We start from the raw sequence: 72089 nt of genomic DNA on the forward strand, positions 1-72089 counted from the left end.
CTCTAGGCTCAGTAAGGGGTGGAGGCGAAAACATGCTCAGTCCTAGGCTAAATCCTTTTCTTCGCCAGGAGTTTCGGACTCTTCTGTTGGGAGGTCCAGGGAGGTTCAGGTTTCAGACCAGTCCCAGAGTAGGGGGTCTGGTGGTTGTTTTGTTTGTGGTCAGCTAGGCCATGGTAGACGTTTTTGCCCTTTGCGTGTGAATTCTGCAAGTGTTTCAAAGCCTAGTCAGACTCAGTCGCACCCGTCCAGTCGAGGACATTATCGGTACCAGAAACGGGCAGGCCAGGCTTCGAGGGCCTCGTGAGGGGCAACTTATTAGCTAGCCCTATAGTATTACTCGGGAGAGGGACTTTTTGTATTGTTGGCCGGTGATGTATTATGTGAATCATTTTGTTGTTGACCGGCATACTGTTGGATGCTGAGACATCATGATTATGTATTGCTTATGTATGCATATTGTTGTTTGCTTAATCCTCGTGTATTGGAGGCATGCATGAAATCTCGAACCCTCTTTTATATATATTGAGATGTTGTTAATGGGGTTGATGATTCTAGTGTTGTTGTATGCTTGGTACTGAAATATTAAGATAGTTATGTGACGGCCTGTGAGCCTTGTTCACTTGTAAAGTTATCTGTTAAAAATGGGGAACCCGGGGGTGAACGTGATTGATGTGATGGTTTCGAGAGTTGCGTGGTATTGGCAAGGTTATGTGAGATTTGTATCTCGAGTTAGCAGGAATGGTACCGGCACATTGTTTAGTGTTTTGGGTGTTACTAGTTAATGAGTTCGTTATGATCCTATCAGTTGTGTATATGGGTAGTGTTCGTATTGTGACCTGTTGTTGGTTTTGGGTATGGTTTGTGAGAAGAAAGAGAATTTCTTGAGTGGATGTTGGCAGCATTCTTTGAAAGGAAGAATAGATTGTGTTCTCGGGTAATGAGAGTATCATAGATCAAAATTGTCTTACGTGTTCGAATTTGTATGTTTGGGGTTGACCATGTCGGTCTTGAGTTGAGGAGATGGGCAGGCTTGCTATGTAGCTATGGGGGGTGGTGATTCCCTTAGAAACAGTGACGGTGTGATTCAATCTTGAGAAGTCTGGTGAGATGCCATTTTGGGGTCTGTGTAGGGAACTTCGTGTTTGGGGTTAGTGATTTGAGTGGCACATCAGTGTTTAGTTTACTGAGTGTGGAGGTTTAATGAGTTGATTAGTCAACTTGTTGGCATTGAGTTTTGGGTTGGCATTGGTCACCTTGAGGATAGTCTTAATTGCTGTAGACATTGTTTGTTGATTAGGGAAAAACTGAAACTAATCACCCGGATTGTGTCATTTAATATGACGGTTGGAATAATACATCAAATATGTGTATTGGTTGATCGTTGTGTACGATAAGCATTTTACTACATAGTATATGTATATTATTTTGGAGGAGATAGGGGATGGACTCCACTGATACAGCAAATTTGTGTATCAATTGAAGTATGGAAGTGTTCTTAATATAAATTGTGATTTCATGTGAACTGATGATAATGGAAATGTTTTTCTATGAGCTGTAGTCTCGTGGAATTTGGTTGGCTAGATAATGCACCATGTTTATGATTTTAAATTGATTGAGTAAAGGAATATGGAATGAAATTGCAAAATCATGAATTTCTTATGCCTTATGTATTGATAGCAAAGTTATTATTTTTATTAACTATCATTATAGAAATGTTATGTTTTGTGTTGGTTGTGTCATCATCGTGTGAGTGATGGGTATTATTGGAAAAGGGATTGAAAAATAAATTCTTCCTAGTGTTATGGCGTTTTAAGGGGATTGTCAAAAGGAAAATGTTGAGGATTTGATTTAATTTGAATGTTATGAGAATTTCCAAACAAGTAGTTTTTGCCAAATGAACTGGAGATGTTTATATTTTATGGGTAGCACCGTGTTTGTGGCAAATATTTACAAAACCTTTGAGTTTCGCTTGAAAAATGCAAAAAAAAAAAATTTCTTGGAACTTCGACGTTGAAAATTTGACTATCTTTGAGAAATGTCTCATGAGCAAGAAAATAATTTTTCTTATATTTATACAAAAGATTTGCCTTGGTTGCTTTTTGGGAATTATGTTATTGAGTAGTGACTTAGCTTGAAGCGCTAGTTGGTTGTTGGTGAATTGTTTCGGGATAGGTTTGGTTTTGTTGAAGCTTTTTGTGCCTGAGTGTTGTCTTTTGGAACGTGTTTACTTGGTAAGCCTTTTTTTGGTGAGTGCTAACCGGAGGTTTGTTGCGAGAATAGTTTCTTTCCTAGTACTTGGGTGTTGGGTGCTGTGTGATCAGTTGGCCTTGTTCTTTTGGCGTGTTCTTAATTTCGGGGACGAAATTCTTTATGGGGGGGAGGTTATAGCGATCCCGGTTTTCCCTTTTCTGTTTAACAGTATCCCGGAACTCAGTTCTATGGTTGATGGTTGTTGTCGGTGTTGCATTTCCATCCTTTAACTCTTAGTATTTGAGTTTAGAAATGTTTTGGGCATGTTTCGAATTGGTTGGTTGAGTTTTGGTCTCAAGTGTTATTGCCCAGATTTTTGGTGATCCGCTCGAGCGGGTCCATGTACGCTCGAGCAGAGTTTGCACACTTCCAGCATTTGTGCCTCTGCAAAAGTGCTGCAGGTTTGTTTTTCACGCTCGAGCAAAGTTCTTTACGTTCGAGCAGGTCGCGCTCGAGCAAGTCCTTTTGCGCTCGAGTAGGTGTTCAATGTCTGTAAAAATACTGGAGGAAGGTAATCTACGCTCGAGCGGGTTTCCCTTTACGCTCGAGCGGGTGTGTTTTGCAGTTGTGTCCTGGCGCTCGAGCAGGTCCTTTTGCGCTCGAGCAGGTTCAGTTTTTGTGTTTGACGCTCGAGCGTCCTGTTATCCGCTCGAGCGGGTCATACGTATATCAGATCTGGACTGCGTTATTTCAGATCACTTTTCACACTCTCCTTCTCTCTCTTACTTTTCAAAAACCTATTTTGAGAGCCTCTCTCTCTAGAATACAACTTCTCTCTAGGGTTTGATCTAGTAGGAGTGATCTTCTATCCTTGGGCCTTTGTAAAAAGTGTGGAGCTTGTCGAGGGCTACATTTTGATCCGAGATAGTTGGTGTTTGGAGCATTTCGGGTTTTCACCTTCTTCTCCTTTTGGTCTCTCCATTTGAGGTAGGGATTCTCCTTGTTCTTTTTCAATACTCCGTCTATGGATAGACATGTGGTAGTTTTGTATTGCATGAAAATCATATCATGTTGAATTTCTTTGAAAACCATGTGAAGGAACCTTGGGTTGATTGTTTGGAAATGATTATTTTTATCATTGATAGTTCTTTGGGCTAATTGGAGTGTAAATTAGCATGTTATTGTGGAAAGAAGAAAAAACCCTAAATTATGTTTTGGATTTGGTAAATTAAAATGGAGGGCAGTTGATCAATGTTTGTAAGTCTCTATTGTTAATATGAGTTGGGTGAAGGTGTTAATGCCTAAGGGATTAACTATGGCTTTGGGGTTGTTTTGAAATGAATGTATCGAATCGAGTCAAGTTATGGCTTCGTAGTGAATGGAATTGGTTTTTGTGAAATGAAAAAGGAGGTTTTGGAATTGGAAAGTCCTGGAAGTTAATCATGGAAAGGGGAAATGAAATGTTGACTCTATGTGAGTTTCAGAAAATAAATATGAGAATACACATTTGAGGGTTTTATCCTTATCTAGCATACTAGTGTTGTTGTTGGGTTTAAGACCTCATGAGAGTTGAGTCTTTATAATAGGTGTATTAAAATCATGCATCTAGAGGTTTTGTCCTTGGTCATCGGTGGAGGATGACATGGTTGTGTTGAATTGTCGTGTATGCATTACACCTGTGTTGATTGAACATTGTATGTAATGAACTGCTATAATACATTATATATGTATAATGGTTAGGGAGGAGATAGGTGATGTACTCCAGTGTGTGGAAGGAGATAGGGGATGTACTCCACACACCTATGTGTTCATATACTTTAACACATTGCTTATGTATCTTCATAGTTCATGTGTATGTATTACACTTGTGGGTTATGCTCTGTTGTGTTGTGATTATTAGTGTTATACACTGCGCTTATAATCAAAGGTACCGTTACCTTCCAGTTAGCGGCTGGAGAACTGATTGCGCTTATAATCAAAGGTACCGCTACCTTCCAGCTAGCGCCTGGAGAACTGACTTAGCCGGTAGAATAGAACTTTATTGTTATTGTCTCAGTGTATCTGAGTATATCATGGATTACGATGATTACAATTTTGGAGGGCCGAGTTGCCTCATTTGTTGATTATATACATGTTGATGATTTGTTATCTCTCTTTTATTAAGGGCATGCATGTATAAATATGAATGTATTGGGAATAAACCAAAATGCCATTGTGAGATTTTGGGAATGTATGATGGAAAATTGGGTATTTGAAAGTATGTTTTGAAAAAGGGAAAATCTGTTGTAAGTGTGGAAAATGGGAGAAAGGTAGTGGGCTTAGTGAAATTGTTTTCCTAGATGTTGTTATTGTTATAAAAGTTTGGGAACTAAGGATAATGAAAAGAAAAGAAAGATGAATCGCTTATAGCGTTGAATGAAATGACTGTTTTTTAGAAAAGTTCATACTTATGTATATTTTGTATAAACTGCCACATTAGTATTCTAGTATGAGATTGAGCATTCATGATCATAGCTATCTGTAAGTTGTTATTGTTGAGGATCAAGTTGAGATCCCTACTGGACTATATGTTCATCCCACGTTGTTGAATCTTTTTTAGGTAATAAGCAGGATGTGCTAAAAGATTTTGGATCTTCTTAATAAGCGGAATGCCATTGTTGTAAAAGGGTTACACCCTTCTTCTTGATTCTTTAATGATGTAAGCCCTTGGGCAATTTATTGAGTATGCTCATGTTGTAATTAATTTGTATTCAGATGAGAGGGTTGTTGTTTATTTCTACTCATAGAATTAAAGAGTTTTTCTGCATGTTATCTCTTATATGGAATTAAATTAATGAAGTTGGTAATGATTTCGAGTAATAAAAAGTGGGGCGCGACAGAGCAGGCAGCCTCACTGTGAACAATGTAAGCTAGAGTATAGACTTTCGGTCAACACGACAGGTCGGAGTGGACAAGGAAATAATGGACAAAGGATATAAAGAAGTTTCCAAGACACACCAAAGGTTAAGTTCATCTTTCTTCTTCTTCTTCTTCTCTCTCTCTCTCTCTCTCTACACAGTCAATCTCTTTGGTTCTAACTTGATCGTCGGAGGGTCCGCTGGGGGACTCCCATTCCCCGTTGGACCTTTTTGCAGGCTCGCTACCACCAGCGAGCTTTGAGATCGGCAAAAGGTGTTGGAAGCATGGGTCAGCCCGACTTGCCCTCCCTTGGATCAACAACATCATCAGTTGGCGCCGTCTGTGGGAACCACCACTCTAGTTAACAGTTGTGCTCATTGTTACTGGAGACCCATTCCCAATAATTTCTCCTTACCTTCTATCGAGGTGGATGGTTACAACGAAATCCATGGCTTCTCAATACAATGTCGTCAACTCTTAAGCCGACCCTCCCAATCCAAACAACCCACTTCAGTACTTCACAGAGCTCACCAACAGCATCAACCGCTTGGCCGAAACAAAATCAGGCCTTGATCAATGCTTTACTCTAGTGAAATCTCCCTATACCTCCTCCACCACCACAAGATATCCCTCCTAATTGAGAACAGACCCAGAGCCATCATTTCCAACAAGCCCACATTTCTAACTTAGAGGGTCTCCAAGCCCCACCTCAAGACGTGAACCCACCACCTCGGGGCTTACATCTATCAATTCAAGCACCTGTCCCTGAAGAAGAGGCTTGTAGTGTTCAACCCCCGCTACACTCTAGAGGGGACAATGTTCCTATTTGAGATGCGGAACTCTAAGCCATGAAACTCCAGCTTTCAGGGAGTCATGCAGAACATACATAATAAACCCTCCACAACAGCCAACTCCTCATTTGTCGCCTTCGTCAGGGACAAACCCCTACCTCCCAAGTTCAAAATGCCCCCGATCGACACCTTCGATGGCACAACCGACCCGGTCGACCATTTGGAGACCTACAGGACCCTTATGATCCTCCATGCTTTTCCTGAGGAAATCATGTGTCGGGCATTCCCTGTGATGCTTAAGGGGTCGGCTCGACTATGGTTTAGTCAGCTACTGCCAGACTCTGTCTCTACTTTCCAATATCTAAGTGATTCCTTCCTGAGCCATTTCATTGGCGCTCAGTGCCAACGGCGCCCGACAACTCAACTGCTTAATATCCTGCAGACAGAAGGGGAGTCACTACGCAGCTTTGCCACCCGTTTCAACACCGAGGCCCTACAGGTGATGGAAAACGATGACAAGGTCATCCTCACAGCCTTCATGGTCGATTTACGACTATCTGATTTCCTTTTCTCCCTTTCGAAAAACCCCTTTGACCACTATGGCCACCCTCCTTTCCAAAGCCCAAAAGTATATGAATACCAAAGATTCTTTGGCAGCCCGCCAAGATTCCACACCTAAAAATCCATCCTCTAAGGACAAAAGAAAAGAACTCGAACCCATATCCTCTCAATATACACATCAACCCCCTCAATATACTGACCAACTTGCTCGAGCCGACCGACCGGCACTTACCCGACCACCCGATTGGTTCGAACGATATGGCCCTCTCAACTTCCCTATGGAACAAGTCTTGAACCAAATTCAACGAGACTACAACCTGAAATGGCCTCAACCATCACAATCTCCCTCCAACTGGCAAAATTAATCCAAATATTGCCATTTCCATCAAGACCATGGCCACGACACTGAGGAATGCATTAATCTTAAAGACCAGGTAGAGGATTTGATACGCTAGGGGTGCCTCAGCCGGTTCACTGCATCTCGTCCCCAGCAACGGCCGAGGACCGACCCGCCAAGGGGCCACTGCCGACATAACCCCTTGACAACCCGCACAACCTTATCGAGACAATGATCGGCTCCCACCACAATCTCTGGCACAAGGCAATCCCATCCCCCGATCGGCGAGATCAGAGTCATCGCTAGCAGGTTTGCATGCGGAGGGCCATCTAGATCGGCCCAGTGAGCCGAACTCACAAAAATCAGACAAGGCTCCGATAAGGAAGTAACGACATTGGATCACCCTTTCAAACACCCCAAGCAATGGTCTGAACCCATCACCTTTACGGAGGTTGACTGCACAGGCATCCGTTACCCCCACGACGACCCCCTCGTCGTCTCCACTCTTCTATCCACCTACAAAGTCAGGCAGGTCCTTGTCAACAACGGTAGCTCTTCAGACATCATCTTCCTAAACGCCTATCGCCAACTTAAGGTCAGAGAAAAAAAGTTGTCCCCCCTCCAAACCCCACTAGTCAACTTCACCGGCGATCGGGTGACCTCCATAGGCTCCATCGATCTTCCCATTACCATCAGAGAATATCCACGGCAGACCACCAAACTATTCACTTTCCTTGTCGTCGACTGTTCTTCTGCTTATAACATCATCCTCGGATGCATGACTCTCAACGCCTTCCAAGCTGTCACCTCCACATACCATCTGGCCATAAAATTCCTGACCGACCTCGGGGTTGGCACAGTGAGGGGTGAGTAGACAATGGCCAGAGAGTGCTACGTCGCCTCACTAAAGGAGGTCAAAATGAAAGAGGCTATAATCATCGAGGGTCTCGACGTCAGAGACGAGGAATAGTTAGTCCAAGGGGAACCAGTGGAGGAACTTGTCGAAGTGCCTATTGATCCTACCGATTCAGCCAAAATAGCAAGGATTGGCAGCCAACTGTCCTCTCAATCCAAGGCTGATCTCACAGCTCTGTTAGCCAAGTACAACGATATCTTTGCTTGGACCCATTCAGACATGCCAAGTATCGATCCCTCTTTCATTACTCATCGCCTCAGTATTGAGCCCTACTTCTGACCTTTCCGACAGAGGCAGCGTATTTTTCACCAAGAACGCAATACCCTCATCGCCACGGAGGTGGACAAACTACTAAAGGCACAGTTTGTCAAAAATGTGGACTACCCCAGGTGGCTGTCCAACGTGGTCTTAGTCCGCAAAAATAATAGCAAATGGCAACTCTGCGTCGACTATTTCGACCTCAATCAGGCTTGCCCCAAAGATAGCTATCCCCTCTGCTAGATAGATTTGTTGGTCGACGCAACTGCAGGACATCAGATGCTTAGCTTCATAGATGTCTTCTCCGGCTACAATCAAATCCTGATGCACCGGGCCGACCAGGAGCACATCTCCTTCATCACCGACAGAGGGACTCATCACTATCGTGTTATGCCATTCAGCCTGAAGAATGCCGAAGCAACTTACCAATGCCTGGTTAATGCAGTCTTCCAACACCAGATAGGTCGAAACATGGAAGTCTACGCCGATGACATGCTAGTCAAGAGCAAACTCTCCTCCAATCACTTGGTAGACCTACGAGAGACCTTCGAAACCTTACGCAAATATTAGATGAAGTTGAATCCGGAGAAATGCGCCTTCGACGTGGGATCTGAGAAGTTCTTGGTCTTCATGGTTAGCCAACGAGGCATTGAGGCTAACCCCAAAAAGATCAAGGCCTTGATAGAAATGCGGTCTCCCAGAACGGTCAAGGAGGTTCAACGGCTTACAGACAGAGTTGCCGCCCTTAACCGCTTTATTTCCCGAGCAACAGACAAATGTCTTCCATTCTTCAAAGTCCTTCAACAGGCGTTCGAATGGAGCACAGAATCCAAGGAGGCCTTCCAACAACTGAAGCAGTGCATGGCCAACCCTCCCCTCCTCTCTCAAGCACTGCCAGGCGAAACCCTCTTCCTCTACTTAGCTGTGTTAAACACTGCGGTCAGTGCTGCCCTCATCAGGGAAGACGGCTCAGTACAACCTCTAGTCTACTACATTAGCCGAGCTCTCAGGGGGGCAGAACAGAACTACCCTCTATTAGAAAAAATGGCCCTCGCCTTGGTCATAGCCTCCAAACACCTCCGACCTTATTTCCAAGCTCACTCCATAGTGGTTCTCACTTACCAGCCTCTGAAAAAGGTCATGCAACAACCAGAATCATCAGGAAGATTTATGCAGTGGTTCGTTGAGCTAAGTCAACTTGAAATCTCTTACCGACCTCGAACAGCGATCAAAGGCCAGGTTATCGCTAATTTTATCTTGGAGTTTATCAATCTCAATCCGAACGTACCTCCTCCACCAGCACACTTCACCAATGATGCAGAAGACCTCCACTCTTGGACCCTTAGTGTTGATGGTTCATCCCACAAAGAGGGTAGTTGTCATAACCTAAACCCGCCCCTATAGGTTTAGCATCGTAACCGGTCAGTAATCCTGGGATTACCAAAGGCCTCTTGACAGATTAACATATAGTTAGGGGCTGCGGAAAAAAATATACAAAAGATACAAGGTCTAATGAGCTGTGATGACATACATGGGACATAATAGTTCAAAACTTTCATAGACTTTCAGGTGAAGTCAAAGGATATAATATTTACATATCACACATAGGCGTACATGATAAAAATCTCGCCCACAACTTAACAAACAACATAGTCTACTATGATTACAAAAACAGCCGCATAACTTGACTTTATTCAGAACCTCCTTGGGAGGCGCAAAGGTTGGCTAACAAAAACTGAAACTTAGGCCGTCAGCCCTGATCCTGATCACGTACCTACTCACCTACATACATAATATAATAGTGAGCTGAAACCCAGTGAATAATAACAGAGTAAAGGGGGGTTTAATGAATCTTGTCCATAACAGTTATAGAAAATAGAATTCAATAGTTATCAGAAATGGATTCATATTCATGTTCAAAAATCATAATTCATAGCAGCCACAGATTCATAATCATATTTATGATCAGAAGTTGCAGTTAATCATACGTGGTACATTCATTAGCACTAGCAGAAAAAATAAAGGGACGGCCATAAAGGCATATAGTTGACTCACGTGCATGGAGACGGTACAGTTGGCTTATGAGACGTACAGTTGGCCCATAAAGGGACGTATACATAAGGATCCATAACAGTTGGCTCATGAGACGTATAGTTGGCCCATAATTGGGACGTAACAGAATAGATAACAGATGTCATTTGAAGCTAAGAATGCCACGAATATATTTCAAAACGTTGGACAACTATTCATTCATACTGAAACTAATTTTTCAGAAACAGATCATCTTATATCATTCAGAAAGTACTTATAATTGAACATAACTTTACAAAGTTATTACTCACAGTTGGCTTCAGGTGCAGACAAACAGAGCAGATTAATCAAACGGTTTATGGCACACGACCTATACGAACACATAACAAATACACACTTGAACACACGTTCAAATTATACATAACTTACCTTATTTGTTCTTAGCGTGTTTCTAGCCTTTAACCTCATTATGGAGTCTTAATCATGGTCTAGGAATGCCTAGGATAAAATGAGGATGCAAAAATGCACTTGAAAATATTTTCCAAAACTTGCTAAAAACAAGGTCGACGCTTGAGCGTGGATTTCCTCGCTCAAGCAGATATGCAAAATGTGAAGGTTCGCTCGAGCGTGACTTCCCTCGCTCGAGCGAACTGTAAACTTTGGAAAAGTACTGGTTGCATGTTTTTCACGCTCGACCGACACTCGATCCCTGCTCAAGCGTAAGACTCAGCCCCTCGCTCGAGCGTGGATTTCCCCGCTCGAGCGGACTGTAAACATATGATCTTCTGGATACATGCATTTCACGCTCGAGAGGGTATCATGTCGCTCGAGCGGAAGTGCACGCATTCAGAGTGCTCGCTCGAGCGTGAACTTCTACGCTAGAGCGTGGATTCAAATTCTGGAATTTCCAGATTTGATTCCCAAGCTTCAAACTCAAACCAAACACTTCAAAACTCAATATTTTGGGCCAAAACTTTAGGAAACTCATAAAAACTCATAAAACAACTTGTTTTAAGGATCATTTCAAGAAATCATGGCCCAATGACATGCCAATTGCACAAAATTTCAACTCAAGATTTATGTATGATCCATAAACAAGACATGCATGCATTCCTTTGAACACAAGCTCCTCAAAACATGATCAAATGCTACAAAACAACATGAAACTCAATGATTTCCCAAAATTAAGGTGAATTCAAGACATGCATGAGGGCATTCTTTGAAAACACTTTCAAAACTTCATGAAATGCACATGCAAACATAAATTTATTCTCAATTCCAATCTTTAGCTCAATTCTCATGCCAATCCACCTATCTCACTTGACCCCATGCATTAATCAACTAAATTATAAAACTAGAGGCTAAAATTCTTACCTAAGATTCTCAATTCCTTATAGTTTAGAGATATTCTTGAGCAATCATCTAAGTCCCCTAGCAATTCTTCCAAACTTCAAGTTTGATCTCAACTCTCACTCTCTACTTCTCTCTCTCTCTCTCACGTTTTTCTCTTGGAGGCTCAAAGATGGTAAGAAAACAAAAGGCTCAAATGAGGTGTATAAGCCTTATGTAGGCTTAAGTGGAAGTATAATTAAATAAGGCCAAATAAATGGACATTAAATTAAATTAATCTAATTTAATCGTTCCAAATCGGATTTCAATTAAACCTACCATAAAATTCTAAAAATTCCAATTAACACATAAATCAAGCCAATTTTTGAATCAGATGTCGATAAGGCCTTCAATTCGCAAATCGAAACTAAAACATGGACAGATCCTTCTACGCTAAGCAGATATAAGCACAGATAATGCAACACACACATGCAAATTAATTTAGAATTCCTCTTTAATTACTATTAGGCATAATTAATCATGGGTCGGGGTTGTTACAGTAGTAAAACCAGTCAAATCCTCACCACCCCAGAGGCTGAGTACTTCAAGTGTGCCCTCTGTTTCCTGTTTGACGCAAGCAATAATGAAGCCGAGTATGAGGCCTTGATGGCAGGACCTCGGCTGGCCAGAGACATTGGTGTAAGCCATATCCAAGTGTTCAGTGATTCCTAATTGATTTTCAAACAGATTACTGGGGAGTTCAACATAAAGGAGGAGACAATGCGAGCATACAGGGACATCACCCTTCATCTTGTCTGCATCTTCAATACTTTCCAGATTAGACACATTCCTAGGTCTGAAAACTCCAAGGTGGACGAAATGGCTCAATTAGCCTTGGCCGACTAGTTAGACTTCAGTCATGGCATCCGCATTGAATACCTGACCCATCTGGCGACTTCGCCAAACCCACAGGAGATCCACTCCCTCCAAGACGAACCTATCCCATGGGCTCAAGACATCATTCCTTTTTTCATACGATGGGAGTTACCAGACGATAAATAACAGTCCACCAAAGTCAAAGCACGACTGTCTAATTATATCCTTATCAGCGGCCTACTATACAAATGGGATTCTCACGCCCATACCTCAGGTGTCTTAATCCTGCTCAAGCGACCTATGTGATAAGAGAAGTACATGAGGGCATTTGTGGTAATCATTCACGTGGAAGATCTCTGGCCCATAAAATCCTCCGCGCCGGCTACTTTTGGCCCACGCTCAATCAAGATGCCAGTGAATTTGTGCTTAAGTGTGATAAATGCCAATGCTTTGCCAACATTCCCCATGCTCCACCAACTGAACTGATTACACTCAGTAATCCCTACCCCTTCACTAAGTGGGGCATTGACTTAGTCGGTCCTTTGCCCACTGCTAAGGCCAAACCAAGTTCATCGTGGTTGCCATTGACTACTTCACTAAATGGGTGGAAGCAGAACCCCTTGCTACAATTACAGAGAGAAACACCACCAGGTTCATTTGGTAGTCGATCGTGTGCCGATTTGGAATTTCCTAAGCCATTGTCTCGGACAATGGAAAACAATTCGACAATGCAAAGTTCAGGAAATTCTGTGAAGAGCTCAACATTAGACCATGTTTCTCTTCTCCAGGCCATCCCCAAGCCAATGGAAAAGTCGAAGTCACCAATTGCTCCCTTCTGAAGATCATCAAGACTAAGTTGAAGGCCGCCAAAGAACTCTGAGTTGAAGAATTACCAAACGTGCTCTGGGTTTATCCGACGACAGTTAGAACCCCCACTGGGGAGACCCCTTTTCTCCTAACATATGGCGCCGAGGCGGTCATCCCAGTGGAAATCGGCCTGCCGACCCCTTGGGTTCTACATCCGAATCCAGAACTAAACGAAGAGTTGCGTCAGGCTGATCTAGACCTAGTTGAAGAACTTCGATAGGCAACTGCTGTTAGACAGGCATCATATCAGCAAAGAATGAGAACACATTATAACTGCAAAGTCTGACCTCGAGAGTTCACAGTAGGAGACCTCGTCTTGCGTGAAGCAACCCTTGCCACTAAAAATCTGACCGAGGGCAAGCTAACAGCCAAATGGGAAGGAACTTACGTTGTCAAGGCCAGACCCCACCCGGGTACTTATCATCTCCAAGATATGGAAGACAGAGACCTCCCCCATCCATGGAATGGCAAACACTTGAAACGTTACTTCCAGTAAAATGGCGTCTCCTATTTTTGTATCACTTAATTGTTGTATGTTCTATTTGCCGATCTTAACACTTGTTCATTTTTGCCCTTTTCATACACGGTGTAAATTTGTGATCGATAGATTGTGCCTTAATGACAATAATTTCACATCTCCATTATTTGTGTTGTGCTTTAATGATGAATTTTAGGCCTAGTCTCAACCAAACTGAGCCCTCCAAGTCTCGGCCAGACTGAGCATGAAGAGCTCAGCTAGACTGAGTTAAGCCAAGCCTCTGCCCGATTGAGCCCTCCAAGCCTCGGCTAGACTGAGCATAAAGAGCTCAGCCAGACTGAGTTAAGCCAAGCCTCAGCCCGACTGAGTCCTCCAAGCCTTAGCTAGACTGAGCATAAAAAGCTCAGCCAGACTGAGTTAAGCCAAGTCTCAACCAGACTGAGCCCTCGAAGCTTCAACCAGACTGAGTATGAAGAACTCAACTAGACTGAGTTAAACCAAGTCTCAGCCAGACTAAGCGCTCCAAACCTCAGCTAGACTGAGCATGAAGAGCTCAACGAGACTGAGTTAAGCCAAGTCTTAGCCAGACTAAGCTCTCCAAGCCTCAACTAGATTGAGCATAAAGAGCTCAGCTAGACTGAGTTAAGCCAAGTCTTAGCCAGACTGAGCCCTCTAAGTCTCATCCAAACTAAGCATGAAAAGCTCAGCTAGACTAAGTTAAGCCAAGTCTCAGCCCAACTGACCCCTCCAAGCCTCAGCCAGACTAAGCATGAAGAGCCCAGCCAGATTGAATTAAACCTAGTCTCAGCCAGATTGAGCATGAAGAGCTCAACTAGACTGAGTTAAACCTAGTCTTAGCCAGATTGAGCATGAAGAGCTCAGCCAGATTGAGTTAAATTTATCTCAGCCAGATTGAGCCCTCCAAGTCTCACCCAAACTGAACGTAAAGAACACAGCCAAACTGAGTTGTACATAGTGCCACTACTTAGTTAAATCTAAGTTCATTCTTATCCCAGGTCATTTTTACCCAAGTTAGATTACTTATCCAACTTTACCATTCATACACTTTATTAACAATTTTACCATTCAAAAAAAAAAAAAAAAACAACAACAACAACAAACCATTACAGAACTGGCACCTTTATTGATTAACAACTTGCACAATCATACACTTTATTACATAAATCACATTCACTTCATTACAAACAAAAAAACAAAAAACAAAAACAACAAAAACACAGGAAAACACCCAGCCCTCACTTCCCTTCGCTGGATGCCAGATCTTCCTCTTTCACCCCCTCATCCAGGGAAGTCTAGGCGACATCGTCCTCTCCTACTTTCACCAGACTGAAGTCCATATCTAGGAACAACTCCTGCGCCTTATACTTGAAGCTCATCCAGCCGTTGTCCCAATACTGGCTCATTTCATGCTTATAGATGTCCAATCGCTAAAAACTTTGGATTACTTCTTCTTCGCTCCTACCCTCAGCAGCCACTCCTGATGGCCTGACACCCTTTTCACCCTTCTTGGCTAAACTCCTCACGACTATTGCGTTGATATCCATCTGGAGTTCAGCAGACCCCTTAAACTGCTCCACCGCCGCCACGCACAGGTCTGGGTACGCCGCCTTCTCAGAGGCCATTTTGGCCCTCTCTTCTCCCAACGTCCTCTCCAACTCTGCGATGCACCCATCCGCTTCTTCTTTGTCTTTTAGGGCCTGGTCGCACAGATCTTCATTATTGGAGAGAGCCTCTTCCAACCTTTTCTTAGCAATGTTGCAGGCTTCTTAGACTTCACCTACCTTCCTCTACTCGCCCGCTAGTTCAAACTCCAACGATACCGCCTTAGGGCGCACCATTTCTAGTTCTGATTGGTGACGGCGAGCTCGGAGGTAGCGCATTCTGACAAGTAGCTTTGCACCACCGCCACTACTTCCATCTTTTTCGCCCTTTGCACGTAGTCCAAGCCCTTTACACAGGCACTCCGTGCGACTTTTCTCCAGCTCGCTGTCTCCACCCTCCAGTTTTGCAACTGTGCATTCACCCCTTCCAGCTGGGCCTTCAGCGGCTCTGCAACCATCTTCGCCTGTGCTGCCTTATTTAGCAACGCCGCTGCCAACATCGTCGCTTCCATCTGCGCTGAGCAGAACCCTCTTAAGAGGTCAGCCTCTGCAAATTTTTCCATTGACCGCATGACCGCATCCTCCACTACCCCCAAGAGACAATCTGTGGCGACCCTGGCTTCGTCCCTTTCTTCTGCCGAACAACCGGCCACCACACGAACATAATACGTAGCGGTCTTCAATGTGGCGCTCGTCTCTGATCTACTCGCTCGCCCCCTCCCTACCCCAGGACTTTGGGACACTTCTTGTACATGCACCATCTTGGGTGATTGGTCTTCCAACCGCTCACCTCCTGCCAACTGCTTTGGCTCAGCTGCTCCACTCACCACTTGGGCACTTGGGGACTTGGCCTCTTCCACTCTCATCCTGGTCTCCCCCACCTTTACTTCTGGGGATGCCTCCGCCATCCCCTCCTTCACCTTCTTCAACACTAGCCCCCCCTGACTCTCCTCTCCAGCCGCCCTCATTTTCTTCTTTTTATTCAACACTGCCTTTACCTCCTTTTTGCTCCTTTCCTTCAGCGGATCCACTGGCAGTGGCAGCAGCACAAAATCGGTCAAATCCTTGTCTCTGAGAGGCTTAGGGCGTGGTCGGACTCGCTCTTTCATGACCAGCTTAGGCGCACGGCCTAACTGTGATTCTTTGTACTTATCTGCCTTGGTGAATGTCCTTTCATCCTCTGCCTTCTCCATCTTTCTCCTTGCCTCCAACTTTTCCGGATCGGCTAAGGCCCCAGACTCAAGGCAAATAAGGTTGAAGGCTGGACAAGGTCATCTTACTTTACGCCCTCCTTCTTCCTTCACTCATTCACTCATTTAACCCTATTCTCTGCCTCTGCTTCCAGTCTTGGCTCCACTGACTTGATGGGAATTTTCCACATCGTACGCACCCCCCTACCGCCATTTGCTGATACATAAAACCACCTTGGTCTCCACTTCTTTACCGACAACGGTAAACCCGCCACCGCCTGCAAGGTCACCCATGTTTCTTATTGACCAGAGGCCTTATAGCAAGAAAAGAACTCATCCATTGTCATCGTCGCTCCCCCGGTCACCTGTGGCCATGCGATCGCGTAGGCCAGTAATATTTTCCACACATTGGGCATAAGTTGACCTGGCGCCACCTCCAATCGGTTCAACACGTCTACCACTATTTGTGGGAGTAGCAACCTCAGACCCCCCCCGGTAATGCTTCCTCGTACAATGTAAACCCCATCGGACGTGCATCCGACGCCCTCTCCTTCGATGTCGGCAACTTCAACTCTATCTCTGCTGGAATCTGGTATTTTTTACGCACCTCCTCCAACTCCTCGGCCATAAACATCGATTTGTCAGCCTTGGTATGTGTAGACACCCCATTTTTGACCGACCTTAAGACTCAGACGTCATCGATTGAACGCTATAGTGCATGTTGTGCTCGTTTTGAGTTTCCGGAGTTTCGGCCGAGTGCCTTGCCTCCGAGCCTCTGAACTCTTTGTGCTTCGGCTCGGTTTGCGGACCAAGTCTTGTTTTCTTTGCTTGAGGGAAGAAGAGGTCTTGTAAACCCTCTCTTGTCTCTTGTGGTTGTAGACCACTTTTCATGGTCGTAGACCACTTTTCCCGCTTGGAGACTAGTTTTCGATTTTCGGAGCCTTCGGTCGTGCGCCTTGTCTTGGGACCGCTTAATGTTCTCCGTTTGGCGTGATTTTTGAACCACACCTTGTTTCCTTGGCCTGGAGGGCCACTGTGGTTTGGGAGACCACATTTGTGGTCGTGAACCACTTTTGGTGCTTGTTAGCTAGTTTTCGAGGCTCCCGACTACGCGCTTTGCTTCCCGAACTTTCGTTTTGCATCCATTTTGGTTTGTTTTTGGTACAGACCTTTTTTTCCTTGTTTGGAAGGTGGTACAAGGGTAGGAGACCAGTTTGTCTCCCCGCAAACCACTTTCCTTCCTGCTAGCCAGTTTTCTGGTCTGACAACTGGTCTCCTTGGTCTTTGGACCATCAAAAGTGGTCGGCCACCACACTATTTGCTTGTTTTCATGCTGCTGACCTTCTCCCACCATGGTCAACCAATTTTATTTTTGGGAGACCACTTAAAGTAGTTGGCCAACCACTTCAAGTGGTCGGCTGCTTTTTGTCACCTTTTTGGAGATATTTTTAGCCAGCTGGTATAGCTGGAGAGCACTGAAACCATCCTCCATACACATGGCCTTGAATCCTTAGCTTCTTCAAGAAGCTTGAGCATTGGTTCTTTATAAAAGAGAACCTTCTTTTCCCTCCTCTAAGGTCAGAAAAATGGTGCTGGAGCTATATATATACACTTGTATCTATTCTTCCTTGTTTGCTCTTGCTTTGTGCCTAAAAATGTAATTTTGCCATACGTTAACACACAAACACACACTCAAACACCATCCCTTGGTTGCTGAGGCTTCTTGAGGTTTGTTTTGGAGTTTTTGGGCTGGTTTTGGTTCAAAAAGTGTGCTGGAGTCGTAGTCTTGAAGAAGTTCTACAAGGATGAGCTTTTAACCTTTTAAACCCCTATTCTTGCTTAAGCTTTTGGACCCTTTTGCATGCTGTTTTAAGACTAACTTCCTACTGAAAAAAGTTCTAATTTTTGGTCCTTAAAATGTTTGTTTAGGGTCATTTTTGTGTTGGGGGTTGTCTACCTCCTTTTAGGCTTTGTTTGGCCTTGCTTTTGTGTCTTCTTTTTAAGCTTTGGGATCACCTTGTTTTGACCTTCTCACTAGTAAAACTCAGAGGAATTTCAGTGGTGGAAGTGGTGTTTTGAGGTCCCAATAAGGAGAGGGTCATCCTCTCTCCTTGTGTCTTCAATACTTGTTTCATTAGCCTCGTGTGTGAGCATGTTTGTTAAGCTTATGTTGGCCATATCTTAGCTTGTATTTGGGGTTATTTTGCTGTGGCATACCACTGTTTTTACTTGGTTTTGTCACTCCATGCATGTCTTATACACTTGTAGTGTAAGTCTCATAAACTAGTCCTTGTATGCTTCATGAAGTAGCATCTCATTTTAGCTTGATTGGAGTCCATCTCAGCATGTTTTTGATGATGTTTTTCCATGTCATACCTCTATTAAGGTTTGGTTTGGTTGGCCTTTGCATGCTCCATGCACTTGTAGTGCAATTCCTTGAATTAGCCTAATGTGTACCATGCTTTAACATGTCATTCTAGCATGCTTTTGGCTTAACTCTAAGAAGCTTTTGTCCATGTTTTAGCATGATCTAGCTCTGATTTGTGTTGTTTTGGTCATGCATGCCATGCTTTGTATAGCCATAATGCATTCTAGCTTGTTAGCTTTGTGCATTAAGTCCACTAGCATGCTTTACTTGGACTATTTGAATGATTTGGCATCATTTGTAATGCAATTTCAGTCCATGTTTCATGTTCATACACTCGCACCTTTCACTCTTTCAACGCGTTGGAGGGTTTGCCCTTTATGCCTTAAACATGAGTCATTGCGTATGCCTTCATGCCTAAGCTTGCGAGCTATCATTTCAGTGTATTTTTGGGGTCATTTTTCCATGATATAACTCTGATTTTTTGTTGGCGAAGCCATCTCATGCTTGGTCTTGGTAGGTGTAGTGTAATCCTCCCTTTTGGCCTTACATATTTCATGCTTCATGCTTACCATGCTAGCTTATTTTGGCTTCCTTCCATGCATGTTTTAGACTTATTTTGACATGTTCTAGGACTATTTTGGGTTGCCCTTGCCATATGCTTCATGTTTTGCATAGCTATAGTGTAAATGCCTATGATAGTTTCAAGTTTTGAGCTTCATAGCATGCTTCATTTGCATCATGTACATGATTTGACATCATTTACCATGACATTTCAGAGCATGTAGGACTGCCATGTTCCCATTTCATTCACTCTTTAAGTGCCTTTAAGTATTACGCATTGTTGCCTTGTTTGTGGCCTAGCATGTATGACATCTTGCCTAGGTCCTTGAGCCCTCATCTCAGCATGTTTTGGTCTTTGTTTAGACCTATCTGAGTTCTGTCCATGATTGGTTCAATCATTTGTGCCATGTATTGCATGTCCCTTTGTGTAGTCCCTTTAATGGCTTTGTGCCTTAGGCCCTCTTGCATGCTTTACTTGTGTTGTTTGAATGATTTGGCATCATTTTACACTTGATTTCAGAGCCTTTAGTGTTATCACACTTCCATGTTTATCGCTTCTCCATCATGCTTGAGAGTTGTGCTCTTAGGCCTAGTTGATAGGCCATTGCATTGTGCATGCTTGTATATGCTTTCATGCCTTAGTTTTATCATTATGGCTACTGTTTTGGGCATGGTTGAGGTCTACCCACATTCAGTTTAAGTCCATTGAGCATTGTGTATGCCATGTTACATCGCATTGTGCATGCTATGTTCTTGTTCGCATTGTGAATGCCATAATTACATTGCATTGAGTATGACATGTTATTCATTGCATTGAGTATGCCATGTTGCATTGCATGTTATTGGATACTTGTCCCTTGCATTGTATGTTTGCATGCTTAAGTTACATTGCATTTCCATGTTGCATGTTGTTGCATTGTGTTTGGATTGGGTGTTAGTCCTAACACGGGAAACGATGGACGTTTCATACTTGAAGTGATGAAACGTGCCTCAATTCTTGGTCGCCGACGCTCTTGATCAAGCATGATAGAGTTTTAGGCCTTATGTGTTTATATGTGCATTCATTTTACATTGAATTGTGCAATTTGGCTTCTCGGCCATCATGCATCGAGATGTGTGATTGGTGGCCCGAGGGTCGAGAACCCACTCCCTTGAGCTTATGAAATGATAGGGAGGGTTGTTGTGCACACATATCTTGCAAATACATTGCCATGCCCTTTCTTGCTCTCTGTTGCAGCAAACTGGAGAAATGCAGCAAAAACTGGCCGGCCAGCCAGAAAAACTAGCTAGCTGACCACTTTTTTTAGTCTGCAGCAACAAAAAGTGGTTGGCCAGTGGCTAGAAACACCCCTAGGTGGTCGGCAGCCCTCCCACAGGTCCCCAAGGTGAGTTGGAAGCTTTCTGGAGCTTGGTGCAAGGTTCTGAGAACAGTTGCAAACAAAGGCAAATCGGGGCATCGCGATAGATTTTCGAACGAGGCGACTGAGCATGCATGCACTCTTCTCCCTCTGAGGACCTTGCTTTACTGTTTTACTTAGCTAATTTGCTTAGCTAGTTTATGCTTTGGTTTGTACCAAAGTAGTTAATGCGTTTAGCTGCTTATTTGTATTTCATTAGCTAGTTAGTTAACTTGTTAGTTAATTAGTTTTGTGATGTAATAATTAGTTTAATTAGCTTAGTTTAGCTAGTTAGCTTCTTATTCGGACCCTCCGTCTAGAGGGCTAATTGTTGTAATAAGCGTGCGTCTGTGTGATGCATGTCTTCCAACCCTCATTTTTTTCTCCTTTTTACTTAACCGCTTACGATGGTTAGTTTTAGGGCATATTTCGATTAGCATACCTTATGCTTGCATGTGTGCATCCATTCATCTGTTTTGCATGCACCAGGCTCAGCGCATCATACTAACTGCATTGTATTTCAATTCCAATTTGAATACATGTTATCAAGCTGCATTTCATATGCCATCTTAGAATAGCTGAGCTTATCTGAGTTGCATTTTTGCTTGTGTTGCATTAGCCATCTTAACATGAACTAGGATCATGCATGATTTCTAACTAGTTCTCCATTTTGACTCAGAGTACACTATGAGTGTTTACGCTTTAGCATACTGCATGTGTATAAATGTTGCCATATTAGCATGCTTGCCATGAGGCTAACTGCTTAGTTGATTAACTGCCTGAATGCCTGTGGGTGAAGGTTGGATTGCTTGAATTGGAACAATTCATTGAAATCCGCGACTTAGCCTACTTGCGAGTAGTAAACTTCAAACCATTTTCAAACAAACGAACATGCAATGTTTTGTTCCAACTTAGGCGATCTAGTCTATATTTGTATGCTGTGCGCATCACATAGTAATTCTAGGTTAATAACCGGAATAAGAACACATGTGTTTTTAAAAATAAAATATCATGCTTAGTACAGGCCGATCATTGATCGGGCGAGCAGGGGTGCTCATTGCATGACCTTCCCCTCTCGTACTCAAGTTCCTGGGCCTAGGCAACTTTGGTGATGACGGACACGTGGCCTTAGGCACGAGTCAAGGTTTCCTAAATTCTCCCAAAATAAAATATTTAGGTGGCGACTCTGTATCTGGCAAAGCAGTTCATGTTTAGCACTTCTTTATAAAAATCAGTTTTCCAAAACGATTTGCCGGATTTGGACTCTTTGGTGATTTATCGGTCTCACATTGCACTTTGTGATATTAGATTCAGAACCGTGACATGAGTCCGAACTGTAGTAGTTAATGAACAAAATGAATTCGCGCCCTCGCGCGGGGAGCTAGGAGAGTATGCCAGTGGTTAGGTCCCACTTGGCTAATCGGCTTAGCCGCCACAATCATTGTGGACGGACGAGGTCGCGCCGCTTGCTCCGCCCTTCTTTCCTCTCGCCTCTCCGTCCTATATTGCTCTGCCAACTCCACCACATCATCTTCACCTAGCACCTCTAACCTCATGGCTGGCGCTTCGTCTCGAGCCATCTCTTTTACGTTTCTGTATATTGCTTCGGACGCAAGCGCGAGGAAGTTCGCAAACTGTTGGAGGGGAGTATTACATGCAACGAATGAGGTCAGGTCTGGGATGTGTTGGTTTCTCGTAATGAGATATGTAAAACTAATAACTCCAAATGCCCACGGTTTGCCTATTTTTCAAGGATCAAGGTTAAATTTTGCCAATTTGAAAATTTCAAAAGTTACAACCCCGCCTTTTCCATGTCCTATCCTAGCCCTAACCTTTCGCTTCCTACTAACGCATCACCTCCCTCACCATTGGTTTAGATCGTCCCGTGTGTACAACCATGATTCCCCACCCTTTTCCCCTTCCTGTCTATTCCACTTCACATCATCACGTGCCTCCTCGCTCCTCGAGCCCCGCGCGCCGCCGCCACCTCTCGTCTCAGCCCCCTTCGCGGTCGGCCCTCCTCTCGGTCGATCTTCGCGCTCGGCTCCCTTCATGGTTAGCCCTCCTCTCGATCAATTTTCTCATTCTTCTCCCTTTCACGGTCGACCCTCCTCTCAATCAATCTTCTCGCTCGACCAGCTCTTCGCAGTTAGCCCTCATCTCCGTCTATTTTCTCGCTCGGCCCCCTTTGCTGTCGGCCCTCCTCTCGGTCGATCTTCTCGCTCGGTCCCCTTCGCGGTCAATTCTCTCTCTCGGCCCCACCCCCCTCGCGGTCGGCCCTCCTCACAGTTGGTCCTCTCGCTCAGCTCCACATACTTCCCATTTTCCTTCTTATTCCCTTCGTTGGACTAAAGCTGTACTTGGGAATGGGGGACTACTAACATTGGTGGGCCCACGAAAGGTTTTGGCCCACGACTTAGAGCCCAATTCACGGTTCAAGTACTAAAGCCCAGCACCCTTGAGAACCCAATGTTGAACCAAGAACCAATGGCATCAAAACACTTGTCAAGTAGGAAACCAGCCACGTAAGCAGACAAAGATCCTGCAGAGTTATTGCACCACACATCAGCCATTAATGAGGCTCCTACAACATTAAATGCGACAACCCCTTCACGTTGGAATAGACACCCTCACCGTGAACAATGCAAGCTAGAGTATAGACTTTCGGCTAATATGATAGATCGAAGTGGACAAGGAAATGGACAAAGGATATAAGGAAGTTTCCAAGACACACCAAAGGTTAAGTTCATCTTTCTTCTTCTTCTTCTCTCTCTCTCTCTCTACACAGTCAATCTCTTCGATTCTAACTTGATCATCAGAGGATCCGCTAGGGGACTCCCATTTCCTATTGGACCTTTTTGCAGGCACCACCAGCAAGCTCCAAGACCGGCAAAAGGTGTTGGAAGCGTGGGTCAGCCCGACTTGCCCTCCCTTGGATCGACAACATCATCAAATTAATTTATTTTTTATTACAAAAGTAACTCTGTTGTTGCAATATAATTTCATTGCAACACAATGCCATCGTTTAATGATTAACATTTTATTTAGTTGCTTCTATTTGCACCATGACTTTGCTAATGTGATTGGGATTTTCTTATAGCTTCATCATCATAGTTTTTTTTTTTTTTTTGTTGGTAATCACTTTATTCTTACATTTAGGGATCCCTTTTTTGATAAACTAATTCCAGTTGTTTACGTAAAACTAAAGTTTTCAATGTTTATCTTCTATTTGCTTGTAATTAATCATGCTTTTAGAGCTCAAAAGTAAGTCATACTTTGATATCATTGTACTTGTATAGCTATCATACTTATTTATTTATTTTTTTTTGATAACTTGATATTCAGCCCATTGGACCGACTAATCCGGGTGACCAATTCCACTATCTAATAGCGGGGGCTCCAATCAAAACTGGGGCATGAGCCAATAAATTGTTTGCACATAGAAAGTTTCAAACTTGAGACCTTCTACTTATTATATATAAGATGATTTTTATTTTAAGTGTCCGGAACTTCAAAAAGTCTTTATGACTTGGTTGAATTGTTACTTGCATTTAGTTTGAGCCATTTGAAGGGGATGCGGTGTCTCATCAGCCATACATGTTTGAAGCATTCTAATTCATTTTTTTTTCACTTAATTGAAATAGTACACACAACGTACCACATGGGGAATAATAACTCTAAAAGTGATGTTTAAACCATTTGGTCAATTATTTATTTATTTATTTTCCATTGAGATTATCAGTTATCCGAGTGGAATTTATCACTTTTTCCCTTATATGCTTTAGGTGTTTTATGTTTATAATATACTTATATTTATATTTATGTTCTAACTTTTAAACTGTTTAATTTAGTTGTCTTTTGCTGTTTTCATGGGTGCTTTTTAGTTTTTATTTATTTTTTATTTTTTATTTATTTAAAAAATTGTTTAATTCAACTGGTTTTTCATTGTTTTTATGCGACTCTTTTTTTCGTGTTCTAATTTTGAATTTTAGTTTTCTGCTGTTTTTGAATTGTTTGTTTTGGTGTGTTTTTGTTTTTATGCCAAGCTGAAAATTAAATTTAGTTATTTATTTATTTATTTTTAAAGTTTTATTCTTTCATTCACTTAACAGCAAATGAATTATGTTTGGAATTTATTATAATTTTCTAATATTTTGGATTTTTTATGTTTTTATTTTCATTTTTTATATTCTAATTTTTAAATTGTTTAATTCAACTGGTATTTTTTTGTTTCTTATGGGGTTTCTAAGTATTATTATTAGTTTTTGGGTTTTAATTTTTAAATTGTATTTTCAACTGTTAATTCAATTGTTTTATGCTGTTATTTCTGTTTTTTTCCCCTAATGTTTTGGGTGTTTTTTTTTTTTTTTTGTATTTTAATTTTAAAATTGTTTAAGTCATCTGATTTTTCAATTTTTCTTTTTCTTTTCTTTTAATTTAAGTTGTAGTTGTCAGCAAATTTGCTCATTTTGCTGTGTTTTGGTTTTTTATCCGAGCTGCCCAAATTCACTTTAGTTATTTTTAAGTTTTATTATTTCATTCATTTAACAAAAAGTACATTATGTTTGAAATTTATCATTTTTTTCTAATGTTTTGGGTGCTTTATGATTATTTTTTTATTATTTAATTGAGATGATATCTTCTTGTTTTAATGGGTGTTTTATTGGTTTTATTGTTATTAATATTATTATTATTATTGTTTGCTTTTTAATTTTTAAATTGTTGTTTCAAATTGCTAATAAAATAATTTTTAGTTGTCAACTCAGCTTTTTACCATCTAATGTTTTCGGTGTTTTAATTTTTTTTTTTTGGGTATCCTAATTTTTAAATTGTTTAATTCATCTTATTTTTCAAAGTTATGTTTTGTTTTGTTTTGTCTTGTTTTTGTTTTCGTTTTCGTTTTCGTTTTCGTTTTTTTCTATTCTAATTTTTGAGTTGTAGTTTTCAACAAAATTTTTATTGTTCATTTTCCAATGTTTTTGTTTTTATTTCAAGCTGAGCAAATTCACTATAGTTATTTTTAAGTTTTATTATTTCATTCATTTAACAGCAAATGCATTATGTTTGAAATTTAACCTTTTTTTTTCTAATGTTTTGGGTGTTTTATGATGGAGATTTTATCAAAGTCCCCTCATGATAAAATATTAATGCATTAAGGACAAGTAAAAAAAAATTAAAAAATTCAGCACATATGACTATTATCAAAATATTTAATTTTAAAATAATATAATTTTTGATCTAGATGTCGATTTTTAATAAAATTAGTATTTTTAGTAACCTCTCATCAAGATCTATCAAATAATATTTATATTGACTACAAAATTCTTAATTTTTTTTTTATTACCATCGAAATTGATGTAAACAATAACATGCTACTTTATTTAACAGTAACATATTACTTTGCCTCACATTAACATGTTATTCTACTTCACAGTAACATGTTACTCTGGCAATATTGTCTAAAAAAAAAAAAAGATATTTTATTTTATCTTTCTACAATTATATGCCTCCTCCTTAGGTGATTTATGAAACAAAACAAATTAAACTGTCATTGTCACTAAATAATGTCTATTGGAGTGGTTTTGGCTAACTTTCCATTTTACTTTTATATTGTTTAATTATGCTGCTATCTTGTTTTTATGGGTGCACCGCTGGAAATCGCACTTTTAGCGGCGTTTATGTATCAAAAACGCCCCTAATTCCTTTTGTGGCGTTTAGTACCAAACGTCGAAGCTGCGGCCGTCGCTGTAGCTTTGCGACGTTTTAAAAACGTCGTGATATTAGTACAGGCGTTAAAACGCCGCCAAATGTCCCACCACACACACGCTGACGTCACCAACAATATTTAGCGACGTTTTTGAAACGCCGTCGTATCTGTTTTAAAAATATTACCGTTACTGTTGAGGGATTAGGAGGCGTTTGTAGAAACGCCGTCATATCTTCCTTCTTTTTTTTTTTCCCCCTTTTTTTTGGGGATATTATGCTAATTTTATTTGATTAAATTAAAAAGAATACCTGTAAAAAATATTGAATTTAGTTTCTCATTCAATTAATAAAAAAATACCTGTAATAAAACTAATATACAAAATATTAACTCCCATTCAAATATCTGTAATAAAACTAACATATAAAATAATAACTCTCATTCAAATAACAAATGAAGCATTAATTCAATTTCACATTAAAAAAAAAAAACTAACATATAAAATAATAACTCATTCAAATAACAAATGAAGCATTAATTCAATGTCTCATTCAAAAAAAACTAACAAACCGTGTTTAAGTAAGAGACTACAATTTGTAAAATTTTGATTCCAGATCTGCTAAAATGAAAATCCATCCATCTTGTCATAAAACATAATCCACCAAACTCAAATCTTGTCTCAAAACTGCCACAAAAAGTAAATTAACTCCTCTTGAAACAAAACAATTAGATAAAGATATTATACCAAGACAAAACTCGAAGACAGAAAAATCTCACTGGGAGACTCCCAACCACTTTGAGAAGTTTTCAAACTCGGTGTAATCGCTGTCGGAGATCATAGTCTGGTACCATGCCTTTCCTGCAGACTTGCTTTTGGTAGCCTCTTCCTGTTAATGATGAAAAGGTCAAAATTATTCATTTAGAAAAAAGGATCCAAATGAGGCCAATTGTCTACATATCAGTTTCTATGCACTGAATGATTGACAGAACTGAATATTATTACAGCAAAGTGATCAGAAATACACGTACACAAGTATAGTCTCAGTATGCACTTCTAAACTACTGAGCTAAATCATATGGTACTAATTATGGTACTTAACTAGGAACACTTTGTAATACTGCTGGGATTTGATAAGCAGCATTTTGACTGAAGATAAAGAATTTTCTACAGCCATAAACTGCACTGAGCACCATTAACAGAGGATATAACCAACAGGTGTAAACAATTCGGACTAGCCACCAATATCATGTATAATATAACCAATAAGAAACATGACACTAGAAAATCGAAGGGAAATGTAAATAACATGTAAGCTAAATATTATTCACATTTTGTTTCCCTTTTCTGTTTTCCCCCTCCACAAACCCCCCACCAAATTGAAGATCCGCAACAATTTTCATGACAGATGGGGGGGCGCAAAGTATATAGTTTAATATATTTATTATGTTATACATATGAATACCTAATAAAAAATAATAAAAATAAAACATAGCACTAATTTTTAAAGTTTAGAGAATAGATTAATAAGTATAAATCTATATTTTTACCTTGTTAGTTCTTCTTTTTCTTCTTATTCCTCTTCTCTTTCTTTGAAAGGTGAACCTATATTTAATAAGAGCAAGTATTGTAATTAATAAGATATGTTATTTGTCAAAAAAGCTTTTGATTAAATGATTGCTCACCTCTTGGGATGAAAATGCATGAGATTGTTGTTGATGTGACATTGGCCGAACAGTAGGATGACTACTGAGTGAATCCACAACCTATCATTCAATAAGAGGCTTAAGTTGTATATTAGCTCTAGGAAATTTAAAGTAATAACTAGTAAAAATAATAAAATACCTGCTGCCTATGTAATGGGTTTGATGGTGCAACAACTGAATCAACGGGCACGCCTGCAGCTTGCAATTGAGATTCCAAAAACTGAATTCGTGACTGAAAATCTGTGCGTATAGCCTGAATTTGTTTCTCCATTACTTCATTCATCTTCGACTCGAACTGCATTTGATACCGTTGAAGTTGCTCTTGAACTTGTTCCTGAACTTGAGTTTGGAAGAGACGATTATGCTCTTGTGACCGCCTATATCCACCTCCAAAAACATCAGTGGGTGACGGTCCCAATCCAAACGTCCAAACACGGCCAGGTCGCTCTGGGCCCATAACTTGTGTGAAGATTTGCTCCTGTAATGCTGCAGGGTCAGTAGAAGATCCCTCCATGTGCTCTGTTAACTCATTCATTTGAGTCTGCAAGTTTGAATTCAATAATTAGCCTCCAATATAAATATAAATCATATTAAAAGTCCAAAGATAAAGTAGTATCACATACCATAACCTCATTAACTGAATCACTATTTGACGTCCCATCTTTCATGTATACGGCCATCCACACCTGTGACCGACTAGCAGGAACCCCATTGTTCTTTTTTGTCTCCTATAAATGAAAGACAACCAAAATCTTAAGATAAATAAGAACCAAAGTTTCCATTTAATACTTTGAATGTCGTAGTTTTTAATGCATTATTTCATATTTCTTCACTACATAAAATGAAGAAGAACCTGCAATACATAAGATAAAACTGTCCTAAATACACTGATCACAGCTCAGATATCTGTCCAGTTAAGGATACACATGAAGTACACTCATGTTCAACATAACAGAATACTGATCTTTTGGGTACTTCTTTAGAATCAAAAATAATTTTTTTTGAAAAGTCATTATTCAAAATAGATTTGACTGGAGCTCTGAATTAAGTAGTCAAATCTTTTCAAAAATAATAATTTCTCAAATTTGAAAGCATGAATGAAATCTATTGTAACAGTGAGTTGTGTTAGTTGGGCTGTTTTGGTTCAAATGTGGATTTTTCAGGACTGATCTGATAATCTTGAAAAATCTTTAAATTACCATTTTATCAATAAACAGTCGAGTGCTCTACACACTGCATCAAAAAGTCCACCATGGTGTAGATAAAATTTGGCAATTGTAAATTCAGAGTCACAGAAGTCAACCATGCAAGTGAACAATTATGTCAAGAAATGTTTGATTAAACATCTTACAAGCTCATGTAATTCAATGAAGTCATCGACGGGTCTAATAAAAAAGTTATTCTATTCTAATATCATAAACACATATGGGTCATTCATTCCATGTAAATGGACAGTCCAGATTTATTTGTGACATGACTATATCATTGTCACATATGATAGTTAATAATTGAAGAGTAATGCATATATTAAACAATCACACTCGTGATTGGTGATACCTATCCCATATCATAAAGCAGAGTGAACAATGATTAACATGAGATTAACATGGATGATTATATAAATAACATATGTATATGTATGTGGATAGCCATGGAATGTTTAGATAGAGTCCAGTTAAGGATACACATGAAGTACACTCATGTTCAACATAACAGATATCTGTCCAGTTAAGGATACACATGAAGGATATACAGGTTTGTGATCCACCACTAAAACTATCGTCGTTTACTGATATTCTCATTATTTCACCGAGGGTGTCTCATCCTATTGACAATTTGACATATACATTCTTAAAATACTTTTCATTGATTTAATTATAGTATTAAGCAAGCAAACAAGTTGGATGGAATAAGGGACTGGTTGCAACAAATCTGGTAGGTGAGTTCATGATTACTAAATTTTGAGAATTATTATTATTATTATTATTATTATTATTATTATTATTATTATTATTATTATTATTATTTGGTGGGCTACAAATCAACAAGAACTATATATGTAAAGCCTTCATGTTCTATTGATCCTTGATTTAGGCAATTTTTTTTCTTAAGGTTAATGGATCATCTATCATGCTATATTAACTAACTTTGATTCACTCCAAAGCCTTTGACATCCTTTATATATATATATACCTCCAGTCGAACTACTGAGAAAGGCTTTCGGCCTGTTCTATGATGTAATGTCTTCTTCTTCCGGATTTTTCTATTCTTCTTGCTTGATTTCTGTCAAATATGAAATTTATTTAAGATGTTATAAAAAATTATCATATATAAACATTTTTTCACATAAATAAAATTTTACCGATGCACTTTGAGTGCCCCAATAGTAGACCAAAGCCCGCCACTGATCCTCATGTACTCTATCTGGTCGATGAGCCAACCGTTCTGCATCATTCTTGAAGGGTTTGTATCCCATTGTTTTCACTCGACTTTTCCAATCTCTCCATTTCTTTCCAAATGAAGCCATTATTGTTCTCTTCATGGATTCATCTGCATCCGTATGAGCCTGCATTACAATTATATACATTTGTAATATGCAATGTCAACTACACTTGTAATATGCATTTCATATGGACTATAATTGTAACTTATTTCATATTAAATATCCATATATACCTTTATCTCCCTCCATATGTTATCTTTGTTTTGTTTTGGAACATAATGCCAAGTGGTAAAAGTGAGTGGTGCAAGACTCCCATCTCGTGCCAAAACGCCCAAATGTGAAGCAAGGGATGTGTGTCCTTCAACTACTTGATTCAACTCATTTGGAACAACTTTTAAAATGCCATCTTCACTAGTACCCCATTGACCATGCACATATGTAGGACCTCTTGTCTGCTTTTGTGTGGCTTGACTTGAGCTAGGACCTACAAAACATAGATACATGGCATGCCACAATCAGTAAATGTTCACATTATTCAACTGCATTGTGTCAGAAAATAACATAAATCTTACTGGAGGAGAATATCTCATAAAACAAAGAGAGATTATGCTGTTTGTCTGGCTAACAAATGTAAGAGGACTTCCATACAAGCACAATCTCTACTGGACAACCAAAGCAGGAAGAAGAAGCTTAAGAGTTGAAAGACAAGGATACCTCATTATTTTATTGACTTCATAGCAACATTTGGTACCTGAAACAGAATGCCATTCCAGCTTTCCAGAATTGAGGCCAATGGGTAATTTTTTGGTGATGCTGTCTTAATATTGTGGTGTCTAGCATGGCTTTCTTTGATCAGTAATCGGCCTTTGTTTTAGACACAAAAGGCACAGGGAATGGGATAAAAAACATGTGGGGCCCACATGTTTTCCCTTGCCTCCTAGTCCCATTCTTTCCCATATTTAGTTGGCTGGATATAGGGTATTGGATGTCCTGATAGACATGCAATCCCACAAAATCATAATATAACTAATACCAGCCCCTAGTACAGATGTATAACTAATATCCCCTCTGCTCTGGATTATCTCCCTTTCTTCATCCAAAGGAAAAAATAATGTACCAAATCTTATCTCAGTCTTTATTCCACTACAATGAAACATAATACAATAATTCCATGAATATATAACAAATCCACTGAATATCGTATGGCATACCCAAAAAATAACATTTGGGACCGACATTATTAATCGGCCCCCTCATCCCCCTAATTCCATCCCGACAAACAAACATGGACAAGGAGTTAAAAATTGTTGTTTATTCTTTCAATAATTCTAACATCTAAACCTAGATTAGTGACTGAGGTGCGAAAAGAATCAAAGAAAATAGAATCTAAAGTAATTTCTTTGGGAATAGCAGAAGTGTCAAATGAATATTTTCAGCTGACATGTTATATGTCTACGATCCAATAGGAAAGCAGGACTATTAATAAATAAGCATCCCAAATTGTTACGCTTAAACAAATAACCACCTGCTAACTTAGCACGTGAACTAAGAGGTAATAAGATTATTTGAGTCCTAAAGCTAGTATGTTTTGTGACATAAGAGCTCTAAATAAAGGAAGCAACGTCAACATATGCCAACTAAAGTAGAAAGAGTCTTTTGGAATTGTTAAACCAAAATTCCATTAATACAATTATTTCAAGTGATATGGTTTTGACTTAAATGGTGACTGAGATTTTAGTTAGTGTTGGTCTTCTTACATGATTCAAGTATTTGATAGAGACCTTTTGTGGGTTTAATAGTGCATTGTTTATTTATTTATTTTCGTTTGTTTCTTTCATCTTTTATAATTTTCTAGCGATTTGATATTCAAGTAAGTAAATAGGTGGTTTAAAAGTATTGGAGTTCTGGCTTTTTTAGCTATTTGATATTCAATAATTAGTAATATTATGTCACTAACACATCTAAGCAGTCAACCAGTGTCAATTTTTTAGCTAAACCCTTGCTAAACCATTGTCTTTTCTATCCATCTTTACAGATAGCCAAATGCTGGTGGATCCTCTTGGAAGGCATCTTAAGCCTGACTGGATGATGGGCACAGTCATTATTGTTGACTGTGTTAGTGACATAATAATTTTAAGAAAATAATTTTTAAAGATATATTTTAAGAATTATTGTTGTCAAACTAATTAAATTTATTTGAGAAAAAAAATTAAAAAGAGATTCTCAAAATTCTACTAAACCGGGTGAATTACATTTCTATTCTATTCCTAATCATAACCCAACAGAGCACCAAATTGAGACATCTCCACAAAGTGCACAAGAGAGGGCTAAAAATTAGAGATGAAGCAAATGCAAAGCCTCTGGACTTACATGGGGTATTATTGAATTTGACAATGTTCACTTCAAGATTTTTATTCATCTGAGCAAAAACAAATTGCATGTGTACAGTGCGGATATTATATATAACTAGAAGTAGGCACATATTGCGATAGTTATCTAAAAGATCATACCAAGGGTACACTAATTCATCATTCATGCAACTATAGTTACCTGCTCAAGTGGAAAATATCAAGCAAAGTTCATACATACCAGCTGAAACAGAGCCATGTGATGTACTACCGCTACGTGATGTGGTAGGAAGACTGCCTAGTGGATGCCATGATGCCGGTGGATCGGGTATGACTTTCGTCTTGAGTGTGGTCTGAGTCTCATCTGAACTAGAACTACTAGAGCTTGATTGCTCACTTTCACCAGAAGAATGGTCAAAGCTAGAACTCATCGATAATATCTATAAAAAAACTACAAACATAAGAGTAAGGACATAATAATCTATAAATATCTACTGCATTCAAAACAAAATAAGAGTACATGAAAGGTAAAAATAGCCACAAAGGTACAAAAGCAAAGATTTTATTAATATGAATATCCATACAAATGTAAAAGTGAATATGCGGCCAATTACAATATCAGATCAGTTCTTCGTCATCTTCAAATTGTGCCTCTGTCGATGCTTCAAGAGGTCCAATAGTTTCATCAACAGTTGTTCCATCAATACCTTTCCTAACCCAATCCATGTCCTCCTCACAAGTGAAGGAAGCTACATCTAACTCTTGATCACCAAATCTTTCCCATCAACATTTAATATCGTCCACAATACATTATCACACACGTTCTTTTCAATGTGCATCACATCAAGATTGTGGCGAATCAAATTATGCTCCCAATATGATAGCTCAAAGAAAATACTCTTCTTCTTCCAATTATGACCCGAGTCCTCATTTTCCTCCTTTTCTTTCCCCTTTCTATTCCGTTTGCTAGATTGTTGACGCTTAGAATTCAATTTGAACTTAGGGCCTAGTTGTTGTAGCACATTAGCCCCTGATAACCGAGTTGGACATGATTCGAATTCACAAGTGCCATCAAAAGACGCACTAGCTTTCCGAAATTTGTGACCCCCATTCAACCAGCGACGATGCCCCATGTAACATAATTTCCTTCCGTTCTTCAAATATCGAGAACGAGTATGTGTGTTACAACAAGGACAAGCTAAAGCGCCTTTCGTGCTCCACCCAGATAAAATTGCATAGGCAGGAAAATCATTTATAGTCCACAATAACACAGCATGCATTCGGAACATCTGATTAGTTTCCGCATCATACGTGTCAACACCATTTTCCCACAGTTCTTTCAATTCATCTACTACAAGGCGTAAGTAGACGTCAATATTATTTCCAGGTGAAGAAGGACCATCGATGAGCAATGTCATCATCATATGAGGCTGCTTCATGCACAACCATGGTGGCAAATTGTATGGCATTATAATAACTGGCCAACTGCTATGAGAGATATTCATTGCCTTGAATGGATTGAATCCATCCGCTGCTAAACCCAGTCTGACATTGCGAGGCTCACTCGCAAACTTGGGATACAAATTATCAAAATTTTTCCAAACTGGAGAGTCAGCAGGATGTCTCATTTTGCCATCATCAATTCGGCCCTCTGCATGCCATCTCATTAACGAAGATGTTTTGGATGACATAAACAATCTTTGAAGCCTTGGAATCAATGGAAAGTATCTAACAATCTTATGCGGAATTCTTTGTTGCTTCTTCTTAACATCATTCTCCTCCCCCTCAAACTGTTTGTATCTAGGCATATGACACACTATGCAATCATCCATACCAGCTGTTTTCTTCCAATATAGTGAACAATCCCTTGGGCATGCATGTACCTTATGATAATCGAGGCCCAAGTCCCTAAGAAGTTTCCTAGTTGCATAAAATGACTTTGGCAAAGTTTCACCCTTTGGGAACGAATCCTTCAAAAGCTCGAGCAACATCGTGAAAGACTTGTCACTCCATCCACTAAGGCACTTGATGTGCAATAACCGAACAATAAATGAGAGCGTTGAAAACTTCTGACACTCAGGATATAACTCTCTTTCGGCCTCTTTCAATAAATTGAATAATTTTTCAGTTTTCTCATCTGGACCTTGTTTAATACCAGAACTTGCTGCCTCGTGAATAAAGCTTGGTGGAGGAAGTCCAAATCCTTCGTATAGCATTTCATAAGTTTCATCACCATCGTTCGAATCAGTTTGCCCGACATTCACATTGTGTGGCACAGGCGATGACAAATTCTCCCCATGAAAAATCCAACTGGTGTAACTTGGAAGAAACCCGTTGATCATTAAATGTTCCCCTAACAGGCCTTTCTCCACCAATTTGACATTACGACACCGTTTACATGGGCATGTGACTTCATTCAACAACGGCTTATTTTCGCATGCAAATTTAATAAATTCTTTAACCCCTTGTATGTATTCCGGGTGCAACCTATGCTGATTTATCCAACTTTTATCCATCTGACTCTGTCTTACACTACAAATGTCACTGCCAAATCAACAAAGTTTAAAATTACGATTCCATTTTAATTAATCTCAACCTTAATTAAGTACCTTATAATGCATGCGACATGACATCATTCACCTCTAACTGGTCTCTAATATGTTGGTTCATCCTACTTTCCCATTCAGGAATGCACAGTCTATATTGTAAAAAGTAGCTCATACCGCTCTGCTCATCTCTAACGAAATTTCGGCAGCATCTCCCCATGGTTCTCCAAATACACGACATAGACTAGGTGTACTGTTACATCTTGTCTAGTATGCACTCGGAGAACACAAGGAGTTGCTACACGAAATCTCTACGAGATGGACTATAAGCAGTAGAACTACTAATTACAATACAGACTTGTGCTCCTGAACTGTCCAACTGGACAATCCAAGAAGAGCTTCATCAAAGATGACTAGGTATCTCTAATGAAGATTCTTGGACGGGTCTAAGGCTATTTATGCATGCATGCACCATTAATGATTGCATCCCGGTGGTGCAATCTAAATTAGTACTATCAAGCATACTAGAAGCATATCTAGTATGAAGCATATTAATGAAGAAACCAAAAGTTTCTACAATGCTCTTGATAGATTATGATAGATTCAAGAAATACATTGCTCTCTCAAATCAATCAATAATGGAATAATTTTGGCAGGAACTCATGAATGTGGGAAGTTCAAACCCACTACCCAAATCAATAAGTGTACCAAAGCTCGAATACTTCTAATGATGATGATGATGATGATTCAGAAAACACCAAAGAGCAAACACCAAATCAGGAATCACATTCACAATCACAATCTAAAACTGTCTATTTTAGTTAATTAAGAATGATTCAGAAAACACCAAAGAGAAGCACCTTCTTTGTGTTTTTTTTCAAGGATTGGGCTACCTAGATCTAGTGAAGTGATTTAAAAGACTTCATTTTTATTTTTTTTCCTTCCATTTTTATTTTGCTTTTACAATGCTTTTTGTGTTGAAATTGTATGGTGATTATAATTAGATTTGATTATAATAGGCTAAACCTATATTGGAAAATGGGGAGATTGAAAAGTTGGTAGATCCAAGACTTGGAGGGGGCTATGATAATACACAGCTTAATAGATTGGCCTTTGCTTCATCTCTTTGCATTCGGGCATCTTCCACGTGGCGCCCTACCATGAAAGAGGTATCTAATTTCTATGCTACTTTCATTTTATCATAGTAATTAATCACAACATTGAAGATTTTCCTACAAAAAGACATGAATATTTGATACTTTCATTTTATGCTACTTTCATTTTATCATAGTATCTAATTTGATTGTAAGTGATTTGAGACAGAAAGACATGAATATTTGGGGACAGGAGATCCTTATTCTAGATATATTATCATCTCATGGAAGCATGTATACTTTTTCGTCAACATTCCTACTATGTTTCTGAAATCAGGAAATTCTACTGATAGATATACTGTACTTTTTTAAATGCACATCATTTTCTCAATTAAGTATAGTCAAGTGTTGTGCATCCTCATATGCAATTCACCTAAACACCCCCAAATTTTCTCACCTGATCAAGTTTCTTGATAACAACCACATTTCCTATATTTCTAATTGTATGGCGTGTTCATTGTTCCAATCGAAAGCTACCAGCAAAGTGTGCTCATGAATGGTATAGAACCCTCTTTAGTTGACCTGCCTAAACGACAACGGACAATTTGCAAATGACTAAGCATTGATTAAATAAATTATTTATGAATCCTAATATAATATATAGTTGTGTTTTTTTTCACAAAATTTTTTCACCAGCCAAGATCACATTCTAAGATATGGTCTTTTCTGGTATTGGTGAGGGTGGATTTGGGTTTTCTCTCAAGCAATTCATATTAATCAACTGATGCTCTATGCTACCTAACGTAAAATCCTATTGCTAAATAGACAAGTATTCATATCAAAATAAGACAATGATTCTCCAAATTATGTGATGTTGTTCACAAGATCACAAAATTGCTTGGAGAGCATATGACTTATTGAGCTTTTTAGGCCTTGGTTTTATTATTATAAATCAAGCAAAAATAATGATATGAAACCTTATATGAAGAACCTGTATAGTAATTATTCGGAATTGAAAGCATGGCTGTCGTTGTCATATAATCTGCTAATTAAGGTGCTTCTCTTGTTGGAGAAGCTTGGTACAGTGATAAGTGTGATATTGTTGTGTTATGTCCTTCACATTATGAATCGAGAGTGGCGTTGAACCGGATAGAGAGTGTATCTGGATAGACATTATTTTTTAGTGTTTTGTGTTTATTTCTAAATTTTGTTTATGTGTTCGTAGCAAAACTGTTAAATTATTGGTATTTTTTTGAATTGACAGGTATTAGAGGTGATGTTTGAAGGGGAAATGGATAGAGAAAAGTGGAAAATGCCAAAGGAGGAAGAAGAGGAAGAAGAGTTTTGGGGGTTTGAAGATCTTGAATGTGAATGTGACAGTTCATTCTCAACCTCAACCAGAAGTTCTTAATTAGGATGATCAAATCTTAATGTAAATATAAAGTGTTCATTTATTAACTTTATTAAAAATGAATAGTAATGAAAGCACTTTTTCTTTTTTCTTTTTTTTTCAAAGAAGACATTGAATTGATGAGAATTTTGAGGAAGATAACACAACTCTTATTACTATTAATCATTTTTGGCACCAACACTTATTTGTATCCTTATGAATAAAGGCGGCTATGGTAATCTCTTCACAAAGAGACTACAATTTACATTCTTCTATCAGACACGTAAAGAAGCAAAGCAGAGGATACACAAATTGTTCAAATATCAATATCTATTACTGTCTGTAAAAAAAATTATGCAAGAAATTGAATTAAGCTAGATTTTTTCTCAATATGATGAATACAAAATCACAATCCATTCCAAGATATAATGAACTGTTCTATATTTTAGAATTCAAAATAATAATAATAATAATGTAACCAGATATTCTACCTAAATATCTAAGCTACACTGATTGATCAATCCAAACTGATGCTAATTTAGGGTAATAAAAAAACAGAGATTAAAATTCAACATGCTAGGAAAATTCAACATGCTAATTTAGGGAAAAAAAACAAGCGAATCTGAAGCGATGGTGCTCACCTTGGTAGATGATGGTGCTCACTTTCCTCGCTGAACGAATCTGAGATTGAATCACCGAGCTTTGAAATCGAGAGAGAACTTCGAAATCGCCGAACGAATCTGAGATTGAATCACCGAGCTGAAGAAGGTTGAACTTCGAAATCACGTTCAATCGATCAATAGATCTTCAATCGATCGATCTGATCTAGATAAAACCTAGCAAACCTGAATCGAATGATTCCATCAGTAAGTATCATCTTCAATCGAACTTGACTGTGAGAAGATAGAGATAAGACTGATCAACACTTACCATGAAGAAAGACCTGCGAACTCGAACATGAACTAGAGATAGAGATAAGACTGATCTGCGAATCGATGATCTATGAATACTTCAATCGAATAAACGAAGAGGTGAATCGAATACTTGAAGAGAAGGGTTGCAGATTAATCGATTACTAAATGAAGGGATTTGAATCGAGAGAAACGAAAGGGTTTGAAGCAAGAGAGAGTGAAATCACGGGTTTGATGGAGAGGGTTGAGAGAGAGAGATCTGAATCAGGTTTTGTTCAGATCGGGGCTTCGATCTGAATCTTTTTTGATTTAAGCTTCGATGGAGCTTCGATGGAGCTTCGATGGAGAGGGTTGAGAGAGAGAGATCTGTGCGCATGTATTAAGGGTTGAGAGATCTGTGCGTATGTAGGCTCTGATTCAAAATAAGGTTTTCACAGAAAGGCGCGCGTGTGGGTCACCACATTCGGAGGCGTTTTTAAACGCCTCCCATTATAAAACGGTGTCATTTTGTTTAATAGAATATGCAGCGTTTATAAAACACCGTTAAATGCTAATAACAGTGACGTTTATAGAAACGTCGTTAAAAAAAGGCCACAAAATCCCCCTTTTCTTGTAGTGGTGTTTTTATTGGTCTTTATATATGTTTTTTTGCGTTTCAATTTTTAAATTGTTGTTTCCAAATGTTAATTCAATAGTTTTTAGTTGTCAACTCAGCTTTTTTAGCTTCTAATGTTTTGGGTGTTTTAATTTTTTTTATTTGGTTATTCTAATTTTTAAATTGTTTAAACTCATCTGATTTTTCAAAGTTTTTATGGGGCTTTTTTTTTTTTTTTTTTTGGTTCTAATTTTTGAGTTGTAGTTTTCAACAATTTTTAATTGTTCATTTTGCTATGTTTTTGTTTTTATTTAAAGCTGAGCAAATTCATTTTAGTTATTTTTAAGTTTTATTATTTCATTCATTTAACAACAAATGCATTATGTTTAAAATTTATCATTTTTTCCCTAATGTTTTGGGTGTTTTATGATTATTTTTTATTGTTTAATTGTGCTGGTATCTTGCTGTTTTTATGGGTGTTTTATTGTTTTTTTTTTTTTTTTTTTTTGTGTGTGTTTTAAATTTTAATTGTTGTTTCCAATTGTTAATTGAATAATTTTTAGTTGTCAACTCAGCTTTTTTACCTTCTAATGTTTTGGGTGATTTAATTTATTTATTTTTTTGGTATTCTAATTTTTAAATTGTTTAATTCATTTGAGTTTTCAAAGTTTTATTGTTGTTTTTTGGGTTTTTTTTTTTTTTTTTTTTTTTTTGAGATGTAGTTTGCAACTCTTTTTTAATAGTTCATTTTGCTATTTGTTTTTATTTCAAGCTGAGCATATTCACTTTAGTTATTTTTAAGTTTATTGTTTCATTCATTCATTTAACAAAACAACAAATGCATTGTGTTTGAAATTTATCATTTTTTTCCCTAATGTTTTGTGTGTTTTATGATTATTTTTATATTGTTTATCTTCTTGTTTTATTGGGTTTATTGGTTTACTGATTTCTTTTTATTTTTATTTTTATTTTTTCATTCTAATTTTAAAAATTTTGCTTCCAATCGTTAATTTAGCCTCTGTTTGGGAAGAAAAAGCCCAGGCTTTTTTGGCTAAAATAGCCACAAAAAACAAAATAAGCTATTTTAGCCACAAAAAACAAAACATCAAATCCAACCCATAATCATTACAATCCTCTCTCACAAAAAAGTCAAAAAAGCCAAAAAGCCAAAAAGCCCTTCCCAAACCAGGCTAAAATAGCCCAGGCTAAAATAGCCAAAAAGCCAAAAAGCCAACCCACTTCCCAAACGGAGGCTAATAATTTTTAGTTGTCAACTCAGCCTTTTTACCTTCTAATGTTTTGGGTGTTTTAAAGTGTTTTTTTTTTGGGGGGGTATTCTAATTTTTAAATTGTTTAATTCATCTTATTTTTCAAAGTTTTTGTGTCTTTTTTTTTTTTTTTTATAGTTTTTGAGTTGTCGTTATCAACAAATTTTGATTGTTCATTTTGCTATGTTTTTGTATTTATTTCAAGCTGAGCAGATTCACTTTAGTTATTTTTAAGTTTTATTATTTCAGTCATTTAACAACAAAAATGCATTATGTTTGAAATTTATCAATTTGTTTTCTAATGTTTTGGGTGTTTTATGATTATTTTTATATTGTTTAATTGAGTGTTGTTGTTGTTGTTGTTGTTGTTGTTTTTTTTTTTTTTTTGCCTTTTTTAAAAAAAAATTGTTTTACCAATTGTTAATTCAATAATTTTTAGTTGTCAACTAAGCATTTTTACCTTCTAATGTTTTGGGTGCTTTAAGTTTTTTTTTTTTTTTTTTTGGGGGGGGGGGGGGGTATTCTATTTTTAAAATTGTTTAATTCATTTGATTTTTCAAAGTTTTTAAGGGTGTTTTATGGGGCTTTTTTTTTAGTTCTAGTTTTTGAGTTGTAGTTTTCTACAATTTTTTAATTGTTCATTTTGCTATGTTTTTGTTTTTATTTCAAGCTGAGCAAATTCACTTTAGTTATTTTTAAGTTTTATTATTTCATTCATTAAACAATAAATGCATTAGAGTAATATTAGAGATCCACATATTTATTTCACACACAATAATGTGGCATGGGAATTGAACTCACCATTATTAAATGTGTAACGAATCAAAAGTTGATACATATCCTACCACATCATTGTGGATACTTTTTGAGGGTTTCAAACATTTTCTAATGCGTTATGTTTGGAATTTATCATTTGTTTCTCATGTTTTGGTTGTTTTATGATTTTTTTTTTTAAATTCTAATTTTTATATTGTTTAATTGAGCTTCTATAGCTTGTTGTTTTTATGGGTGTTTTATAGGGTTTTTTTCTTTTTTTTTTGGGTTCTAATTTGTAGATTGCTGTTTCCACTGGCAATTCAATTATTTTTAGTTGTCAACTTAGCTTTTTTACCTACTAATGTTTTGGGTGTTTTAAGTTTTATGTTTTTTTTTTTATATTTATTTTTATTTTATTTTAAAATTGTTTAATTTATCTGATTTTTCAATTTTTTATGTGTGTTTTATGGGGCTTTTCTTTTCGTTTTTATTTTCTTTTAATTTTTAAGTTGTAGTTGTCAGCAATTTTTTAATTTGTTCATTTTGTTGTGTTTTTGTTTCTTCTCCAAGCTGGGCAAATTCACTTTAGTTATTTTTAAGTTTTATTATTTCATTCATTTAACAACAAATGCATTATGTCTCGTCTTTAATATGCTAAACAAGTGGAATTTATAATTTTTCTAATGTTTTCAGTGTTTTATTTTATTTTATTTTTTGTATTCTAATTTGCAAATTGTTTACTCGAACTGGTATTTTATTGTTTTTATGGGTGTTTTAAGGGGACTTTTTATTATGTTTTAATTTTTAAATTGTTAATTCAATTGTTTTTAGCTGTCCATCCAATTTGTTTTTCACCCTAATGCTTTGCGTGTTGTATGGTTTTATTTTTATTTTTTTTTATATTTTAAATTTTGAAATTGTTTAATCTAAGTTGGAATTTTACTATTTTTGTAGATGTTTTATAAGCTCTTTTTTTGTGTTGTAATTTTAAAATTTTTGTTTTCAACTATTAATTCAATTGTTTTAGCTGTTAATTCAACTTTTTCCCCACTAATGTTTTAGGTGTTTATGTTTTATTTATTTATTTATTTTGGTATTCTAATTTTTAAATTGTTTAATTCAGTTGGTTTTTATTATTTTTATTGGTGTTTTATGGGACTTGTTTTTTGTTGTGTTTTAATTTTTTAATTGTAGTTCTCTGCAAATTTTTAATTGTTCATTTTGTTGTGTTTTTGTTTTTATTCCAAGTTGAGCAAATTCATTGTAGTTATTTTTACGTTTTATTATTTCTTCCTTTACCAGCAAATGCATTATGTCATCTATTATTTATGAGGTTAAGCACGTTTAATTTATCATTTTTTTAAATGTTTTATTTATTTATTATTGTTTCCAACGGTAAAATTTGATTGTTTTTTCTGTTAATTATTATCCTCCTTTTTTTTTTTTTTTTTTTTTTTTTTTTTTCAAAGTATAGTTCCAGTTTAGAGTTTAAAATTAACGATTTGGAGGCACCTGACCATCCCTTAAGGTGTACATGTAGAAAAGGTTAACAAAAACTTGAATGGAATGACTAAATTGAGAATTAAAGTGTAGGGACTTTCTTTTGTTTATAAACTTTTAAATTGTTGTTTTGAACAGTTAATTTAATTATTTACAGTTCATTCAATCTCCCCCCCCCCAAAAAAAAAAATTTAGGATGTTTTATAGTTTTCACTTTGGTTTTAATTTTAAAATTATTTGATTCAGCTATTTTTTTCATTGTTTTGATATTTTTTTTTCCCGTGTTTTAATTTTTACAAAATCTAAATTTTGGCTGTTTTTTACTCGTTCATTTGATGTGTTATTGTTTTTATTCTAAACAGAGGAAATTCATTTTTGTTATTTATTTTTTTTGTTTTACAGTATTTTTTCATTCATTTAAGAGCAAATGCGGTGTGACCAGTCAACCAAATTTTAAAATAAAAAAAACGAGTAAGGTTTTCTCTCTCTAGAGAGCTTGGGTTTCCTCTCGGCGAGGACTCTGTTTTTTCATTTTGAATCACGTTGGTTTTGGATGTTGTTTATCAGCGTTCTGTCTCACTTTCTCGGTAGGATTTCTGGTTATCATTGGTGCAGTGGTTCACTCTCTTTCTTTGCTGTGTTATTCCTTTCTTTCTCTCGTGTTGAAATCACTTTCTCGTGGTTTTTGCTAAAGTCTGTTGTGTCAACGGAAGTAGGTCCCTCGGTTTTTCTTTTCGTGGGATCCTTTGGGTCAACCGAAGTAAGTGTTCCAGCTGTGGTATTTCAAGTGGTCCCCCAAGGGACGTGAGGTCATCCCTCGACGTGGAAGCTGATGGCTACTGTTTACCTACGTGAAGGAGGTTGGACTGATAGTAGTGGCACAGAAGTTGGGAGTGAATATTCTGAAGAAAGGCGAAATCTTCGGCCCAATCAGGTATTTCATCCTCCTTCGCACCACCACTTTCGGAGCGGTCTGAGTATGGCATTGGACGACTCTACCTGGCAGTTAGAACATCATGAGTTGAGTCGTTGCTTGATTGGATACGTAGCCGATGTTCGGCGGTTTGGGTCTTATCTCATGCAAATGCATGTTAATGATCTATGGCATCTGGAAGGATCTGTGCATGTATATGGTCGAAGTAAGAATCACTATGTGTTTCTGTTCGAAAGAGTAGGCGACATGCATCGTATCGTCGACAACGGTCCATATGCTATCCAAGGGGCCCTTCTCATTGTGGATTATTGGAAGCCAGATTTGGTTCTCGATGGGTTGATTTTCGATAAAATGTTGGTGTGGGTTCAGTTGCATGGTCTACCGTTAGAATGCTTCACTGAAGAGGCCGGGGTCCGACTAGGACGTGCTGTTGGCGAGGTGGTTAAAGTTGATAATGATTCTCTCATGCCTCGCAACATCCGGTTTTTGCGTTTACGAGTGTGGGTTCTTCTGGATAAACCTTTGATCAGTGGTTTTTTCCTTAAGTTCCGCAATGGTCAACAACAATGGATTAGTTGTCGATACGAACGGGTTTGTAAGATTTGCAGAAACTGTGGTCGCATAGGTCATACGATCAATGCTTGTGCTCTGTCCTTTGAAGAGGCTCAACGGCAAATTGATGATAATCTTCAAGAAATGAGTCGACGCCTCCATTCTCCAGTGATGACTCAAGCATCGTCTCCAATGTATTCTGCTACTATTCGAGCTAATGCCCATAGGCCGGAACGTCGTACTACTCGAATTTTTCAGCAGTCCACACATTCTAACATGGAGATCCCTGAAGCAGTGATTTCACCTCCCAATGGGCAGGATTTAAATCTGGATGCGGATTTTGCTACAATGTGGGAACAAGATTGGGATGCCGGTTTACAACAAGGGACACCTGCGGGGAGTGCGTCACCGACGGCCGTTGTCCAGCGAGATGGAGTTCCTTCGCATGCTTTCTCCCCGCCGAATCGGTTAGTTGAGTCCGATGCTCTTTCGGGCTTGGGTCAAGCTCCGGTGGATTCGGTAGGTGAGTTGGAGGTAATGTGGCATCAATGGGAGGGTCATCTCTCATCAATGGGCATCAGACCAGGGCAGTTGGTGGCTGAACGGGTTGGCGAGTTGACAGCTTCGCCGCGTCAAGAACAGCACATTAACTATGGCTCCATTAATGGTCCTGATCACAGCTCTCTAATTATTTCAACGGAGGATGTTATTCGTGCTAGTCAAGTCAATGGGCCTGGCCCACGGTTGAATTTCCCTATGGGCGAAGCCCCACTTACCACTCGGGCCTTTGTCCGAGAAAGCCCAAGTAGCTGGACCTTCACGGGCTTGGCCAATTTTGAAGTTGGCCAATCTAGCTCTATGTTGGCTACTGGACCCCAGACACCGAATGTAGCAGTCGCACCTTCTAACCCCACTTCCTTTACTTCTCTTGTGCGTGGGCCTTCAATCAGGAAACGGCTAAGGGAAATGGAGTCTGGTTTTGACTTATTATATGATACAGAGCCCATGTTGGTGGCAAATATGGAGCCGAGCCCTTCCCAGGATGGTCCGAATGAGACGTCCTTGCATGGTTCCGGTATGGCCTCAGATTCTATGTATCCTTCTCAGAGTTTGGGTTCGCTGTTACGTAAGCATATCCGTCGTCGGAAGAAAGCAAGATACTCCCCTCAGTCAGTCATGCATGCCCCTGCCCATGCTGTTCAGTATTTACCACAGGTGGAGTCGGCCAGATTTCTGACACAGCGTCGTCGTCGGAGGTTACAGCTTCGGTCCAACCTTTTACAGGTTAGCACGAGTTCTTCAATGGGATCCTCTGCTCGACGTCGTCGGGGTCATTCCTCACTTGTTTCTCGCGGCCATCGGAGGGGTGGTTCTCCTACAACGGGTCATCTTGTGCATGATGTTATTACCTCCGAATCGGGATATGATACGGGAGTCAGCTCACCGGAAGGCTGTGGTCTCGATTATGAAGTTTCGCAAGCATGTGCTCCATCTGATTTACTGCAGGTTAATCATCAAACAAACAGGATTATGGCCTTGGTTTTAGATCCTAGTCTTGGGTCAATGCACCGGGTTTCGCAGGAGGTTGTCCCACAACAACCTCCTTGCTCGCCATGAAGCTTCTTAGCTGGAACTGCAGGGGTCTGGGTCATCCCCTGACAGTTCAAGCAGCTCGTATTATGATCCGAAAACTTAAGCCCGATATTTGCTTCTTTATGGAGACCAAACATACTGTGCAGCAGGCTTCTCGGTTTGGATCTTCTTTGGGTTTCAAACATCATTGTGGTGTGGATTCTAATGGTAGAGCAGGTGGCTTATGGGTTGGTTGGCATGATGATATTTTGCTTGAGGTGTGTGAACTGAATGCGAACTTCATTATTTTACAGGTTCATAATGCTATGAGGGGGAATTGGTTCATCATTTTCATGTATGGCTCTCCCCGTATTTTAGCTCGGGGTCAAGTATGGAGTAGTATAGAATCCAGATTTCAGAAATTTCTTAAGCCATTCATCATTATGGGAGATCTTAATCAGGTCCGAGGTTGGGCCGAAAAACTCAGTTCACATAAAGGAGTCATTCCTGGAGCACCGGCTTTTAATGATTTAATTTTTCGCAATAGGTTGGTGGATCTTCCTTCTCAAGGGGTGTGGTATACTTGGTGTAATAATCGCAAGGAGACAGAAGCGGTTTATGAGCGTTTGGATAGGGTGCTAGCTTCGTCTTGTTGGACAACCCTCTTCTCACAATTTTCACTTGTAACATTGCCTATTCATCGGTCTGATCATAGTCCGTTATTTCTTGACACTAGCCGAATTGAACCTTTTGGGCCGAAATGGGGCAGATTTGAGGCAGTTTGGTTAGCAGATCCGTCTACCCATGATATTATCCAAAAAATTTGGCACAGCCCCACTCCTGATGCTGCTGCCTGTGTTCAGAGGCAGACCATTGTTTGCCGACATTTGAAAAATTGGAATGCTCTGTCATTTAGGAGTCTCCAAGGTCAAATTGATGACATTCATGCTCGCCTCCGCCAGGTCCAAGAGTCGCTACCAAATCTGGGCCTATATTCTACTGAACAGGAGCTACGGTTTCATCTTGATATTTTGTTACAGCAGCAGGAGCTTTACTGGGCTCAGCGAGCTAAACAACACTGGATGTCTTTGGGGGATCGCAATACAAAATTCTTTCACCGGATGGCGTCCTGGAGACGGAGCCGGAATCGCATTGCTCTTATCCAAGATCACGATGGCCATGTTCTCACTCAGCCCAAGGATATCCAAATGGCTTTTGTAGCGCATTTCAAGCACCTTTTTTCATCATCATCGGCTTCTCATTTTGGCTCAGGTGCATTTCCCTCTCATTTTAATTTAATTAGTGTCATTAATACTCATTTGACTCCTTATCATTCTACTCTATTGGACATTCCCTTTTCTACGGAGGAAATACATAAGGCTGTCTTTCAAATGGGAAAGTTCAAGGCTCCAGGGCCAGATGGGTTTATAGCTGGTTTCTATCAAAAATATTGGTCAATTGTGGGTTCATCTGTAACTGAGGCTGTGTTGGGTTTTCTCACTACCGGATTCTTATTCAAACCACTCAACAAAACTTTTATCTGCCTTATTCCCAAAACGAAGAGTCCCATGACGGTTCATGATTATCGGCCTATCAGTTTATGCAATGTGCTCTACAAAATAGGTGCCAAAGTGCTGGCTAATAGACTTAGTCTAGTGCTGCCGGTTTTGCTTGCTGATAATCAGTGTGCTTTTTTGAAGGGTCGTCTTATATCCGATAATATTTTGTTGGCCCATGAAGTTATTGAATACATTAAAAAGCGTAACAAACAGGGAAGCTTGTCTTCTTTTGGATTAAAGTTGGATATGAATAAAGCTTACGACAGAGTGAGTTGGGCCTTCCTTGAAGCAGTTATGGCTAAAATGGGTTTCTCACCTAAGTGGATTCAATTAATCTCTCAATGTGTATCCACTGTTCAATTTGCTGTCTTGGTTAATGGCACCCCATCGGATTTTTTTGAACCTGCTGCGGGTCTGAGGCAAGGCGACCCCCTTTCGCCGTATTTGTTTTTATTGCTGATGCATGTCTTTTCGGAAGGATTGGAGCATTTGGCGTCTCTTAACATTTGCCGTGGTATTTCTATTAGTCGTCGGTCGCCCCCTATTTCACATTTGTTATTTGCTGATGATTGTTTTATATTCCTCAACTATAAGACAGAAGAAATTTGGTGCTTTCATTGGTTTTTAAATGCTTTTTGTCACTACTCCGGGCTGCGCATTAATTTTCATAAATCGGAGCTTTATCTTAGTCCCAATTTTTCACAATTGGCTAGGGACTGGCTGGTCTCTCTTTTTGGAGTTAAAGTTGTCCCAAAACCCGGCATCTATCTGGGGGCTAATTTGGGGTTTTCCGGGCGTTCAAAGTCGGACATCTTTAACTCAATCCTGAGTAAAGTTAGCCACAAGCTACATGGTTGGAAGTGTGATTTTTTAAATTTTGCTGGACGGGGTATTTTGGTCAAACATGTCCTTCAATCCATTCTGGTGTACCTTATGACTGTGTTTCGCATGCCTGAATCATTTCAGCATAAGCTTACGTCCCTTATTCGTCAGTTCCTTTGGGGCTCTTCCCGGGGTAAAGGGATATCATGGAAAAAATGGACATATCTGTGTCTCCCCAAAGACTGGGGGGGACTGGGCTTTCGAAATCTTATGTGCTTTAACCAAGCTTTGCTAGCTAAACAAGCATGGCGGATTCTTTCATGTCCCAATTTATTACTTTCACGAGTGTTGCTTGGTAAATATTGTCAACGGCGTTCCTTTATTGACATTCGCCCATCTTCGGCCTCTTCATGGGGATGGCGGAGTATTTTATGGGGCCGTTCGTTACTTGACTCGGGGCTTCAATGGGTAGTGGGTAATGGACAACGCATTAACCCATTTGAAGATCAATGGATTCCGATTGTTTCAAATCCTTGCAGAGGCCGCGGTTGGAATGCTATTTGTCCTGGGTTAAGGGTTGCACATTTCATAGATCCCGTGCTACGATCTTGGCGTCTTGAATTGTTGAAATTGTTTTTTCCTCCATATGTTCTCCCTTATATTGTATCAATGCACATTTCTCAAGTTGATATCGAGGACAAAATGGTGTGGGGGCCGACCAAAAATGGCGAGTATTCAGTCAAATCCGGCTATAAGCAAGCGCTAACCCGTCAGTTTCCCGACCATTCTAGGCCTGATCCGGATTGGCAACTTTGGAAACGCTTATGGCAGTTCAAGATCCCCCCTAAATGGATTTTGTTTGTGTGGAAATGTCTTCATAATATTCTTCCGGTTAAAACTGAATTAAAGAAAAGGGGGATGCCAATTGATATTATTTGTTCTAGATGTTTGCAGGATGCGGAATCACTTGAACATCTGTTTTTTGATTGCCCCATTTCACAACGGATTTGGCGTGGGTCGACTTTGGGTTTAGATTTTGGGGTGGGACGACCTCTATCCTTTTTTTCATGGTTTAAAGGCTGGGTGCAACAAATACATGACTCGGAGATTGTAACGCATTCCATTGCTTTATTATGGGCCATTTGGATGCAACGTAATTCTGTAGAATTCCATAAAGTTGAGGTGTCCATAGAACGTTCGATAATGTTTGCTTCCGAGTTACTAACATCATTTCTTTCACCCTTGCATAATGTTACCTATGAGAATTCTCACTCTAGTTCATCTCCTCCAAACAGTTTTGTTAAGCAGGTTATTCTTCAGAATGCTCAGCCTTGCATTGCTGCTGGTCCGTGTACGCGTATTGTTGTGGATGGCTCTTGGGTTGCTGTAGGTGAGCGCACTGGTCTGGCGTGGGTTTGCTTCGATTCTGATGATCACCAAGTCTATGAGGAAGCTATTTTGGGACCTTCAATGTTATCTCCTCAACAGGTAGAAGCTGCTGCGGTTCTCCATGCTATGCGATGGGCAGTCCAGTCCGGTATCAACCATCTGCTTATTCAAACAGATTGTTTAGTCCTTCTTCTGCTGCTCCACCACCATGCTCAAGAATCCGATTGGAGTCTCCAATCCATTCTTGCGGACATTTTGTTATTATGTAAATCTTTTGATCATGTTGTTCTACAAAAAGTGGACCGTGATGTGGTTCACGCTGCTCACAAACTTGCTACTGATGTAAGGCGTTTGCATAATTAATTTTATTTGCTGCGTTATCCTCAAAAAAAAAAAAAAGAGCAAATGCATTATGTCCCCATAAATACATATAGATATATAGGATATAGGGCTTTTGATAGATTACTATAAACATGTGATATAACTGATACACACGCATACTTCTCAGAAAACTACACACTCACACACACATATCTATATATATTTATAACACATAACTGGCCTTTTCCAACCCTAATAACATCTCCAAAACTTATCACATGACATAATAGTAAGCATGTGTTAATGTAAATTGTAAATTGTAAATTACCACACCACCAACTGCACCTACCATCTCCACTACCACCCACCACCTCCACTACCATCCACTACCACCACTCACCTACCTCACCTACTCCCAAATCCTCTCCTATATAATAGCTTGTAATATACAAAATATATACACAACATCAATAATACATTTCAATCTTAACATGGTATCAGAGCTAGGTTAACAACCTAGTCATACTGTTTCACCGGCGGGCGGCAACCTCGCCTTGGCCGCCCGCCGGACCTCTCTTTACCACTGTAGTTGGATCTGCAATCTCCTCCGGAGGAATAGGCCGGGCTCCATCCACCTGTTTAGTATCTCTCTTACTTCCACAGATTAATTATTGCAGTGCGCACACACTCGCTCACCACAAAAGAAGATGGACACAAAGTTCGCCGGAAAGTCCATCGCCGCCGTACACTCCGGCCTCACCGACATCGATCAGATGGCGGACACCACCGCCGAGCCCAGTCAGCGACCTTCCTCCGGTTCCCCGACGACATTCTCCTTGACGACGACGACTTCAACCTCGCCTCCCTCGACTTCCCTTCTCTCTCCTCCGACACCGAGACCTCCTTCTATGACTCCTCCGCCCACCGCCGTCGACTCAGCGACGAGAGCGCCTTAGCCGTCGCCCCTGGCGACACCGTCATCTTCCTCCACACCCCGATCTGAGGAAGCGCTCGATGGTCGTTCTGAATCTTCGATTGACTCTCTATCCCTCTCTCGTTCTGCTTCGATGAAGCTTCGAGCTGTGATGATGAGTTACTGAGTTGCAAATGAGTAGGCCAAAGCCTCGATGAATCCGCCGAGGTCAGATCCGCCGCATCGCCGCCACAGAGCTTGTCTGGAAACACTTCGAGAAACCGCCGTAGGTGTTGATCGTGTTGAGCTCCGTCGGAGACTCCTCACCGGCCTTCTCCGCCGCCACCTTTGCCTCCATCTCCATCTAAACCTTGGAGTTCTGCTTCCACGGCTCCAAATCTTTCAACAATGTCTCCGATCGTCTACAGGGGCAAACAGGTGGCTTCGGACATGTCCTACGTGACGAAGCGCCTCCTGAAGAACACCGGAACCACCTTCCTCATCCTCATCGTTCCTCTCATCATCGAGATGGACTGCAAGCAACAGCTCAACGAGCTTGTGATACAACAAGCCGCTCCTCAATAAAGTATCCCTCTTTCCCATAAATCTCACCAACCTTGTCTCCACTATCTTCTTATTATTATAATATACTACCCACACTATTATCCTCCACTCATCATTTATCTACCGGAGACAAAATATATATATCTTTTATTATTATAATATATTACCCACATTATTATCCTTCACTCATCCTATATTTACTGATTCATCCATATATATATATAATAATTTTTCACAAACCTTTATTTTATTTTATTTTATTATTTTTTTTTTTCTATCTTTCTTTTTCATCAATATTTCAATTTTCTACAACTCCGTTGGTGAGCATCATCCTTTTTTTTTATTTTTTATTTTTTATTTTTTTCATTCTCTTATTATTTTATTTTATTTTTATTCCAATACAAAAAAAAAAAAAAAAAAAAATCCATTCACAACCAACTCGTTTTCATTCCACAACCTTGTCATTTCTTCATGCCGGGATCAACCCCAATCACCATTTTACACCAACCAACAACAACAACAACAACCAAAAAAAAAAAAAAAAAAAAAAAACCACAACCACCACATCCACAGGCGGGATTTTCCCTTCTCTACTCTGTCGCCGGTCTCTTCTTCTTGCCTCCGTCCTGGGTGGCCCTTGCCGGTGTTGCTTCCGTGTTTCCCACTCCACTGGGCATGATCACTACTCCCTGCTCCTCCACTGCAGCATATGGCGGCCCTCCAAATCGGAACATCACGGTGGCCTTCCGCTTCAGCTCCTTGTTTTCTGCCCTTAGCACGCTTATCTCTGCTCGCGCATCCTTATACATGCGTTGGAGCAGAGCTAGCTGGGAGTTTAATTGCTGCACCTCATTTGTCCTACTCTGCAGCCGGTGCGACAAGTTTGTGACCGCCGTCATGGACTCCACACATGCCTTCAAAGTATACTGATTAGCGTCCACATCCGTTTGCACTGCCATTTTTTGCTCCACCGACTGCATCGGAAAGTTCAACGGAGCAAACCCAGTAGTGTTTGGTTGAGGTTCACGGGCCACCGCACCAGTTCTCTCTCCTGTGGACTCGTTCAGGTCGAGAAAGAGAGTGAGCAGCCCACGGGACGACGAAGCCATTTTCTGGGCAACAGAGTATTACAGACTCTCTCTCTCTCAGCACAACAGTGTTACAGCCTCTCTCTCTCAGCACAACGAAGAGATTTTCAGCGGATTTCGCAGGTTTTTTGCTTCTGCCTCGGCCTCAGGCTCTGTTAAATAGCCAAGGCAGCCACGCGCATCGCGCGCCTCTTGACGCCCGACAAACCGGGCACGCCTGCCAAGGCACTCACGTGCCTCGCCATCATATCTGGCACGCCTTTTGATGCATCGAGCACGCCTTTTGACAGATTGGGCACACCTTTTGAGGGCACGACTTTTGAGGACTCGATATCTACATCCATGTATATTTTTTGGGCAGCCTATCTACACACTCATACAGTGTCTTCTACACCAGTCAGCTTTATCAATCCCTTTGTTTCACCCTCAAATAGGTTTCTATCTTCACACCTATTTGAGTTTGAGGGGGGGTTATACACAGTATCATGTATAAGTCATCATGTATACACCGTATCATGTATAAGTCATCATGTATAAGTCGCCCATGGCGCACTCCCTAAGTCACCCCCTTGGTGCACCACCACAATTTTCTACATCGGTCCGACATGACCCCGTAAACTGTCCCGACATTGATTCCGGTCAGCTTCTACATCGGTCCGACACGACCCCATAAACTGTCCCGACATTGATTCCGGTCAGCTTTTACAACGGTCCAACATGACCCCGTAAACTGTCTTCTACATCGGTCCGACATGACCCCATAAACTGTCTTCTACATCGGTCTGACACGACCACACAGTGTCTGCTACAACGGTCCGACATGACCCCGTAAACTGTCTTCTACAACGGTCCGACATGACCCCGTAAACTGTCTTCTACAACGGTCCGACATGACCCCGTAAACTGTTCTTCTACAACGGTCCGACACGACCCCGTAAACTGTCCTGCTACACCGGTCCGACATGACCCCGTAAACTGTCCTGCTACAACGGTCCGACATGACCCCATAAACTGTCTTCTACATCGGTCCAACATGACCCCGTAAACTGTCTTCTACATCGGTCCGACATGACCCCATAAATTGTCTTCTACATCGGTCTGACACGACCACACAGTGTCTGCTACAACGGTCCGACATGACCCTGTAAACTGTCTGCTACAACGGTCCGACATGACCCCGTACACTGTCTGCTACAACGGTCTGACACGACCATACCGTGTCTTCTACAACGGTCTGACACGACCATACCGTGTCTCCTATCCTGTTTTATTTTATTTATCAGTTTATTTTTCTGTTTTGTTACTCTCTCCAAACTCAAGTTGGCTAGTACCTATCCTCCTTGAGTTTGAGGGGGGCTGTTAATGTAAATTGTAAATTGTAAATTACCACACCACCAACTGCACCTACCATCTCCACTACCACCCACCACCTCCACTACCATCCACTACCACCACTCACCTACCTCACCTACTCCCAAATCCTCTCCTATATAATAGCTTGTAATATACAAAATATATACACAACATCAATAATACATTTCAATCTTAACAGCATGGATGCTTTCAGTGGGGTATGAGCTTGAAATGAGGCTTGACAACTGCTGGTACTAGATCATAATTTCCATAGTCTTTCATGTTTGCTCTCAGAAGCTTTTTGTGTATTATTATTGCAGTTGCTGTAGTCCCTTCTTTCTTGTGGTGTAATTGCTCCGTCATTACTTCCTATGAAAAAACAACGAAGAGGGATTAGAATTATTTTGAGACTGAAATTGTATTTTGGTTTCTTTTCTTTCAATATATGAGCCGTGCTTGAAGCTTTTGGTTAGCATATATGACTCTTGGTCTGAATAAATATTGGATATAGCGGTGATATCAAAGAGATGACAATGGTGGGTTACAAACCTCATGAGTTGTTGCATCCACATCCTTGGCCAAGTTGTTAACCAGTCGTCGGCCTGCAAAGGCAATATATTTAAGCTATGATCAATAACTGAAAAAACATAATAATAACAAATTCAAGAAAAAACGACCCAGAAAATGAAACACAATTTGCATATCATGTGACTTTTAAGGTTTGTCGGATGATTGCTGTTTGACCATGTTAATTGTAGAAATATGAGTCTTCCCTAGCTTTTTTATTTGAATTTTGTACCTGTAACACAACTCAAATCCAGTTGACTTCATATCAAGTTCACTTGCTCTTCTTTCTCTTTGTTAATCAAAGCAATATGGCATCTGTTGATAGCGCTTTTAAATAACAGTATCGAGATACATATTGATATCAATGATATAGTTATATATAAGACAATATCGGCTAACACATATATGTATTAGGAATCCGTGATACATAACTAGGATTAGTGAAATACGAAACACCGAAAGGAACAAACACATAGGAAAGATAAAAAGAACACAAGGTTTATTATGTGATTCACTACCGACTAGGACAACACGGCTGCTGTGGCTTTTGTTATGATAAAAAAGTTGCTTAGAGATTTTTAGATATCACCTCCCTTCCATCAAAATACCAAAATGCATTTTACTTCAAAATTCGTTGAGTGGTTTAGCACTTATCAGGATCTATACTACCGCAACAATATGAACCATAGTTCTAAATCGCGGTATCGGGTAACGTAACGGTATCGATCGCGGAGTCTCGGTATCGGTAGTATCGGCCGGTACGTATCGGGAATCGGGTGTCGCGGCCGTGAAATTTTAAAAATCATTAGCAATCCCTCTAAAACTCAATTTTATGCATTTTTTTTTACTCTTTTAGCCTTAATTTGTCACATTTTAATCAAAATCTTGATATGTAGGAGCACTTTTGACTCATTTTCAACTAAATGATATGTATTTATTTTAGTCACAATTATAACTTTTAATTATCTGCAATATCATTTTCAACTAAATGATATGTATTTATTTTAGTCACAATAAAATATTTAAAATAAAAATAAAAATCTAATTAGAATAAACCTCTTTCAAAAAAAAAATTCTAAATCTTAAACATCTACACCAAAACAAGACACAAATAAAAAAAATAAAAAAAAATATAGTACAAAAACATGGCACCAAAATAAATAAATAAATAAATAAATAAATAATAAAAACCAATAACAAACCTTTCCACTAATCCAACTTTTGACATATTGGATTGAACATGTATTTTTCTTTTTTTTTTTCCCTTCTTCTGCTCAGTAGAAATATATATATATATATATATTAATATAAACAGTGGTGGTGTAGTGTAGAAGAAAAGAGAAAACAAAACAGGGGGGGCTCTCTCTATCTCTCTCACTCTCTCGGCCTCCACTCTCTCTCACCCCGAAATTCTTCTTTGGAGCCATACATGAACTTCTCTATCTCTTTGCCTCTTCTCTCTCTCTCTCTCTATATTTCTGATTTTTGGTGAGACCAAACCCACAGCAACAGCAATGGTTCCAAAAAACAGAGCATCAACAACTCACCAAAAACAGAGCATAAACACAAATTATAACTTGCAACTCAGGGACACAAACCGTCTTTGAAGAAGCTTGAAGATCAAGTGAACTCCATAGCCCAAAGAAGCTTAGATCTTGCAGGTTTTCGGTACTGATTTTCATCCGTACAGGCGTGTATCGGACTGTATCGTCGTATGTATCGGATTCGGGCTGATACGTGTCGGGAATCGGCCGATACGGACGTGAAATCCAATCTCACCGGTATACCGGTGAGTATCCGACGCGGCCCTCCCATTTTTCGGTACGAATCGGCCGGTACGGAACGTACCGGCCGATATTTAGAACCTTGATATGAACGCTAACAAGTAATCACTTAATATTTAAATACCTACCTGCAAATGAAGTTAACGGAAGTGATGATGAAATGATGAGGAAGAGGATACTAATGTTCTTAAGCATCATGACTCCCATGTTTCTACAAATTTGATCTTCCCATGTTGGAGCTCTTTTTGCTTTATGAGGAGAGAGAATTTAATGTTGATTCCATTAAATACTTTTTAATGTTGATTCCATTAATTCCTTTCCATTCTTTTTTGATCTATCCGAGCCCCTCTCCTTGCTTACTACATCTACTGATTTGTTATTTTTGTTGAATTTGTTGCATGGGAAAATTATTTATAAGTCTTATTTGGAAGATTTATTTAATGTGAAGTCCTATAAATATTTTTTTAGAGTTTGAGATCCTATTTAAATAGGAATGTGTCCCATAAGGTCCTATGAGTTATAAATGAATGATATTAGTATACTATTATCTCTTATTTATTTTCATATTGTACCTTATTTTCTTATTTATTATATCACATTTAGGAAGGCTTTTAGAAATGTCGAGTCTACAGGCAACGACCGCGCAAGTTTTTTTCACCTTGATTGATGGATTCCAGTGCATTTTCAAAATGTTGCTTAAATGGATGTGAATATGGTCGATGATATGATGAACTTTGAGGGTTGTGTGTTGATTCCTTCTACAGATTTTGACTACAATCAGTTGAGGGGAAGATTTTTTTTTTTTTTTGAAGTGTGTTGCGGTTTGTTGAAGTGTGGTTTGTTCATCTTTAATATAGGGTATTGACAATCTATTACACTCATTGATAGGCACACTTTGGCCAATGTTCTAATTGAATGTGTGTATTTGACATTGTGATAGTTGATATGTTTTGACATGTTCAATGTGTGACATGGTGTGTATAGGTTCAAGGATTGGGTCGAGAGTATTTGGTTTTGGTTGATAATTGGATGTCGAATGTGAATCATGTCGTAGGATGAAAATTGTACATTGAGACTTGAATGATTGTGTCACTACAACAAACAACACATTTGGCGGCTAAAATTGGCAACCAAAGCAATTTTAGTCGCCAAAAACAGGGTATTGGGCGACCAAAATTCAATTTTAGTCGGCATTCACTTCGTATTTTTAGCTATCAAAATCTTTTAGTTGCCATATAGTGTTATTGGAGACCAAATTGTTTTTAGTCGCTGTTTTCAACCATTTTACGCTACTAAAATTTAATTTAGTCGCCGTATGATAACATTTTGCGATCAAAACTTTTTGTCGAAAAAAATTAGGAGTATTTTTGATGAATTTTTGGCGACCACAACTAAATTAGTCGTTGTATATTGAACATTGCCGACGACCATTTCAATTTAGTAGCGAAAACATGGTTCTTTTGGCTACCAATTTTAGTCGCTGTTAACCATATTTGGCGACAAATAATGATTTAGTCGCTAAAAGAACCAAATTTTTTTAGAGAGAAACTCATTAATATTGGCGCCTATATTTAACAAAGAATTTTTTTTCTTCAGTTTCACACACACCATATAGAGCACTCGATACCAAAGCTCTGCACCGCTGGCCACCCATCACCATCGCTAGCCACCGCCAATCATCACCATCGCTGGCCACCGACGCTCGCCACCACAACCACTGCAAATCGGACCAACCACTGATTACAGGTATTTCTCTCTCATTTCTCTCCCTCTCTGTCGATCTGTGTCTGTCTGTTTGTATCTCTCTCCCTATCCATTCCCGTGGTTCACGAGTTCCGTAGGGTTTTGAAATGTTTGTTTTCTTTCATTTTCTATCGATTTCGTAACCAATATTTTTAGGGCTTTTTTTGATTTCGTGAATGGGTGGTTGAAATTTCGGATTGTGGATTTTTGATTCTCGATTTTAGATTGTTGAGCTATATGACCAAATGTGCCTCTGTTTATTGTTGGGAAATTGAATGCTATGATGATTCTCGATTTTGGATTTCTGATTCTCGATTTCTGATTCCCTCAGATTATAAGACTTGTCATCAATGCTCGAGAGATTGTGTTATATGGGAAGAGTCAATTGATGAACAGCCATGGGAGAAAGCCGGTTCTATGTAATTATTTTCTTACTGATTCTCACTTTCATTTCAATTTTCCAACACTATGTATTGTTGCTGTCAGAGCCTACATTATACCTTCTTGAATATTGTATTTCTTATCATTTTTAAGTTGAATCATTGCTACAATGAATCAATCAAACAACGAGGGGGAAAAAAAATTGCAACTAAGCAACTACATATTCTATCTTCTTACGTAGGCTTTTTGCTCAATATATATTCAAGGTTTATATAGCCTTCTCGCTCAATATATATCTACTTTTAATGTCTGTCTATTGAAAGCTTATTTATATATGTATGCTTTTTCAGTTCTCCATTTAAAGTAAAGGAAGATGATGAAGTAGACAATTTAGACATAAAGTTGAAAGTGAGGCGGAAAACAAAGCATGTATACTCGTATCTACCTCCTGAAGTTGGTTTAAAGATCAGCAGATCATTAAAAGTTAGTTTTTTGCTCCATTTTTAGTTGCATTTTACACATGAAACTGTGCTATTAGACAGTTTATTGTTTACTTTGTCTCATTTACCAGCTTTACTGATGATTTCTGATTTACTTTTTCCCCACTTTTGGTTTTACTTTGAGACAAGAAATTCTTCATTTCTTTCATGATACACTCAAATGATGGAGTACAATTATTATTCTAAAGTGTCCAGTGTCCAGTGTCCAGCGCAAGCCTCTATTAATGGCACTTGTGCAAGAGATAGAGGAATTACTTGAACTATGAAGGATCCTTGAGCCCAGAAAAGAAAATGAGGAGAGAGAGAGAAAGAGAGGACCCTTAAGTATCTGAAATCAAGCAAAACCAAGGAATCGAATTCTTTGAAACAACCTTCTTCATCATGAAATACCAAAATTTTTTAACAAGGAGAACACATTTTTTTTCAGGTTTGGCCTCACATAAAAGTGGGATTCTCAATAGTTTGGAGGGGCTAAGACACCTTTGACCCCCCCTCCCTCCACTCCTGCATCTCATACAACAAAAAATTAATATTTTTGAGTAAGCTTGGAAAAATACTTTCCTTCTCCCTTTCTGCCAGTATCCATCCTCTACTTGTTAAGATAGTTTTTTTTTTTCTTTTTTCTTTTTTCTTTTTGGAATTGAATGCTGTGATGATCATTGTTGTGTTTACTGTTTCCCTATACTTTGTAATATGTTTGTTTGAAGGGAACTTCAGTTCCAGATTAATAGTCCGATTCTGATATAGTTCATATATTGATTCCTAGTGAGTGTGGACTAACATGTACAAAGATTTAAAAGACCCCATCTATGTTTTACACCATGTAGTAAATGTCTAGTAATTTCCAACAAACATGTGATAGAATAATATAGGATTGTACTATCCCCTCCTAATCCAAAACCATTTCAAACATGGGATATGATACAAAATCCTAAACAATTGGTATCTTCAATTCAAGCAATGTATATAGACCTCATCATGTAAATTCCACAATTATGTGAAATGTTTTTATTTTTATTTTTATTTTTATTTTTATTTTTGGTTCAATGAAGAAAGCTGCTTTTATGGAATTCGGATAATTGAGAAATTTTTGTAATCAATGGAACAATATTTCATTTGTTGGAGCCCTCTATTTATGTGATTGGTAATCTATAATACTAGAAATCTAATTAATATTTTAGCTTGTTTTGTGTGTTAGTGACAGGAGAGAGCCTTCTACTGTGCTTAAAGTGACAGTCTACGTAAGCCAAGGAGCTTAAAGTGACAATTCAGTTCCTTCTGCTGTGTTTTTTGGAGATTTAAGGTAACTTTTCATGTGAAAAAAATTCATTCTAATTTCCTTATAGTAGTATATGGAAAAATCCCATCTCATCCACTATGGATTAGTAGTAGTATATGGAAAAATAAAAATAAAATAACAAGAAAACTAAACAGAGGATATAACTAAGGTTTACATTCAAAGTAGTGGCAACCATTAAAAAAAACTAGGAGTCTAGTCGCTCAGATTTGACAAGTGCACCTGATGATGATAACTTCCATTCTGAAGGCAGAGGCTATTGGCCACCAAATAGTCACTAACCAACCCAACATCAACTTCATCAAAATTCAGATTAAGTGAATGGCCCAGATTAGGAGGGAATAGCCCAGAGTTGCATACTGTAATGCCTTTAATAATGTAGGCAGAAATAGTTTGAGAGAGAACCACAACCAATTTGCCTTAGGATCCTGTGAGAGTACCACACATCCCAAACCGCATCTTGTTTATTACCCAACAATGCCCTCACATAAATGTATTCAAGATACACTTCCTGTGCCATGAATCATTTGCTTACGAAGGTCTTCTTACTAAAATTCAAAATACAAATTGTTGTTGTGTCCCCAGGATTATCAATTAACAAAACATTTTCTTCTCCCCTCAGCATGGGTTAACAATATAATGTCATGAACTAAACCTATGGAAAGACGTTGCTGATGACCCAACAATGAACACAAACATTAATGACGGCGTGTTGATGACCAAGCAACAAACACACTACGAAAAATGTCAGGTTTACACTGTTGTTGCTTTCTATAGTCCAAAACAATATCTTTAACAGTTAGCCTCAATTGAGAAATCTGTGGCCAAAACATAAGAAATTAGGATTACAAAGTGTGATTAATCAATAGCCTAAATACTTTCACATTGTACACAGTAGTGCAAACCTTTGCAACTCCATAAAAACAATAGAGGATATTTTGGTGTAGCCAACAAACCATATTCCTACTAGTTTAAGTTAATAGAAAAGTTTCATGTAATTTTTTGTTGACTTGTTAACTATTTTAAGTTAATAGAATATTAGATATTGTTGCCTTGTTAACTATTTTAAGTTAATAGAATATTACATTTTGTTGACTTGTTAACTATTTTAAGTTAATAGAATATGCTTCTCTTTGTTGCCTTGGTAATTGAATATTAGATTTTGTTGACTTGTTAACTATTTTAAGTTAATAGAAAAGTTTCATGCAATATTTTTCTTGAATTTTAAAAGGATTGCTACTGATTGGAACAAATATATAGAATTTAGTACAATGTTTGTTAAATAGAAATTAATCTTGCACCAAGACTAGCAAATGCCCTTACTAATTAATATAGAAGTGAAGAATCATATTAAGGGTATATATTTGGAATACTACTTAGAAGGAACAATCAATCCATGTCGTGAAATTAAATATTTTGTAATATGAAAATAAATTTGTTCACACACTTTTTTAGTATAGAACAATACAAATTAGAAGATTCATGTTCACATTTTTTTCAATGCTTCAAAACTTTGAAATTTCATTACTTTTGTTTTACCCATCTAATTTTCACAAAATTTATGTTTCCAACATGTATGTTCTGAGATCTCTTAACGTCCTATCTATATTGAATATGAAATTTAATTTCTCTTTAAATTTGGTCATAATTATATGTCTCCTTGTAAGATGATTTCATATAGAATTGTTCATGTATGTCACATTAACGTATGAATACATGCCGAGTTACTACTGAAATTAGCTAACTATATGCAATTGACAAATAGGCAAAACATCCCGATCTGTTATTACTATTTTGGTAAACATCAAAAAGCAATGCTAATCGAACCTTTAAATTTACTTAAGCTCTCTTTCATTACAGAGTATTTTTCCAAGTTTCCGTCCATTCCCAGGCCTGTGGGGACATAGGGGACGTAATTGGCACGTGTACGTTGGGAGTTGGCGTGAAAAACGTCATAAACTTAGCCAGAAAAGGCCTTTGACGGCCAAAAATTGAAATCAGCCCTCGAAGCACTCTACGAATGGCACGGGTAGCTTCTTTGTGTCAAATACAACCTGTTGGGACAGACGAGAGGTAAATAGCACGTGTACGTTGGGAGTTGGCGTGAAAAACACCATAAACTTAGCCGAAAAAGGTCTTTGAGGGGCAAAAATTGAAAGCAGCCCCTGAACCACTGTAGGGATGGCATGGGTAACTACCTTGCGCCAAATAAGGCCTGTGGGGACATACGGGACCTAATTGGCACATGTACGTTGGGAGTTGGCGTGAAAAACGCGATAAACTTAGCCAAAAAAGGCCTTTGAGGGCCAAAAATTGAAATTAGCCCCCGAAGCACTCCACGGATGGCACAGGTTGCTTGCTTGTATCAAATACAACCTGTTGGGACAGACGGGAGGTAAATAGCACGTGTACGTTGGGAGTTGACGTGAAAAATACCATAAACTCAGCTGAAAAAGGCCTTTGAGGGGCGAAAATTGAAAGCAGCCCCCGAACCACTGTAGGGATGGCACGGGTAGCTTTCTTATGTCAAATAAGACCTGTGGGGACATACGGGACGTAATTAGCACATTCACGCTGGGAGTTGGCGTGAAAAACCCCGTAAACTTAGCCGAAAAGGCCTTTAAGGGCCGAAAATTCAAATGAGCCCCTGAAGCACTCTACGGATGGCACGGGTTTGTTTGAATGCATCTAACAATTCGCAGGTCTATTAATGCATCTAACAAGGGACACAGCTAGTTAAATTTCCAAGTCTGTTTGAATGCATCTAACAATTTTGTTAGAGATGTCTTGCCACATATCTAAAAACTATTCAGGAAGTCTGGATTGTCCCAAGACATACTTCAAACCAAACCATTAATGTGACTAAAACCTTTATGTGTGCATCAATGTTGATCCATCTTTATTAACTAGTTAAAAAGATAAAAGATAATTCATTTGGTGTGTTTGATGATTCTTCATTTGTTGAAAGTACTAGGTAAACAATAATACATAGATTCCTGGGACTACATAGTTATCAGTAGTTATTACTTCTGGAACAATAAAAGATCTTTCTTACAGCTGAAATAAAAGCACAAATACAGAAGTTTCAGACCATAATAATACAATCTGAAATTCATATGAGCCTTCTTGATAAGTCAACCAACCCAACTAACATGTACAAAGGTATATGGTCACTACACTAGGCTAGCTGATACAACTATATATTACCTGCAAAAATCGTCAAATAGTATCCAAATGAACCATATGGATGTGAAACTTTGCCAAAATTCCCAATTCTGGGGAATATCATCAGTTTGCAGCCTTCTCAGCTGGTATATGCAACACATGGTTAATATATACAGTGATAAATTACATTGATAGTCTATATGTTTTGGCCCTTATATTATTTTGATCCTTATAATTTTAATGAACTCAATTTTGATCATGAATTTATGCTTTTGTCTTAGTTTAGTCTAATTGATAACAACCGTGTGACGATCATGACATGTATATTATTTTATTGAGAGAATTTTCCTAATTAATTATGTGTTTAAATTCTGTGCATATATGTTTGCTTATGGAATTTTGTTAGAATATTTACTTAAGTAGACTTTGTTCTATAAGCCAACGTAAATGTTACACAGCACATACCTTTGCATTGAGTTTCCAAATGCATTAAGTTTCAAGAACAAATCGTGCTTACATACATGATGCCAAGTGTGGAGGGAAGGGCGCATCAAGTGGGGTCCTGCCCCCTCAAACGTTCGTACATACTTTTTTGTTTACAATGGAACTAATGGGTGTCATTTTTGTTGTGTAGATGGCTTTTAGCATTAAGATGTGGATCTTCTATTTTTTTTGTCCGGAAGATAATTCACATTTGTGCAAAGTTAGGAAGTTTTTGGTCGTCCCTGGCTTTTTGTGTGGAAATTGGATGAATCATACATATAATTTTTGGTGGGGTACATAGTATTTTTGAAACTTATATTAATTGTTTTGGTGGTATATATAGATTACCTTTTCTCGTGGTGCATATTACCATGCTAAATGGTCATTACAATGCATAGTATAATAACAATGTTTTGTGTATAGAGAACATTGTTCTGGTAACATAGTTGGAATGTATGATATTATTATTTGTAATTGGAATATATTAGTTGGTTTGTATATAAGTTTACATTGTAAGGTGTTCTTTTTTGTTTGATGGCTGTAAGTGAAACATGCATTACGGAATAGGTGATAATATATATATTGATTTGTTTGTATACCTATTACAGGTTGCGGTGGATATATACAGGTTTTGAAAAAAAATTATTAAAATGAAAAAAAAATAAACAAAAAAAATATGAAATTTTTGGTGAGAAAAAAATTGGTAGCCAAAAAAAAGAAATCTATCTTTTGTCGACTAAATATTTAGTAGCTAAAATGAATAGAAAATAGTTTTGGCAACTAATTGTTTAGTAGCTAAAAACTGAAAACACTTTTGGCGACTAACCTGTGTAGTAGCTAAACTAGAATAACCTTTCCGTGACAAAATTTTTAGTAGCTAAAAATGACACTATTGGCGACTATTAATTTGGTCGCCATATATAATTGAACTTTTTGGCGACAACAAATTTAGTAGCTGAAGCTGTGAGTTAAATGAATTGCTGCACCCTTTGGGTGACTAATAGCTTAGTCGCCAATATGAATCATCAGCGACTAAAGCACTGTTAGTCGCTAATGGATGCTTCTTTTGCCTAATAAAAATCAGTCGCCATTATGCTCGATTTTTAGCGACTAAAGCATTGTTTGTCGCTAATAGCTGCCTCTTTTGCCTACTAGATGAGAGAATTATTTTAGTATTTATTTTATATTTATGTGTTGAAAAAAGTTACACATGATAATTTTTTTTTTTTTATAAATTCGGAAGAAATATTAAAGTCTCATAAATTCATCTAAAATTATATGGTAATAGAATTGGAGTCTACATCATTAGGTGTATAACAAATCAAAAAATGATACATATCATACACCATAATTCTATCACATATCTAATGATTTATTCTATTCAATTTCATAAAATAATATTCTAATTTTAAAAAAATTATCAAAATATAAAACTTACACATACTATAATAATAGCTCATGACTTGCGCGGGCCATTGTAAACTAGTGTATATATATATATATATTGCTTTTCAAGTCAGTTTGATTACACAACTCTTAAAGTGAGTGTATTTAGGAGTCCTCCCGTATATCTGTCATCCATATGAATTTAGACAAATTAAAAAAGGTCAATCTGTTTACTTAATTAGTAGATGCAAATTGAATGAGTTGATAGATAGATGTTGATTGATTTGACGGTTTGAATTTTACTATTTTGGACATTTTTCAAACAATTTTGTACTAATTCTTTACTATTTGGGTTCTAAATTTATAATAAAAATAAATATCAAATTTTCATATTTCATAAATAAAAAATATAATAACTAAATAATTTTTTTTTTAATATATAAAATATAAAAGCATATCAACATTTTTTTAGGGGTATTGGTATATTGAGTTGGGTTGGATTGGATGCCTTCCATCTGTCGTCTATCCGAGGTTAAATAGATTGAAAATATATATATATTCGCATCCATTAACTCAAATTATTGAAATTGTCTATTTTGTGGCAAATTAATCCAGGTCATTTGATTTTAACGAGTCGACTGAATGCATACCTAATCCTAATATTTATAGGGGAAATTAGTTATCAGTGGTACCATAAAAAATATACAGCAATGCTACATCTACCAAATTTTTGTTCGTTCGAATTGTCAAAATTTGTGCATATTGATTGTCTAGCTGGTCATCCGGTGGATACCGTTGACACACCAGTTGGCAAGGATAATAGTTGCGGTTGACAAGGGTGATGTTGGTTGTCCGGCTGATCATTCGGCTTATATAATTTGGACAATTTGAGTTAATCCAAATTCGACAAACCAATCATTTTTTGAAATATTACAAAATCATTGTAAAACTTTATATATTTAATTATTAATGTGTATAAATTTATCACTTATGAGCTCGTTTAGGATGTGAGTTAGCCTTTGGTTATTTTAGCCTTCGGCTAAAAATTCTCGTCTGAGATAGACTTTTTGACTTTTGTGATAGAAAAAATGAAATGATTATGAATTGAATGTAATATTTTATCCTATTTAACTAAAATAGTATATTTTATCTTATATAACTATTTTAGCCCAAATCTTCTTCCTAAACAAACTCTATGTATCAATTTTTTTTAAAAACATACACTGACTTGAAATTTTCCCATACTTATATCATGGCTGAGTTCGGCCCAACGGCCTAAAACCGCCACTTCTTGCCCCAAAGAAATATTTTCAAAAAAACCTTTGGGCCCCCAAGCCCGCTTTATATAAAGTTTAAGTTTTTGTATTAGCTTGTTTGGTTTGAGTTTTATGAATTCACTTTTTAAAAATTTACAATATTTTTTCATATTTTTTGTTTGGGTGAATTACAAATACACTCTTAAGATTTATTTAAAGTATAAATTGCCTTTTATAGTTTGAAAAATTACAAATATTCACTTGTTAAGATTTTTTATTTAACAGAATTAACTAGAAAAAAGAAATTCATAATTTCTCTCCTATACAATAATAAAATTACTTAAATTATTAATTAAAACATATTTATAACATCATTAAAAACTGTTAATTGTCTTGATGATTTATTAATAAAAATGCCGATTTGTTATGAAATTAGAAGTGGAATGTAATTTCCAGAATTGCAGGGGGCGATTTGTATTTTAATCAAATCTCAGGGGGTGTATTTGTAATTTGTCCTTTTTTGTTTTTACTATATTTTTTTTAATATTTTAAATATATATATTTTAAAATTTTTAGATATACCTAACACAAATATACTTAAAAAGTATAATCTTTGTAAAATTTTTTTAAAAAAAAAAAAAACATTACTAAATACCAAAAATATAAAAAAAATGAAATTTTAATATATTTTTTTATATTCTTGTATATTCATTGATTTTTTAAAATATTTTTTTATAAATATTTTATTTTCTAGATACATCTAAGGTGTATCTAAAATAATAAAAAAATTATTTAAAATTTTAAAAATATTTACTAAAAGTAAAAAAAATAAAAAATAAAAGGAAAAAACAAAAATATTCAACTTTCAAAAAATTAAAACCAAACGATTATTAGAATTAGGTTTCCTTTTTAGCAGAATGTTATGAAAACCTTCTCATCCTCTGGACTTTGTTATATCTGTGCCGCACTATTCGAATTCTCACTATCGCATAAAATTATTCACTCTTTCATTCTGTCTCTCTTTCTAGGGTTTCTTTTTCTCAATTTTGTTGATGTTGATGGTGAACTCGAAATCTAAGTTGCAATAAAGCAATCATAGTGATGAAATTGAAACCCTTATAAGCTTAATTTATGAGTGTGTTAAAATTTGTGTAATGCGACTGAGAATGGCATGATTGTTTCATTGAAACACAACTTGGGAATATAGGGAATTGAACGTGATTGGAGTAAATTTTTACAAGTTTTGTTATATTCTGTTGATTTCTCTGCAGAATGAATGTTCATGAAATAGGAAAATCGTCTGATGGAGATGAAGATTTTAATTAACTCTGTTCTTGCAATATAATTTCATTGCAACACAATGCCATCTGTTAATGATTAACATTTTATTTAGTTGCTTCTATTTGCACTATGACTTTGCTAATGTGATTGGGATTTTCTTGTAGCTTCATCATCATAGTTTTTTTGTTGGTGATCACTTTGTTCTTATGCTTAGGGATCCTTTTTTTGATAAACTAATTCCAGTTGTTTAGGTAAACCTAAGTGTTCAATGTTTATCTTCTATTTGCTTGTAAATCATTCTTTCGGAGCTCAAAAGTAAGTCATAGTTTGATATCATTGTAATTGTATAGCTATCATACTTAATTTTTTTTTGATAACTTGGTATCCGGCCCATTGGACCGACTAATCCGGGTGACCAATTCCACTGTCTACTAGCAAGGGCTCCAATCAAAGCTGGGGCAAGTGCCAATAGATTTTTTGGGCCTAGGAGGTTTCGAACGTGAGTCCTTCTACTTATTATGTATACGGTGATTTTTGTTTTAAGTGTCGAGAGCTTCAAAAAGTCTTTATGGTTTTGTTGAATAACTTACCTTTGTGCATCCATTGTCACTTGCATTTAGTTTGAACCATTTGAATTGGATGCTGTGTCTCATCAACCATACATGTTTGAAGCATTCTAATTCTTTTTTTTTTTTTTTTTCACTTAACTGAAATAGTACACACAATGTACCACATGAGGAATAATAACTCTAAAAGTGATGTTTAAACCATTTCATCTTTTTTTTTGCCCATTGAGATTATCAGTTATCAGAGTGGAATTTATCATTTTTTCCCTTATATGCTTTAGGTGTTTTATGTTTATATATATATGCTTATATTTATATTTATGTTCTAACTTTTAAATCGTTTAATTTAGTTGTCTTTTGTTGTTTTCATGGGTGCTTTTTAGTTTTTTTTTTTAACTTTTTTTTATTTAAAAAAATTGTTTGATTCATCCAGTTTTTCATTGTTTTTATGGGTTTCTTTTTTTCGTGTTCTAATTTTGAATTGTAGTTTTCTGCTGTTTTTGAATTGTTCGTTTTGGTGTGTTTTTGTTTTTATGCCAAGCTGAAAATTCAATTTGGTTATTTATTTTTAAAGTTTTATTCTTTCATTCACTTAACAGCAAATGCATTATGTTTGGAATTTATTATAATTTTCTAATATTTTTGATTTTTTATTGTTTTTATTTTTATTTTTTATATTCTAATTTTTAAATTGTTTAATTCAGCTGGTATTTTGTCGTTTTTATGAAAACCCTTTACAGGGTTCTAAGTATTATTATTATTTTTTGGGTTTTAATTTTTAAATTGTGTTTTCAACTGTTAATTCAATTGTTTTATGCTGTTATTTCTGTTTTTTTCCCCTAATGTTTTGGGTGTTTTATTATTTTTTTGTATTTTAATTTTAAAATTGTTTAATTCATCTGATTTTTCAATTTTTCTTTTTCTTTTCTTTTAATTTTTAAGTTGTAGTTGTCAGAAATTTGTTCATTTTGCTGTGCTTCTGTTTTTTCTCCAAGCTAAGCAAATTCACTTTAGTTATTTTAAAGTTTTATTATTTCATTCATTTAACAACAAATAGATTCTGTTTGAAATTTATCATTTTTTTTCTAATGTTTTGGGTGTTTTATGATTATTTTTTAATTATTTAATTGAGGTGGTATCTTCTTGTTTTAATGGGTGTTTTACTGGTTTTATTATTGTTATTATTATTATTTTTTGCGTTTTAATTTTTAAATTGTTGTTTCCAATTGCTAATACAAGAATTTTTAGTTGTCAACTCAGCTTTTTTACCTTTTAATGTTTTCGGTGTTTTAAGTTTTTTTTTTTTTGGTATTCTAATTTTTAATTGTTTAATTCATCTTATTTTTCAAAGTTTTGTTTTGTTTGTTTTTTTTTTTTTTTTTTTTTTTTTTTTTTTTGTCTGTTCTAGTTTTTGAGTTGTAGTTTTCAACAAAATTTTAATTGTTCATTTTGCAATGTTTTTGTTTTTATTTCAAACTGAGCAAATTCACTGTAGTTATTTTTAAGTTTTATTATTTCATTCATTTATGGAAAATGATTGAGGCCCTCAGTGGGGGTGACTCCCAGCACCCCCACTGTTTTTTCATTGGTTGGAAATTTTTTTTTTTTTTTTTTTTTTTTTTTTTCAACACTTGCTCTCACAAGGCGCCATGTAGAGCTTGGGTGCTGGGGTCCCCAGCATGGTTGTTCATTTAGGTCAAGTTTGGGAAAACTAAAAAAGTGTACTTTTTGTCTTTTTGGACTAAAAAATTGAGGTTGAAAATATGGATGTTTGGGTTAACTTTTTGACTTTTTATTGAAAAATGTGTAATAAAAAATTGTAAAAATTAATTTGTAGGGAAAAATTTGAATTGGGAGTTGTGCAGCCGTAATTGTTGACTTTTGGTGAATAGTGTTAACTTTTTAACTTTTTGAGTAACTTTTTAACTTTTTGGCTTTTTTGGAAGTACCCAAACTTGGCCTTAATAGCAAATGCATTATGTTTGAAATTTATCCTTTTTTTTCTAATGTTTTGGGTGTTTTCTGATGGGGGATTTGATCAAGGATTAAGGGTCACTGTTGTGCCTTTAGCATAATAGTGACTGTTATGCCTATTTTTTAAGTGTATTATGAGTTTATTTTTATGATCTGAACCGTTATTTTGTAAGGTTTGTTAAGTACTTCGTGCCTCCCAAAAATTATATTAATCGGATATCAATAACTATATGATCACATTGCATATTTTTAATGCCATTTCTCAAAAGAAAAACTTATGATTTATTTTTTTGATTATCGATCATATAGTTATTGATATTCGATTAATATAATTTTTGATAGGTACAAAGTACTCAACAAACCCTACAAAATGAACGGTTCGGATCATAAAAATAAGCTCATAATGCACCTCAAATTGAGGCACAATAATCAGTGTTATGCTAAAGGCGCAACAGTGACCTTTAATCTTTTGATCAACGCCCCCTCATAATAAAATTTTAATACATTAAAGATAAGCACAAAAAGTTTTTCTTGAAAAGTTCAACATATACCACTGTTATCAAAATATTGAACTTTAAAATAATATAACTTTTGATCTTAGATGTCTATTTTTAATAAAATTAATATTTTTAAAATCCCCTCATCAAGATCTATCAAATAAGATTCATATTGACTCTGAAATTCTTTAAAAAAAAAAAAAAAAAGATTATTGCTATCAAAATTGATGTAAATAATATGTTATTTTGTTTGACAATAACATATTATTTTGTCTCACAGTAACATGTTATTCTGATTCACAGTAATATGTTACTAGTTCACAGTAACATGCTACTCTGACAATATTATCTAAGAAAAAAAAATTATATTTTATTTTATCTTTATTCAATTATGTACCTCTTCCTTAAGAGATTTATGAAACAAAATAAATTGGACCATTTTCACTAAACAAGGATCCATTGGAATGATTTTGGCTAAATTTCCGGTTTACTTAAGGTTGTTTAATTATGCGTGTATCTTGTTGTTTTTATGGGTGTTTTATTGGTTTGTATATATATATATATATATATATTTTTTTTGCATTTTAATTTTTAAATTGTTGTTTCCAATTGTTAATTCAATAGTTTTTAGTTGTCAACTTAGCTTTTTTAGCTTCTAATGTTTTGGGTGTTTTAAATTTTTTTTTTTTTTTTTTTTTTTTTTTTGGGGTATTCTAATTTTTAAATTGTTTAAACTCATCTGATTTTTCAAAGTTTTTATGGGGCCTTTTTTTTTTTTGGTTCTAGTTTTTGAGTTGTAGTTTTCAACAATTTTTTAATTGTTCATTTTGCTATGTGTTTGTTGTTATTTAAAGCTGAGCAAATTCATTTAAGTTATTTTTAAGTTTTTCATTCATTTAACAACAAATGCATTATGTTTAAAATTTATCATTTTTTCCCTAATGTTTTGGGTGTTTTATGATTATTTTTTATTGTTTAATTGAGCTGGTATCTTGCTGTTTTTATGGGTGTTTTAATGTTTTTTTTTTTTTTGTGTGTTTTAAATTTTAAATTGTTGTTTCCAATTGTTGATTCAATAATTTTTAGTTGTCGACTCAGCTTTTTTACCTTCTAATGTTTTGGGTGTTTTAATTTTTTGGGGGGTATTCTAATTTTTAAATTGTTTAATTCATCTTATTTTTCAAAGTTTTATTGATGTTTTTTGGGGCTTTTT

General features: G+C 37.5%; 2 protein-coding genes and 1 long non-coding RNA gene across 3 annotated transcripts; 1 reads left to right on the forward strand and 2 right to left on the reverse strand.

Moving 5' to 3' along the window:
• Positions 1–27147: 27147 nt before the first annotated feature.
• Positions 27148–33315, reverse strand: LOC114293145 (uncharacterized). Its single transcript, XM_082907591.1, has 7 exons — positions 33111–33315; positions 30755–31005; positions 30441–30644; positions 30272–30361; positions 28702–28806; positions 28218–28619; positions 27148–27261 (listed from the first exon to the last, which is right to left on the reverse strand). The coding sequence occupies exons 1-7, from the start codon at positions 33298–33300 to the stop codon at positions 27148–27150; spliced, it is 1356 nt and encodes a 451-aa protein (XP_082763717.1). The 5' UTR covers positions 33301–33315.
• A 172-nt stretch (positions 33316–33487) lies between these two features.
• LOC145812203 (uncharacterized) lies at positions 33488–35385 on the reverse strand. The gene is made up of 3 exons (XM_082907592.1): positions 34753–35385; positions 33689–34440; positions 33488–33644 (listed from the first exon to the last, which is right to left on the reverse strand). The coding sequence occupies exons 1-3, from the start codon at positions 35383–35385 to the stop codon at positions 33488–33490; spliced, it is 1542 nt and encodes a 513-aa protein (XP_082763718.1).
• Positions 35386–36280: 895 nt separating this feature from the next.
• On the forward strand, positions 36281–37953 carry LOC145819512 (uncharacterized). Its single transcript, XR_014360260.1, has 2 exons — positions 36281–36584; positions 37774–37953. It is a non-coding gene; the product is annotated as an uncharacterized LOC145819512 (long non-coding RNA).
• The last annotated feature ends 34136 nt before the right edge of the window (positions 37954–72089 follow it).

Source organism: Camellia sinensis, chromosome 2 (genome assembly GCF_055761805.1).
Source record: "Camellia sinensis isolate YWXY chromosome 2, ASM5576180v1, whole genome shotgun sequence".
NCBI lineage: Eukaryota > Viridiplantae > Streptophyta > Magnoliopsida > Ericales > Theaceae > Camellia > Camellia sinensis.

What these genes read in the sequence shown, in the direction of transcription:
- LOC114293145 (XM_082907591.1), bottom strand. Translation starts at nt 33,300, where the DNA reads ATGAGTTCTAGCTTTGACCATTCTTCTGGTGAAAGTGAGCAATCAAGC. An exon ending in GGGGCACTCAAAGTGCATCG is followed by an intron (nt 30,362 to 30,440) that starts GTAAAATTTTAT and finishes CATATTTGACAG; the next exon opens with AAATCAAGCAAGAAGAATAG. An exon ending in ATTCAGTTAATGAGGTTATG is followed by an intron (nt 28,620 to 28,701) that starts GTATGTGATACT and finishes TCAAACTTGCAG; the next exon opens with ACTCAAATGAATGAGTTAAC.
- LOC145812203 (XM_082907592.1), bottom strand. Translation starts at nt 35,385, where the DNA reads ATGGATAAAAGTTGGATAAATCAGCATAGGTTGCACCCGGAATACATA. An exon ending in TGGGCCTCGATTATCATAAG is followed by an intron (nt 34,441 to 34,752) that starts GTACATGCATGC and finishes TTGTATCCCAAG; the next exon opens with TTTGCGAGTGAGCCTCGCAA. An exon ending in ATGCACATTGAAAAGAACGT is followed by an intron (nt 33,645 to 33,688) that starts GTGTGATAATGT and finishes TTGATGGGAAAG; the next exon opens with ATTTGGTGATCAAGAGTTAG.